Source organism: Colletotrichum abscissum, assembly GCF_030869225.1.
Source record: "Colletotrichum abscissum strain IMI 504890 chromosome Unknown Scaffold_24.1, whole genome shotgun sequence".
In the NCBI taxonomy this organism is placed as follows: Eukaryota; Fungi; Ascomycota; class Sordariomycetes; order Glomerellales; family Glomerellaceae; genus Colletotrichum; species Colletotrichum abscissum.
This window is the reverse complement of record NW_026850143.1, coordinates 1-63419: the sequence shown is the minus strand read 5'-3', so window position 1 is coordinate 63419 and position 63419 is coordinate 1. Positions and strand designations below refer to the sequence as shown.

Genomic DNA, 63419 nt, shown 5'->3' with positions numbered 1-63419 from the left:
AGGCCCGGTAGCTATTTTTAGAGGAAGTAACGTACTTAATAAGAGCTTTTTTTTATTATAAAGTTATAACCTATAAGTAGCTAGAACGTAGTATAATTATTATTAACGAGGCCCTTATAGCCATACGGACCTAGTTTTTTATAAATCTAGTTAATTCGATTATTTAAGCTTATATAAATTTCGTATTAATATATAGCGTACGAATCCGCTAGTAATCGGCCTCGATAAAGTATTTTATTATATTACTTATTAATTATATTATATTTATAATAATTTATTAAAAGTAAGATAGGTAAGTAAGTAGGTAGTATATAAGAGGAAGAATTCGTAATTAGTAAAAAAGTTAGGCTAGGCTAATTAGTAGGCCTGTGCTGAAATGGTGGCTTCTGATTGGTCGAATTGCCCATGGAAGGTAGGCACGGGCCATCCCCACCGGTACCTGACAAGGGGGTTAAACTTTGGCCTGATACCGTAGTAGACAGACATGGGGCATGCCTGGCGAACGGCCCCATGGCCTTAACCAATCACAACTGCAGCGCTACATGTCTCAACGCCAACATAGTACGTGGTTGTATGGACTTTGGATCTTGAACACTGTCTGTGTCCCTTTGGCGGGGGAACAAATAGAAGAGTTCGAATCTAGGACACTTTCTATTTTCTGCAGCTCAACAGCCGGATCTCCCTCGCAGCACAGCTTGTGACCGCACTCGACAGATCAAGCAGATCAGAGACGTATGGAATCTTGTGGTTATGTCTTCTCTGCTAAAGAGAGAAAGGGCCATGAAGGAGTCACGGCCAACCCGGAAAACAGCAGCCTGCTATCCAACAAGTCGCCTTTATCCTCAGAATCTTGCTGGGTTCTCCAAACCATGTGCAACCCGAATCTCCATTGGCCAATCAGGCTGTCGCCCGACAGCATTCAACTCGGGGCCCGGCTCCCATTTGACGTGTCGCAGGAGGAGGCGTCGAATGCGACCATACACAGCTACATGGTTCCTTGATTGTCTTCAAAGCCTCCGGGGAAGAAGGAATCATGCCAGAGCGGTGTGTTTCGCCCAGAAAACCTGCCTGGAATCATTCCTACTTGTTCCCAGCACATTTTGCAGCAATCATCTAGCTGTCAATCAGCCTGCACTAGAATCCGGGCTCTGATGCAACTGCCTGGGCGCCCCGCAAGATCCGGGACAAACAAAGCTAGAATGACCCAAACCCAAAATCGTCAGACTTGATAGCTTTGCAGAAATCCCACGTCTTAACTCGGAGGGCACGGTTGTTTGCGGGGGTATTCCAAAGATCCTGTCAGAAGGCTCACGGGATCAATTTCGACTGCACCGGCCTGGTCCCGCGTCCGAGGCGACTCGAATGACTTGTACAAGTCATGACGCAATTCATCACCAGCTGATACAGATGGTGCCAGACTTTTCACTATCAACGATCACGGCGAGGTGCGTTTTTGTGAGGGCCGTGGGGGGGGGGGGGGGAATCGCGATTACAGACGTGTCGTTTCGTCCTCGCCGTCGCCGTCCCATTTCAAGGCTACATGTCAAGACATACCGCTGTTCGCCCTGTTCATCGTCAGGCACAGAACCCAGACTTGTCCAGTCTAGTATCCATACGCCCCCTTCCCGTGCCACGCAACGGCTGAAGGAGGCACCAACCCGCGTGGGTCGCGAATAGAAGTGCCCCACGAGACTCCGGATGATGCCAGGTGACCGGGACGGATCGATGAAGCAGAAGCGACATGCTATTCTCGAAGTGAATCCGGTATTCTGGCTTCCAAGTGCAGCCTCCGGGTTTGAGATGCCGCTTTGAGCCCTGTAGCAGGCAACAGGCGAAGGTTCAACCCTGATTTTCTGCCCGAGTTACGGTGCATATGCCTCGGAGACAATAGCTTCATCCTCTGTTCTCACCAGTGACCACGTCGTTGGCTCCAGGTCTGTCTCTGAAGAGGGTGCGGTGCTTGGTCAAGCAATCGAGTCACTCCGGTGTACCTCGCCGCGCAAGTCGGAATGCGTCGCAACCTCACAGATACGACAATGGAGGTCGGGGGCGTTTCTCGACCGATGACGAGCCCCACTGATCTGCACGAAGTCTGCCAGAACGAGCCGGGATGCTGCCAACTTTCGCACGCGAGGGCTGAATCCATCAGACTAAAAAAAAAATAAAAAAAAATAAAGATACCCATGGTTGTGTGGCCTTTACATACATGCAGGCATGGCATTGCTCTGATAAGGCCTCTCAATGGCCCTCGCTTGAGCGGCCAGGGCCAAAAATGGCCACCGATGAAGAAAGGTCTCTATACTAATGGGACTAGGGAACGGAGGACATCCTCTTGTTCGAGAACGCAACATACACAGTGAAGACGGCAGCAAGGATCTGATTGGCAATTTTGGCCCCCATCTCCGGTGTCAGCCCCAGAACCTCATTCCATCTATGCCGGTGAGACAAGAGGAGGATGGCGTACAAAGGACGGATAGGTACACACAAACGTCCCAGTACTTAGGAAGCAGGTTTATGGGAAATGAGGGCACACGATCTGTACTCTCGGAAGTCTTTGACAGCAGCATCATCATTACCGTGACCACCATGGTCATCTGACTACAAAGTTCCTTGGAAGAAACCCGGGAAACACAGCGTGTCGACCGAGTATGGGCTGTTGATGCGTGAGACTCAAGTCCAGGGAACCCGTCCTCTCGACAATAATAGTCTTCCCGTATTCCGTGGTTTGCTGAGACGGGAATTGATGCCCGCAGGCTTCGGTACACGCCGCACGTGAAGTTGTCAAGACTCAAGAGTGCGGAGCGTTAAGGAGGATTTGCTCCGGAAACAGCCAACCGCAAGTCAGCACAGCACGACAGCAAGGCAGCATGAGCAAGGCAATGGTGATGGGAAAGCCAGCATGGCCCCATGGTGCGATCTCAACGTACCATTGCTTATTATCTCGGCTCGGTCGATACTCCATACTCGATACATAGGACTGCGGTCGGCTTCATCTCAACCCATCACTCCTGAGTTACAGCTCCAACTTCCAAAAGAGCCATCAACCTTGCATCAAACATGAAAGAATGTGGGCACCAAACGGGTCACATCCACCGAAGAAGCTCAGACTGTATCCCTTGAGTCCTTTCACGTCAACATCTGGCTGCCATATCCGGAGGTTCAGATCCTCAGTGGGGGAGGGGGTACTGTGACTCTCAACTTGGAGTCTTGACTCTTCTCCAATCTCCATCTCGTCTCTCTCTCCTCATCTGTCGTGCCCCCGCAGGAGAAGGGAATGGGGGCAGTGGGCACTGCGGCAGGGAGACACAAACATGGGCAAAAGAGGCAGGCCGTCGATATCCTCACTGGGCGTACACCATTTTCTACGCACGAAATCTCTTCACTGCGTCTACGTCTACGGATACTCGTACATGGGTTGCGCGTGCCTACGCTGCTACGCATCCTGGAAAGGGCTAAATGACGTAGTGACCCGTTTCACGGCCCTCAGCCGTCATCGGGCATTAACGTGCAAGATCGAGTCTTTCTCTCATGAACTAGGCGCCTGGGGCTCTTAGCGGTACGCAGGGCTTAAAGTGGTCAACAATAGCCCCGTAGGCCCCCCTAACCAGCCCCCCACAACGCCGGCCTCTTGCTCCAACCACGCTGCCAGCTTTGTGCCGTTGCCGCCTCAGGCGGGTGCTGGCGTCCTTTCTACAGGGGAGACCACGGAGACCAAGGAGACTAAGGAGACCAAAGGAGGACTACAGGGGCGCGAAGGGGCAGTAGGCGTCTTTTCCGTGCGCTAGGAGCGTCCGCCAGAGCCCGCAGTTTCAGCAGTAGCATCCACTTCTATCTGAGGCTTATTAGCGAGCCGCGAGGAAGCCCGCAACTTGCGAGAAAACTGTCGACAAGTCCATCATCAGGCACTATTCCGGCGGCGTCTGGTCAAGAGGGGCTGTTCAGGTTCTCGAGATGGGATGGACGAAGTATGACCGGCCACCGGCCACTGACGGACATTAGCTACCGGTATTCCCCCGGACGAGCGCAGTCTCAGCTTCCTCACCTTCAAACTGTCGGACTGCGGTAAACGATGGAGATGGAGATGGAGACGGAGACGGAGAGGTTGCCGTACAGTCTTGATACCGGAGCTTTTCAAACAGAGATCACCGATGACTATGGAGTCGCTACATGTCCACTCCAGATGGACGCGGCATGGGTGGTTTGCAGTCTCCAGAGGCATCCCCATGGGCCCCCCCTCGCTCAACGGCCCCTCTAGGATGTGTCTAGAGTTCTAGATCACCAATGGAACCCATCAGGGCGTCTCTCTCGAGCCTCCTGCCCGCCTGGGCTTTGGAAATTGCATCTGTAAATGGCATGGCCATATCGACCGAACACGAGAGGCAATCGACAAAGCCGTGCGAAACTCTGAGTGAACTGCACCCCGGTCGTCTCACCCCCTCCCCTGGGCGTTCTGGACATGCAGCATGCTCTTGGAATCAAATTGCTTGGGCATTTGGCACACAAAACACAATCTTTACCACTATGCGTGGTGCTGTAGACACTTGCTCCCGCCGCTTTCCCTTCTGACCGCTTCTTCACCGAGACCTCGTAGAGGCCTACCGAGACATTCACCGCGCATACACCGCACAACGCCATCGCAATCTAGCCAAATATACCACTAGCTCACTGCATCTGGCATAACGGCAGTTCGGCACTCGAGGCTGTCGATGACTTCCTTGATATTTGATCAATCCCTTGCAGCCAAGATCGCCGTGTAATCTGAAGACGGTTCGAGCTTCATCGAGAAGACGGGACGCGTACCTCTCGCCCGGGGTTCGATCCCCAACCGGCAGGCCTCCTCGAAATATTTCGCTTGCACTTCCACGTAGCGGCTTTGCCTTGGTTTTGAGATGCAGGCCACTCCCGCGTCTCATCAACAAGATGCTCGCATAGGCACCAGTGATCTGCCTATCTGCCCATCCAGGTATTCGTTCCTTGGGGATCGAGTTGAAAGCGCCACTCTTCTCAGTCGAATTATCTCTTATGTGGCTGACCCCGGTGGCATCGAGCCACACGTAGCTGCGCCCCATGTACTACAAACATCACCCTAAACCAAGATTACAAGTGGTTTTGGGGTTAGGGCAGCCATCACACTTGCCATCACCCACCACGCCGCCGCAGTCGGACCAAGAGACTCGCCACTGGCGGCTACCGTGGCTTACACCTCTGTAGATTGTGGATGCCTCTGGATTTCGTTTTGGCTAACTAATATCCCTCAAAAGGGTGGCCGACGTTCCATTGGACAATGGAACATCCTCGATATATTTCATGCGCAAGCTACTAGAGCTCGGGTTAGCACTCTCAGGCTTATCTTGGACAGACGCTCGATCAAATAGCGGTGAGATTCGCCTGGACTTTGTTCGAGGATGCGGACGCTCCAATCAAGCGTTTGGTTGGCCAATCTTTCTTCACCTTTGAGGCTCAGACGGTGTTGGTCTACAGATCTACAAGATAGAGTTTCGTCCATTTGCCGGTGCCATGCTGGAACCGCGACCCACCTGCTACCGTGCGGACGCCGCCGTGTCGATCTAGGATGAGGCTCTTTATCAACTCTGGTCTACCTAGCCAGAAGCATCTTCACCGTGCCGCAAGAACACGCGAGGGCGTCTGCCGCACGGAAAGTTTCCTGCCGTGCACACCGTAATGAAGAGATACCTACGCCATTCCGGAGCGATCAATCCAAGCTTTTCCAACGATCCGAAGATGGTGTTTACAATTTGCCATACAGGCCACGGATGCCTGGCCGAAGCCGCACCGAAGACCGATGGGCTGCGCACGAGATATAAGCATTACCATGAGGCCGGCAATGTGCATGAGCTGCTAATTTCCGCACCGCAGACGAGGGAACTTGTAAGATCTGAGAGGTCTAGTGATCTTTTGAGCCTGCAACGTCGGATTCTACACGCCAGCCGGGTTTGGCAAGCAGCACGAATGGCCCAGGGCAACGGATTCCATTCGTCAACATTAATATCTGCCCTAGCAAGATATGTGCGGCTTTTGTGTACACATGTCGTGATACGGTTTTCAGCCCAGCATGACAAGTGTTTACCCCGTTTTCTCTTTCATATCGTTCGAAAGTGGCACCGAAATCCTGGCCGTCTGAGCAGTCGGGACCTCGGAACACAGCATCTTCAGGAAGCTTTTCCGATTTGCCAGTCATCAAGCGAAACTGGTCATCTGACACACTGTTCACAATATAGAAGCTTGACTGAGCAACGCTAGGTATCACGACGAGGCAGTAAGACGGGAGCTCCCATCTGGACCCTCTAGAGTTAACAACCTAGCCGCCACGCAATACCTCGAGCTTCGCCATATCATACTGCACTAGGTTGAGGAAGACGATGACTTCGTACACACTACTCACACCCTTTACTTCCGACAGAAGTTCTCAACGAGGTTCTCGGATGGCCTCATTCCATTGCTTTGACGGAATGTTGCACAACATTAGCCAACACACGATCTTCGGGCTTTGCCCAGACGTTCACCGGCAATGTTGCACAACAGAGAACACGCCCAGAGCGAGGAAACATAGTATTTGCCTTTGATATCCGCTCGGCGAGGACGCAATGCCTCTACACCGTACCAATGGGAGGGGATCTAACTACCCCGCATTCTCGAGGTCGGTGAGTTTACTTACTGCCCGTTTCACGCCCACAGCATGCAGTCAGCCTCGGGGACGCTGGTGGCATCAATATAGAATGTCATCGGCTTACTTCATGAAGCATTGCTGCAAAAGACTTCGCTGGCAATGTAATGGTAAGATCGTTTGTACGTCGCCACCCCATTGGTACTGGTCGTTGGCTGACTGGGTGTAGAGCAATGGCGATGTTACACCATGATGAACCTATTCGCTAGTCATGATGGGGATGACGAGCGACCGGACAGTACCATGGCATGGCGGTTTGTTAGGACTCGCCGCGGGCAACATCTAAACAGCCGGGCGTTTTTCTCCCAGGCAATGCCATGCCCGTTGATGAGACGACATTCAGAGGCAACATCTTCCATCGACCAACCAGCGTCTTGCATCGTTACCCCACAAACCTTCACTGCGACGACAACGACGTGGAAGCTCCAGTTGGCCATGCCATGTCGACCTTGCATTTCCACGGCGTCCGGTGGCACAGAGCAGCGAAGAGACCGTTTCAGCATCGTCCCTAGTTCTCCAGGTCTAGCTTGGAGAAAGCGGGGAGACGGGCCAGGCGCTAAGACGAGACCTCTGGTCTCACGGACGTTATTCTTTCGAGGACCATACCACGTTGAACAATGGTTCAAGCCACCGACCTTGTTTGGGCGTCGACTGCCGCCCGCAAACCGGTGCTTTTCTAAATCGTCCGAGGCGTTTGTGTTGAGGTTGTTGCTTACTCAACGTGGTGGCGGGACACTGAAGCGGAGAGGTCGGCTGGGTTCACCGCTGTTGTCATGGCGTCTGAGTTTTCCCCGGAGCGGCGCCGGATGGAGCAAAGGGGGCAATCTCAGGATACGGCAATTCAGATTTGCCTCTTTTTGGGGCTTCCCGGTAGACCAAGAAGGGCATGCTTTTGGCCGTTTTAGGAGGGGGAGGTGTGTGTGTTTCGTCGACGAACTCTGGACGGGCACACACTCACGCACGGCATGGGTGTTTTGTGAGTTAGACTGAACCTGGCCACTATCAAGACTAATCTGGAAGTTTGAGTCTGGGTTCGGTTTTTCAGGGTCCTTTCCTTGTTCAACATTGACTTTTCCCCGGGGCTGGGAACCTGGGGTAGTCTGGGGAACCGATCTTCAGCTACGGACGAGAGTTGGGTTGTATAGCTGACGGTCAAAGGCGGGGAGTGCTTGCGGATGTCTTGTGCTAAGCTTCGTAGTAGGATACGTTACACGCCAGCCATCTCGAGTACTTGCGCCTTTGTGCAGGTACTGGAGATGTGTGAAAAGAGCTTCACGGGCAAACCAGTTTGGTCTGGTTTCGACGCCCGCTTGGTTTGAGGCCTGGCAGTCAATCAAGCAAGAGCATGACAAGGACAATGGAGTCTGATGTCGTCCTCCACACATCCACACCAGATATCCACGTCGGCCTCCTATGCGAGGATGGGCAGCAGCGGGGGAGTTGCGATACTTTCATGACTGAAGCACGATCCGGGGATTGTCAACCGCATTCGATAACTTCTCTTGATAAGACGGGCGGGGAATTCCTGGGCTTCACCTGAGGCTGTAATGCAGACCGCAACGCAGCTCGATGGGCATGATTTCCATGCACCCTTCCCCATTGGAAATATCACTACGAGCTTAAAGGTGGAGATGCAAATCGGTCTCTAGATCGACCCCGCCTTTGTTGCTCCATGGTCGAACTCCTATGGGAAGCTCTGGCCGTGGCAGTAGCAGTAGCAGCACTAGCTTGAGCTCTGAGATGAAGGGCATGTAATCATGTACCGATTCTATGTTCACGGCCATAGCCAGCGTCGTGGGACAGGGGCCGCGCCGTCAGCACACCAACTCGACTCCGGTCGAACCCAGCGGCTCTTTTTATCACGTAACAGGGATAGTAATCGCACCTTACGAAGTACCCGTTACGTACTAAATTACGTATCTATCTTAGATATTATATATATAGACCTTTTCTTTTTATCTATTTCTATTTTAATAATTAAGCTACTTTTATTATACTCCGTATACTTATTATTATATACTATAACTCGTAATAATTATAAACTTAGCTCTTAATTAAGACCTTATATTATAATAATATACTTATTAATACGATTTTTACGATTTTTTTAAAATAATTAACTTATTTATACTTACTTTAGCCTAAGCTAAATTAACTAATTACAATAGTTAGATTAAATAGTTTAACGTACTTTATATTATAAATAAGAGCGTTAGGGTCTAGAAGTACGTTAACTTAAACGCTTTAAACTCTAACGTATTCTTCGACCCCTCTATAATACTTATTTTACTCTCTAAATTTAAATAATTAGTTATAACCCGTAATAAAAAAAAACTACGAGCTTATTAAGCCCGTTATAAAGCGTTTAAAAATAACTAAAAAAACTAAAAAATCCTTTATTAGTAGTTTCTAAATATAATTCTTAATACGAACTTTTTAACTTTTTTAAATATAAATAACTTATAGAACTAAGCTAGGTTTTTTTTTATAAAGCTAGTTATATTACTTATTTTATATAAATAAATCTATCCTTATACTATACTTATAAAGAGGATTTATATACTTAAGAATATTTAAAAATAATAAGAGCTTAATACTAAATACGAGTAATTTATAGTTTATAAACGTAATATTATTAATACGTATATTAAAGTCCTTATTTAGTAATTAGTAAAATTAGTTAACGCTATATTATATAAATACGTATTTTAAAAAGTTACTAAGAACGGCGCTAAGTTTAATATATAGCAAATTATTAAATATTTAAAGTAGGAATTTATACTCCCCGAATTAGTAATAAGGAATATAGTTTAAGAGGAATATTAATAAGCTTTTAATAAAATAAGGATTAGAATTAACCCCTAATACTAATATAAAGAGTAATAATCTACTTATTTTTAAGTTAAAACGTATAATATTCTAGAAATTAGTAAAAAGATTACTATATTTAACTTTTTAATTATAGTTAAGTTTAGATTTAACCTTATATAGAGCTAACGTATATATAAAACCTTTAGTAAATTAATAGTTTTTAAAACGTATATAAGGACCCTCGAGGAGATTATATATATATTTAGCTTAGTAATTTAGGATATATATACTAAACGACCTTTAGGTTAAGGAGGGGCTTATTCTATTTTTATTAAACGCTCTAACTTAGTTAATAATATAAATAATAAGAGTAACGTTATATATTCTTATAATTACGTATATTTATAGCGCCCTATGGCGTATTAAAAATTAAAATAAGTACTTATAAACCAAAACGTTAGTAAGTTATTAATACGAATACTAAAGAGTTATATAAAAAAAGTCTTTATTATTATTAAATTAAATAAGTAAAAATTATTTTATAGTAAGCTTAAGAAAGCTAATTAGCTAAGGAACGATAGTATTCCTAAGAAACCTAAGTTTTTAAAAGAATCCTCTAACTAACCTATAGCGAGCTTATTAATAAACTAGGACGAGGGCTATATAATTACTATACTTATAAAGAGTTAAAACTTAGAAATAAACGTAATTTTTAGTACTTTTATAAGTAGCGCTTACCCCCTTTTTTAAAATACGGTAATAAATAGCTATAAAGTAATATATTTAGTTAATAATAAGAGCCTATTTAAACCCGAGAGTTATATACTATTAAGTAATAATAACTATATTAAATTAGGAACTACTATACTACTTATTATTATACGTAATACTCGTATTATAAAGGGCGTCTTAAATAGACCTAAAAAAAAGGGAACTTACGATTTAAAGCTCTAAAATATTATTTATATTAAGGGATTCTATATTAATATAGTTTTAAAAACTTTACTAAATAAAAGTATACTCTAATATTATAGTCTAGATTATATTTTATAATAAGGAACGCTTTATAAGAGTACTATTAAAAAATAACTTATTTAAAAGAATAATTTAGTTTTTTTTAAATATAAGCTTCTCTAATCCTATCTTTTTTTTATAAACCTTAAGTATGTCCTATAGAGCCTAGTTAGTATTATACTACTAGTTAACTATAGAAAATTCTATTACTTATATTAACGTACTTATAAAAAGTCTAATAACGCGCTCTTTTAGTACTTTAAAATAGGTTATTTAGGACTTAATACTCTTTATTAATTACTATATAAAACTCGAGGTATATATATTAAACCTTTATTATAAGTTAAGTATAAAGTATATATATTATTTAAAGCTAAGATAATAGTTTTAAAAGGGCTATCCTTAAGAAGAGCCTTATAACTATAATACTATATATATTAAAATCTCTTTTATTTTAAACTATTTCTAAATAAACGATAATATATATTTATAGTTTTTAACGAATATAATAAGTAGCTTAGGGGGTTCTTTTTAAGGATTAAAATAAAGGAGAAAGTATTTTTTATATTATAGAGCCTCGAGGTAGCGATTCGTTATTAAAAAGGGACCCTAATTTATTTTTTTAAAAATAATAATAAGACCGCCCTCCTAACTATAAATATTAAATACGTATATAAGACATAGTATAATAAGCTAAGAATCAGAATAGAACTTCTATTTCTATATATAAAAGAACCTATAAGTAATATTAAAAGAGTAAGTTAATTTATAATTACTAAAGCTTATAAAATGCGCTTTTTTATAAACCTCTTTATAAATTTATAAAACGAAATAGTACTAATAATAATCTTTATTTATAATATTACTTTATGGAAGGCTAATAAAGAAGATTTGCTTATTATAATAGAAATTAATTAGTAAAAGCGGTATTAATACTAGTAATAAACGGGTTACTAAGTATGGGATTTTAAACTAATTACCCCGTATTTTAATAGTCTTTACGTATATAGTTACTAAGTATACCCTTTTTATAAGAATCGTAAGAGGGGTATATATTAAAAAGAGTTTAAAGTACTTCCTTATAAGTATATAAAATACTTAGTTAGATATATATTAAAAATATATAACTTATATAGGGTCTAAATACTCGCGCTTAAGTAAGTATTTATTATAAAAAATATTAGGTTTAATAAAAAAGTTTTTTATAATCCTATATACGAGGAGTAAGTTATTATAAGCGAGTAAGTAAATTTAGTAATTTAAGAGATATAAGAACTTTTTAATACTAACGATAAGCTAGTTTAAGTACTTAGAGAAGTAGATCTAGATTTTAAAAATACTAGTACTTAAAATAACTCTATAGTTAAGAATAGTATTATTATTAGATTTTTAACTATTTAGGATACTAAGTAACTAATAAACGTACTCTAGGGTATAGTTAATAAGGCTAAAGAGGCTAATATAATTTTATTATTATTATTAACCCCTAAAATAACCCCCTTATACGAGCTTAGGGATAGGGGTAAAGAAGAGGATATAATAACCGGGTTATAAACAGCTCTATATAGTTTATAATCCTCTTTATAAGCGCTTATATATATTATAGAGGTTCTTAAACTTTTAATTCTTAATAACTTTTAATAAAACGTTAAAATACACAATAAATAAGGTATTAATTACGAAAAAGTAATTTTTAATACTAAAGTTAACGTTAATAAGGAACCCTTATAATAAACTTTTATTATTATATAAAAATAGAGCTTATAAAAACCGCCTTATTAAGTACTAAGTAAAGCTTTATTAAGTCTTAAATACTTAAACCGGGCCTATAAACCTCTATAACGCTTTAATAATAGTATTTTTATAACGCTTTTATATTTAAATATAAAAGATAGTAATCACTATAACCGTCTCTAAGATTACTTTTTTTTTATTTTTATACCTAATTAATAAAAAGTTATAGAGGAAAGTAATATAGGATATATAATACTTTATTAAGTAATAAAAAAAGTAATTTATAAGACCTATTTAGAGCGCTCTAAAGGAGTTTAAAAACTACGACTTACTAAAGTTAACTTCTAAAACTTATTAAAAAAGTTTAGTAATATTAAATATCTTTTATTATAATTATAAAAGCTACTTAAGGATATTATAAATATAAAAATAAAAAAGCTAAGGGATATTAGTATATAAGAAGAGGTTAATTATAATCTTAAATAAGGGATCTTATTTTTATTAAAATAGGTATATATTTATAAGTACGACGTTAATAACGAGGTTAGCGAGGTAAAAGTACGTATATATATAAAGGGGGATATATAACTACTTAACCCTTTATAAAATATATACGCTTCGATACTCGCTATAAAGGCCTTTAGGCTTATAATAATAATAACTACTTAATTCGACCTTAAAGTAGACTAGTATAATATTATTAACGTATTTTTTAATACGCTTCTTAAGAGTAAAAAACTAATAATTATTAAACTCTTAGAGGGATATAAAGTTATTAATAAAATAAATAAGCTCTAACGCGCTCTATATAGCCTCTAAAACTTACTAATTCTTTCGTTTTAAACTTTTATTTTTATACTTTATAATATAAATATAATATATAATTATAAAAAGATTTATATTTATTAAACCGTAAATAGGAAAGTAATACTAGTATTTTACGTCGACGATTTTATTATTTTATATTATTAAAACGACTAAAAAGTAGTTTAAGAGATTGTTAATAGTATAAAAGAATATATTAACTTTAAAAAGAATAGACTAATTAATTACTTTTTTAGAGTATAGATTTTATAAAACTATACTACTCGTAAAGTTTACTTTATTTATAATATATATATTAAATAAGTTACTAAGCGCTTCGATTTTATAAATTTACTATATCTAGTTACCTCTTTTTTTTAAAAAGAGTTTAAACTAAACGAGGGGTAAGTAATAAAAAAGAAAATAAAAAGCTATTAAGAAAAGGTTAGGAGTATATTTTATATAGCTATTATAATTAGACTAAACGTTACTTTTACTTATTTATAATTATTACAGTTCCTAACTAACCTAAGTATAACTTATATTAAAATAATTAACTATTATATCTAATATCTTTATATAACGAAATATTTTACGCTCTATTATAATAACGTACTAAGTACGTAATTATTATTTTTAATTAGAAATACTAGCTTTATAAATAACGAGGTAATACGACGATTATTTTAGGGATATATAATATTCTTTTTTAATAGCCTAATTTAATAAAAATTAATATACTAAGTAACGGTTACGACGTTAATTACTAAAGCTAAGCTTTTTTATTTTAAAAAAACTATAAAAAAGACTATAATTCTAAAGCGCCTTTTTAAAAATATTACCCTTAACTTAGGAGAAGTATAGTTAGTTAATTACGATAATTAGTAAATAATTCGACTTATTATGGGGGAAAGAAAAAGAATAGCTATTTAATTTTATTATATTAATATATAAAATATATAACTAAAATAAGAGTACGCTAAAAGTAGCTTCGAAATTACTTATATATTAATAAAAAATATATTAGTAAATAGACTTATTAAAAACCTTTTACGAGCTAAGTTCGAATATTTTTATATACTTTTTAATTTTTATAATACGCGAGAAGTTATTATAAATAGCTAAAATAATTAAAAATAATTAATTTAGGCTATATTTAAAAAAACTTAATATTTAAAAGTAGATAATAAACGGAACTTAAAGTGCGGCCTAGAGGCTTAAAATAAATAAAATAAAAACTTTTTATAACTCAAAGGCCTAAACTCTTAAAATAATTTTACTCCGTAGGGTATATATATATAAAAATAAGACCTAAGCTTATATTTACTATTTAAATTCTTAGTTTACGAAGTATATAATTATTAGGAATATAGCGTTATTAAGGAGGAGGGTTAGTACGTGCGCTAAGAAATGCGTTTTATATATTTTAAAGTTTATAAAACTAAGAATAATAAGAATAAGGGGGGGTACGGGAGCTAAAATAACCGTTAAGTTAATAACTTAAAATATAAAAGCGGGTAATATAATAAGAGGTTAGTTATAAATAATTATAATAAATATAAAAAAGGACTAAGGGCGCGGGTTAAGGAAGTCCTCTATATAAAAACTAATATAGTTCTTATATATTCTTTAGTTATTTTATATTTAATAAATAATATTACGGAGCTTAGTAATATTTTATTAAAACTATAATTAAAAGTACGCTTCTTAATAATAAAAAAGGATAATATATTTATAAAAAAGAGAGCGTTATTTATAATAGCCTTAGTAAGGGCCTAGGTTATTAGCTATAAAATAATTAATATATTAATATACTTCTTAACTAAACGGTTATTAAAATAGCGTATATATTAATTATTATTTTTTATAAAATAACGATTATTATTCTTAAAATTAGTAAACTAGAGGGCTACTTTAAAATAGGGTAGGTACTAGATCTCCTATTTTTTAAAAACTTCTTTTTTAAGCTTTTTAAAGACTAAGTATATATTAAATAGGCCTAAAATAGTAAAGAAAACTATACTTATTATAGGGGGTATTTTTATTTCTTAGCGTTTTTTTTTACTTTTTACTACTTTTTTAAAAAGAACTAGCTTTATATTTTTTAAACCCTAAAATAATATTAAATATAAATTCTTAAAATAATAAGTATATAATATACCCTTTTTAGAGAGCTTATTATTTAAACTAGTCTTATTTTTATTTTTAAATTTTAAGGGGGGGATAAGTAAAAGCCCGTTAGAGCTCTTATTATTACTATTTATTTTATTATTACTTTTATTATAGTTATTAAAAAGAGTTTTAAACTTAATAAAGTCCTTAATATCTCGATTAATAATTTTAATATCCCTTTAGTTAAGGAGGGAGAGCTTAGTAGCCAGGCTTTAATAAGTAAATAAGAAGTTATAAGGAGGGAAAACGACCTAGAGAGGCTCGTTAATATTATTACTTATTTAAATTCTTAATAAATTATATAATACGTATATAAAAAATATTATAAAAATTATATAAAACTTATTATTATTTTTAGATATATTAAATATTTATATTTAAAATAAAATTAATAAACGATTTAATAATATAAGTACGCGTATATAATAAACGGGAGTACTTATAGTAATTACGAGAGGTTAAAAAGAGGAAAAAAAATAATAGCTAGGTAATACTACGAGAATTTAAATATATATAAAGCGGCTAAATAGCTTCGCCCTTAGTAATTTATATACTAAAAGTAATATAATACGCGCTATTCTAAGTTAGGATTTTATTTATTTTAGATAAAAGGATATATTTATAATAAATATAGTTTAAAAAATACGTATCCCTTATACTTATTTTTTTTATTTATATTTAACTAAATTAGGCTTTTATAAAGGTATTTAGAGATTCTATTTTAAGTATAATAGCTCCTTAGTAATAGTAATTAGGGGGTATATTACGTAATAAGAATAGTAATCGTACTTTATAAAGTACCCGTTATATACTAAATTATATATCTATTTTAGATATCGTATATATAAACCTTTTCTTTTTATTTATTTTTATTTTAATAGTTAAGCTACTTTTATTATACTCCGTATACCTATTGCTGCGTGCTATAACTCGTGACACTTTTCTTAGCAGCCGCCTCGTGGGCCGTCTGATTAGACGGTACCCCTCTCTCGGATATGGCGTGCCTGTTCATAGTGGCTAGATGTTCTGCCTGGCGTCCTGCCCTAGCTGGTGATGGTAGCAGTGTGGCAGTCTACTAGCGGTAAGTGGTACTGAGTGGATGCTTGGGTGGGAAAGGTCCAAGGAGCGTTGAGGGAAGAGAGTGTTACCGGTATGTAGAAGATTGCCAATCCGGTGCTCCCGCGTCGATAGCGTCCCGAACGCGGCGATGAGTTTTGTGTGTTCTGGGACAGGACGAGACCGCAGCTTGCATGCAGCGGGGTCTTTCTCATCGCCCGTTGCTACGTTGGAGTTTGCCTGCCGTATCTGCGATGACAAAGCAAGTGTGGGTATGGGAGACCAGATGAGGCAGGGAGAGAGAGAGCAGGCAACATGGAGAACATTGAGACGACATGGAGAGACATGTGAATTGGATAGGCGTTGGTGAGGCACTCGAGTCGAGCAGGCCAAGGCAGTCAGCGCGAACGTGGAGGGCTACCTGCATGCGGAGGGCATCAGAGAGGGGTGGAGATGGAGCCGTTTGCTGTTACCTTCCCTTGCCCTGCTGTGCGGGGAAAGGAACAAAAGGATACCTCATCGGGAGGGGAAAAGGGGGTTCAGTTGCAGTCGTCATTAACACGCGAGCGACAGGAGATGTGGTGAGGGAGAAGGGCGAGACAAGCACGAGACAACGCTTGACGCGGCGAGACAGTGATGTGTTTGGATGAGGGCGGGATCTTCAGCATTCTTGTGGCGCTGATGTGAACATAACGCGGGGGAAGCTTGTGAGATTACCTGCGTTCTGTCACTTCGCGAAGGCGTGTTTTGGTGGTCTGGACCGATTTACACTGGGGATTGAGATGGTTGAGAACAGGCGTGAGGTGAGGGGGCATCACCAGTCTCAAGAGACTTGGTCTCTGGATTCATGGAGGTGATGCATGATGATGGAGGTGAGAAATGAGATGCCACTGCGAGAGGTGCATGGCAATGTGGTCGGCGGCTGTGCATCGGGTTGGTAGTCGCACACGACTTCAACGGCTGTCGGTGGAACCAGCGCACCCGCCTGTCACCCGTGGGACCTGATATCGTGGGACTTCCGGGGTTCTCGGCGAGTGGGTTCGGGGAGGGGGCGCAGGGAGGAGTGGACTCGGCGGATATAACGGATTCATCGGGTCGCCGACGTTTAAACGGGGTGTTGAGTAGACATCGTGGCCGGAATCATGCCTGTTGATGGTGTGGTGATACACGACTGTTTACACTGCATACACAGTATCTCTTCCGGCGGATAATGATAAGTGGGATAGGCAAGTTTAGACGGGCTTTCTGATAAGTTGGTAAGACTATGGGGATAGTCTTTCTGGGAACACGAGAGATGTGACACGACAGCACGGATGGGGATTGAGAACTTGAGAAAGAGAGTTATGAGCCTCCGATGCCGGGGTTCAAGGGTTACGAGGCACGGGGAATGAGTGAAGTGAGTGAGGCTGCATTCCCCGGTTTCTCAGAGGACCCTGAACCCGGACCTTCAGGCATATTTTGATAGCGTTTTTTTGAATGTGTGGTTCAGCTCTCACCGTGCGTTGGTTGGCTCGGGGCTGTACCTGTACTGCGTACGGAGAACCTAGACGTGGAAACTTGGACGTTGGAATGCACGGCACGGTCGTTGAGGGAATAACGTTTGCGTGGGCGGTGGATGGGATGGATTTTCTGGGGATGGTAAAGTAAACATTGTTCGCTTTGGAGTGGCGGGTTGGGTTTGTAAAGTTGGTAGCAACTGGACTACGTTTCCCACGTTTGATTGCCATTTTCGACGCCACCTATTACGATGCCTCCCTCCGGCTCCGAGATGCAGAGTCAAAGTCTGATAAGGTGTTTTTTGCCCGACGATGGGGGGGAGGATAACGGCAGCAAGATGGTACGGGTGACACAAAACATGGATGTATTCAATGGCACGAACATGGAGACGAGGGTGTAGACTGAAAAAAAAAAGTCGGTAGAAAGCATTGTTGGCACGTTTCCAAAGTCTCTGTATCTGAATCGGACAAGCTTTTGCGGGGATTGAGTTGAAGGCTTGGAGTCAGTGCTTAAGTCGTTGAGTCTTTGAACTCTGTCTGTTTGGATATACTTTTCGCGGCTGACTTGATTTTTCCTTTCTTTCCTAGGTAATTACCTGAGCACGATGGGTTTCCGGCGGCACGGACACGGACACACATTAGATTTTGCGGGGAGGAAGAGGGTTTGTTGAATCATCGTGGGCATAGGTTCCCCGGCTTCCGGACACGGACGGGGGGGGCATGTGTGGGTGGGTATCGCTGGACCCCGGGAGCCTGAACGGCGGTAAAAATGAAGATCAGATTCGGCGACCCGGGGAACGTTTCTCGCTGATCCCCGTTCTCGCGGTCAGGTATCAAGGAACTGAGGAACCATCTACTAGAGTTCTTGTCGCGGCGGATGTTGGGGAGTAGAGACCATCTGTTGGGCTACGAGATGGGGTAAACCAAAGTCTAGTGGGCGGAGGTATGCCTCTTCTCGTCTGAATTTTTGTCAAAACCGCGCAGTGGCGATGGGATGCTGGAGTGGAGAAGATTGGTGTTTTCATGACTGTAGCTTTCGGTGATGGATGTGTGGGCGGGCAAGGTTATCTGGGAATGGCGGTTTGAACCCCCCGGGGATGTTCGGGCCATTTTTGATGAGAGGTTTGATAATTGACACATAATCTCGGCGCTTCTCTGTTGATGGTGGATATCACTATCGAGGCGAGCGGGTTGTGGTGCGCGATGTACGAATGAGGCGCAGATGTGGCCATGGGGAGTCAGAGATCAGACCAGTCTCGAACTTGGGATGGATGACTGGATCCTCGGCAATGGCATCGATGCTTCGTTTGGTCAAGTTGGTGGTGAGAGTGGTGTTTCGAGGATGACTGATGGGTTGCGGTTGCAGGCGCCACGGCTTACCGTTCGCCACGGGTGGAGAATGGGGGAGGCATTTTTTTTTTTTGGTTCTTTCAACACCACCTACGGCATCGATGTCACGAAGAGTGTAATGGGCGATGCCGGGTGGTGGGCGGAGAGAACCGCGTTGGTAAGGAGGGAGAGATGGGAGCCTCGTAATTGTGCAGATGAGTGAGGCCATTTGGTGATTGTCTGCTTTGTGAGATGTGAGGGCGATGATGATGATGCGTGAGAGGCTTGGTGATGATGGAGTTATCGAATTACAGCGAGAGTTTCTTGGGGCATCGGCTCACACAGCGCATAGCATTTTTTGGGTTGCAGTTTCTACGGCCAGGAGACCATGGAAGCACGAGATTCAATGGACAACATGTAACATGTGGCTCTCAATGGGGGGCTTGTTGATGTGAGGTCATAGGGGTCCTGGGGAGATCGTCGTCGATGGCGTTCCTCGTGTGTCTCTTTCATGTGCAATGCCCGCTGCGTGGAAGGCTTGCGTCGCGTTTGCGTGCGTGTATGTATGGCGAGGGTGCAAATCCTGTCTTTGGGCTGGGGAACTGCGGTTCAAACTTCAGGCGAGGCGATGATTGCCCCCTTCATAGAGAAGATGGACGTCAGTCAGCACGTCAGTTTACAACTTTTGCGTGCGTGTAGCAAGCTAAAGCGGCAGCAACACAACGCTACCACCTAGGGCTACCTGAGCTTGCTGGCTGCCGCCTGAGTTGAACCCCTTTGTGTGTCTGAAGATCAGGTTTTTCTTAATCATATTTTTTCAGGGTCCGACGATCATTGAAGATTATGGCTTTTGGGTTGGACGGCGACGGGCGCGGACGAAACGGGGCGAGACGCGGGGAGGTGTTGTGGTGTTGTGTGGGAGGGAGGCGGTGGTGGTGGTGGTGGCTGGGTGGAGACTGACGAAGGGGTTTGAGGGGATTCCAGTGTCGTAGAAGAGGTATTTTTTTTTTTCATCGCATAGCGGTATACCTAGATGGGAGCAGGCGAGACGGATGCGGGAGGGCTCTCTTTAGGATCTTGGTCGTGGTGTAGGTGGTGGTGATAGCGGCGAGGGATATGGACGTAAAGACGAGGACGAGCGCCGGATGGTTGATGATGGTGGTGGCGTGCGTGGGAGACCTCGCATCTGTTGGTTCTCCATGGCCCAGACTCTTGTCAGTGGTTGCAAATCTTTGCCCTTTTCTTCCTTCCTCCCCCCCTCGCCATCTCGTCTGTATGCGACTCCCGGACATCTGTAAGTATTCGTAGGCTTGTAGCCACATGGATGGGGACACTGGAGGGTGCTGCTGGGGTGCTGGGGCCGGAGCCTCCAAGGGCCTTGCGTCTTCCGACATGCAGTATGCGGAATGCGGTCTAGGTGTGTATGCGAATGTGTGAGAATGCGCGTCTCTTTGGGTGTGCTGCAAATGCAATCCGGAGTCGTGTGTGTGTGGTGATGGTGGTGGCATGGCATGCGACCGGGTTCCGATGATGAGACGCTGTTATCAGGGAGGGAGGGGTCTGGAACTTTGACAGTCTCCACTCCGGTTCTCCAGGGACCAACCTATCCACTGATACCGATGCGAAAGGTATGGATGGGATGCTATTGCTGATGCTGCCAGAACTGCTAATACTACGCAGGAAGAAGAACTACTGCGTGCGCGAATGCGTTTATTGCGCTTGCTTGCCACGATGCTACATGCTACCGATGCCTTGCCAGCCGCTTCGCTATTCTGAGTGGGCGTCTGGGGCATCAGCCTAGACATGGATCTCGAAAGGTGTGATGCGGATGCGGGCAAGGGGTGCGGGCATAGGTATCTCAGATCCAGAGGGCCCCTAGCCAGCATCATATCGAGAAGGATGTGCGGTGAGCCTGAACTTGTCAAGATGGCTTCTTTCTTCCAACACCCTCCCCCTCCAATATCAAAGAGAACCTTGAGCATAATAGAGAGGTTTGCTTCTAACTCTTCAGGAAGAAGATATCCACTCAGAGCACGGTAGCTTTGCTTGCCGCGCCTACGTAGAACTGATCCCCCAGCCAGTGCAAGAAGAGGAGGGGGATTGTTGCGTTTGGGTCTCTTGTTCGCCTCCCCTGGGGCAAGTCTGTGCGGACAGTCCGGTCGGGGTGGGAGTGGTGCAACACACACAGCACGGAGAAAGTTTATTCTTGTTGGGGGAACCTAAGCCGCCTGGAGAAAAGACGGACAACGGATACACAGAGACTCAGAGAGAGAGAGACGTGTGTCTAGTTTTGCTCTGAAGAATCTCTCCGCTAGAGGTGAGCTAGAGCGAGATGCCAAGATGGGTTGGCCGTTGGTGGTTTGGGTTGTGTTTGCAGTGTCAGTGCCAGACGAGGGGTTGTCTAAAGCAGCCACCTCCATCTCTTCAAGGTCGGTCAGTCAGTCAGCATGAAGTTCTACCGTCGGTGTGCTTCTAGTCGTCTTGTTGCATCTCCGGTAATAACCCTTATGTCTTTCCCCATTGCAACGCAAAAGCAGCATAAACTTCGTACGCTTTGACTATGCCACGATTGCTATAGCGCCGGCTTCGGAGGCTGGCAAGGCTGGCATGGAGAATTATAGTCATATTCATTGTTTTGTTCGCCTTCCCTCTTATTCAGAACTACTATCCCGCCGGGAGCTTCTCTGGCACGCCTGGCAGATAGCGCCCGCGACGGTGCGGTGGACAGCTCTGCTAGAGCGGCGGTGGGCGCTGTCGCTGGCTGGTTTCGTCCACTCTTGAGGCTTTTCCTGACCTTGGCTATTTTGGTGGACTCTTTAGCGCCCTCGACTGCTGGCATGGTTGGCAAAGGGGCTGGACGGGCTGGTTTCTGGCTGGTAAGACCGGGTAAGCCAGAAATACAATTGCACAGAAATAGGGATAGAGGCGTTCGCCTAGAAGGTGACGAGGTGAGTGGGCGTGTGTGAAGAGCATGGGAGAGAGGATGTTGGTACTTCAGGGAGGTTGTAAGAGTTCGTTTGTTTTACGCGATGATGGTGCTAAGATCGTTATCTGGGCAGGCGACGAACGTGGCTAGCGGGGGTTGTGGAGTTGACGAGACTGGAGGGATGGATAGATAGATGGGAAGTGTGGAATGGGATGTCGTCGTCGTGGTGGAGAGCCTCACGATGTGACGAGCATGGCAAGGGGTTTTGGCTGAGCCGTTTCCTGCGCCTTGCATTTTGGCTCATGCCCGGTCCATTTCACGATGTTTGGTTTGGTGTCGTTGCAGGGCCAATGGGTGTCGCCAAAGGCCTAGCCACAGCATTGGCCCATGGGTTGGAACCCCAAGGGGTGTGCTGTTCACGATGTGTGGGCTCCGATGGGGACGACCAGTTCGCATGTCCTTGAAGCACGAGTTGACGCGTGAAATCCTCCGAAGCACATCACGTAGACCAGGGTTCGCGGAGATCCAGGCCACTTGCGGATGCGAAACATGTAAAAACGGATGAGGGACCCCCAACAATAACTCACATCGCTATGCCGACGACAACGGTGATGGGGAGTCGGGACTCGGAACGAAGCCCGCCAGCGGCAACGGGAACGAGGATGAGATGAGTTGAGTGGTTAATCGACCAATCCATGGCATGCAAGACCACCCCTTCGAGGCTCGAAAGCCGGTGGTCGGAATTGTTCAGATCCAGGGTTCGCAAGATGTAAGAGAGAGCATTTCAGCGAGGCACATATGGTGAGACAATATCGGACAGTTGGGACTGCAGCTTGATGTCGACCCCTGCCAATTACTTGCAGAGATTTTTTTCGCCTCTACTAGGGGGCTAGGCGTGTGAATGACGAATAAGCCACTGCACGATTCTTGGGATATGCGAACATGAGAATTGTTTAGATGTTCCTTAGGAGCGCTGTGTCGAGAGACTGGCAGCTACACTTACAGTTGCGTGTGTACATAAGGCAACAGAAGAGGGGTTCAAGTCTTACGGAGGGTGTTTGAGTTGACTTAGGCAGAGATCGGATTTGATAGACGTTGAATCTTGCTGTTTCTGTGTTTTGGTGTGGTGAAAAATTCAAAGGCGATGGCGACGGGAATTGTACTTGCCGGCAGCGGAGTCCTCCGCTCCCCGACTATACCGGCGAGACCTACCGCCTCAAGCAAAGAAACTCAACCTTGTCAAACAAACGTTGGCTGAAGCTCGCCTCGTTCGTAAGCTTTGCAGCATCTGGAGCTGTCCGTTAGATGCGCCAAATCTGACAACCAAAGCCGACACTGTCGATCACTGAGCGGGTGGTGCGCTCGAGTTGCCCGTGGATCAGACGGAGAGGCCCTTGGCCAAGAGCTACACGGGCCGGTGAGCGTTGGGCGTAACACCATGGGAGGAGGTGAGTGAGGTGAAGGAGGGGGTGAAGGATTCTATGGACCACGCTCTAGACCGTCGGTCTGTGACTGTCAAGATGCGAGGAGGCTCTTCTCTTCCCCCTTCGAGGCTCACTTGCAGATGTCGAACTCACGGTTAACGAGACCCAGCGGATGGGTCGGTCCCAGTGTCTGCTTGTCTGCGGATGTGGGCTGCTAAGCGCGGGAACGAGGGACAGTTGGGGGTGGATGAGCGGCACAGGTAATATTGACGCTTTTTGCCCAGGCCTCTCGATGCTTCTGATACGCTCAACACGATGGACGTACGGATTCGAAATAGACATTACATGCAATGCGGATTTAATGTGGATTGCATGGTTCGTTGGAGGTCTGAGAAAAGTGATGAGCGGACTTATTGACGTCTTCCTCCCATGTTTCTACACCCCCTACCCCGGCGTCCGCCGCATCGCTGAGAACAGCGGATGAGCCGCTGCTGCTTTTGTCTGCCTTCGATGAACGGGAATCGGGATCTACTACCTAGATTTCGAGAGTGAGACGCCAGACGTAAAAAAGCCATTCTGCTTATCTGTGGAGATTCATGTCTCTGATGAATCCAGCCCCAGCCGCCGTTTTGCGTTTGTTCCTCAGAGAGATTTAGACTCACGCTGATCGATGGACAATCTTTCCCCTCAAGTCCCCTTCCCGTCTCCGCAAAGCAGCGGCCGTCGTGCAGCTCAGCTCAGCTCAGTTCTGGAGAAGGTCCAGGCGGTCGAGGGTGTTCGCGCAAGGGAGAGGTCCACCAGCCCACAAACCCACGAACACCGAACCCAACCCCCGCAAGACCCAATTCTTTTGTCATTGCTTTGGGTTTCCACTTTACTGCTGCTGCTGCTGCTTCGCTCACATCATGTTGAGGCTAAACGATGGGAAGACGAACAGGCCATCATCACATAATCATTCCTCATCCATCATATCAGACCGATGTGGAGCACAACAGAGCCGCCGGCGTTCAAACATCACTCCAACGAAGCACGATGGCGCCGCACGTCTCCCAAACTAGTTTGCCTTTGCCTTGGAACAAGACATGTCAAACTCGCCTCTGTGGATTCTACGCATACGTGTACGTGTACTGCGTTGTTGTTGGGAAACTCGAAAGGGACTTGCCCTGGAGGGGCGTCCGCTGCCAGCACCAGTGGAGATGAGGAGCGGCACAGACTTAGACCTGCTAAACCAGAAGAAGCTTCAGTGAGCTTCAGTGCGTTTGCATGGGGCTGACATGGCGAAAACGAGGTCGGTAACTGTGATAATCTGCGGCGTTGGCAGGGTCCCTAGATGCTGTAGGGGCTGGATCTGCCTGGCTGGCTGGCCTGTAAAATCCCCGACCACCTTGTTCTTCACCCTCTTCTCCTGTGTATGAGTGCGTGTGTTTCTGCTCTCTGTGTTTGTGTGTCTGTGGCTCGCTCGGCCGGGTGGCGGCAAGGTTCGCGCGAGGCTGTGCGCGTCTTCTTCTGCCCTCACCGTCCTTGCGTTATCGGAGAGAACAATGCTTTGTGGACTTCGCTCCGGACTTTCGCCGTTACGTTAGCTTTTTGCTAATTATTTTGTCAAATATCACGCCGAGATTGGACGCCCTCCACCATCAACAGTCATACTATCAACCGTGCCACTACAATGCGCGATGGATCCACGGTCTGCATGGAATCCGTAACATCTCGCCCCGTACCGCGATGATGACGGCCCCAACAATATCCTGTCCATCTCGGACGATATTCAAGACCTTTGAGATGGAGGGTCGGGAAATATCATCCTCTCTGAGGGTGGTCCCCATCCAGCCTCGCTCAATCGCTGTTTTAAGTGGCATAATTTCCTTCCTAGGCCAGAAGCTGTCTGATGCAGACGGACCGGTGTCGGTGTACTGCGACCTCACCCATTGCCAGTGGGTGTGAGATTGATACCCAAGCGATTGACCTCTCATATGCCGCACAAGACAGACACCTGCGCCAGCCCTGCAAGAAGACGTTTCAGGGTTCAATGAGGCGCTTCTGCGTTGCTTATCAACTGCAGCCATAACATAACGTACAGATTGGTTGCGTGAGAGGGTGTGAAGCGGTGCTGATCCCTCTTCCATCCAAACACACCCTCTCGATTTGCTGCCCGCTCTGAAAAGGACCCTGAACTTGGATGATGTGAAGGGCTTGAATGACGCCAGTGATCGTCCCGTTGTCTAGACCTCTCGCACCCTTTGCTTCATCCACTTCAGTCTCCAGAATTCCTTCGTATTTCGGGGTGCTTCACTGACATTGGCCTGTGAAGAGAGGGGAAGAGCCAGGGATCGTCTCTCGATGATGCGAGTTTTGTGGAACAATGGCTCGGCCGACGGTTGATGGGTGAGGTGAGGTGCTGGTATTGCGGGTTAGCCGGGGAACATACACTCGGCTTTCGTGAGCTGATGTGTGATGTGACATCGAGACGGGAGGAGCCATGATCGTGAGGCGTCTAGATTCACGTGTCATTTTCTACCTTCTATTGTGGGATCGAGGATACCGCAACGGTCTGGTGCATTGATGTCGATCGGCGATGTCAGAATTGTGTCTGGGTTTCTCCGGGTTTGATGAGATGGGCTCATCATGATAATGAGGTTTCAGGGGGATGTTGCCCGAACCTTCCAAGACTGTACTGGATTTGTATGGGGCATCATTAGAGTCTATCATGATTTTCTACAATAGCTATTTCAAATCAAGGTAAAAGATATCTGCTTCGGTTCGTGTGGCTACATGTAAGTTCAAGCTGGACGTGAAGAGGAATTCAGAGGGCGGACATGATTTGAACCTGCAATGAAATACGCCTCTATGTAGCAAAATCTATCATGTTCACTTGGAGTCATTGGCGTTCCATACAAGGTACTAACAACTTAAGTTTACCATGCCTTGTCTTCATCACGATGAGAAGGCCTACACGTTGCATGAAAACACAAAACCCGTATCGTCATATTTTGTGACAAAGACAGTCGAGATGATGCCGTTTCGTAATGAGAGATGATTTTACCGCATCTGTCCTAATTCCTAGTGATACTGACTGGATAATAATTGAATAGGACACGCTCGACATCAGACATCTTCGCATTTTGTGCCACAACACATACTACATGCAGAACCCGGGTCATCTCAGTTTTCACAGTCTGGGACCCTCGATAAGCAACTACTTAGTGCTCAGCTGAATCAAAACCTCTTTCTCAGTCTACCCAGTAGGACTTCCTCAGCGCGCTGGGGTCCACTGGTCCAAGACAGCTGTATGCATATTCCCTTGTAGGCTGTGTGAACGCGGTGACTTGCGCATCTTCCGCAGTGATGCTCGCAACCGCCGTCGCCTTCTTTCTTTTGTTCTTATCTTTCCTTTTATGTCCAGGCAGATCGTGGCTTGCAAAATCCATTCCATATACTGTTACTGTTGGCGCTGAAAAGTTGCTCAAGGTGCTGGAGGTATCAACATAGACTGCCTGGGGTTTGTCCACTAGTTTGTCTTTGTGGAAAAGCCTCCCGATGGCCACGCCAGATTCCAGTGTCTCTTGAGCTTCTCTCAAAGACTGTTTTTTGATGAACCGTTTTGACGCTTTCTTAGCAGCTTTCTTGGCAGCCTTTGAATTCACTGGTATTGCTTGAGAAGCCGAGCCGCCATTAGTAGAGGGACATGGTGTCTTGATTTCACTCATTTTGGCCCTGTTCCATGGCATCAAACCAAGGTGTACGGCAGTTCCTATCAGAAGCAGCAGCAACGATAGAATGATCTCGATAATTGCCAAATACAGACACACCAAGAAAGCCGATGGAGCTTCTGTAATGGACGCAGAAGGCGATGGGCCCGTTGCAGGTTCTCCGGGTCTACTGAGTTGAATCGCCTCTTGATTCGCGCGAGCTCGAGGAATATTCTGGAGACTCTGCTGAGTATCAGATCTATCTTGGGAAGTGATCGCATCATTTGAAACCTGACTGACCTTGGGTACGGCCGGCCTCGTCTCTGTACCTGCTTCAGTCTGGCCCATGCTCTTTTGGCATTGCGGCTGGCCTCCTGGACCAGGGGGTAGGGCTTCATCGCTTGAGACGTTGACGATTTGTGACCCAGGGAACGACATTTGGATAGTCTGAGTTGCTGCATCAACTCCAACTCGACGTCTGCTCTGTTCGTTTTGTAGAGACAGTGTTGGGCCGGGAGGTGACATCGTAGTGCCTGAAGCTTTGGTGACTTTTGGCATAGCTAGTCTCTTCTCTCCACCCAATCCAATTTCAGGCATGTTTACTTGACTTTGTAGAAAACATCTTGGATCTGCGGAGGCATTGTCATTCCTCGAAGCTGTGCTGGCTAGTGTTACGGCATTGGCTTTGCGTGTGTTGCTCAACTTGATCCTATCCGCCGACTTGAGTGGCTCGTCAGTAGGGACCATCCATGATGTGTGGGCTGTACTTTGATCAGCCATCATATAAAATCTGAATATGGAGTAGTACAGGAACTGACCTCTTGATTTAGATATAGTTCTCCAGGTGTGAATCGAGGCTTGATTGACCTTGAATTTCTCGAGCCATTTATCTGTGTAGTCTATCGGCCACACCTGATAGCGGAAACTTTGAGCTTCTTGGACAGCTGGATGAACTAGCAAGATTGCACATGACGTCGGAGTGCCTAGACGACCCTTCAGGACGGGCTCCTCTATGTCTTGCCAGTTGGTTAGACCGTCTGGGTGAAACCGTTCTGGCGGTGGCGGAGTTAGGACGGTAGTGTATGAGCCTTGAGAAATACGCCACGCAAAGACAAGGGAAGCTCCTTTGATATACTTTGACCACGCGCAGGAGCTTTTCGTTTGTCGCAAGCATAGGGGATTGCCCGAGTCCATCAATGGTCCCATGGCGGTGGTGAGCGTCTGCATCCCTCGTTGAGCTGCCCATTCTTGAACCTGATCCTTCATCAACCCGCTCCATAACACCTGCTTATTCTCCAGCCATGGACAACTTTTGAATTGTCTAATTATCTGCTCAAATTCCTGAGACGTCAGATATTGAGGACAGGCTGTGCGAATGAGGGCTTGGCATGACGCAGTCTGCGGACCAAGCTGGCCCACAGCCTGTTCTGATTTCTTCACCTCTTTTGGCTTTTCCTGCTCTTGGTTCTTCAGCTTCTGTTCTGGTTTCGTAGACTGTTCCGAATCCATAAGGTGCTTTGACTTCTTAGGCTGTTCTGGTATCTTGGGTTGCCCCGAGGTCTTAGATTGCCCCAATTTCTTGCATGGTTCCAATTTCTTGAGCTGCTCTGGTGTTTTGGACTGCGCCTGTTTCTTACATTGTTCTGTCTTCTTGGGTTGTTCCACTTTCTTAGGCGGCTCCGACTTTTTGTCCTGCCCCGAATTCCCGGACTGATCTGGTTTCTTCTTTAGTGCCATGGTATTCAGGTGTGAAAACTGACGAAAAGACGACCACGAATCCGGAGAACCGGATAGAGGATTCATGAGCGTGTGTCTCGGTTTATAAAAGTTGATTGATTGATTGGTGTATTGCCTCGGAGTCATGTGAAAACGGATGAGAAAAGTTACAGCTGGAAGTGTATCTCACAAATGACAAACCCCATGTGAGATCATGAATCTATTTGGCCACGAGTGCCTAACGTTCAGCTAATGTTCCTTCGAGGCTTAAACTGAAGTTGCTACCCCGCGCTAACATGACCATGACGTTGAGTTCACGGTCAAAACGATCGAGTTGCACGAACCTGAGGGGTCGCGCTGGGGCAAAAAGCAATTCCTTGGAATCTGGCTTCAGAAAACAGCTGATTGGGGTTCTTTGACCTTGCAAGGTGTTGCCCCTCCTCAAGACACTTCATCTAGCGGGAGAAACGCACTTTACAATATCTCACGTTGATTACCCCAGGGCCGTCAGGGATGGCATCGGGTAGTCGAATGAAATAATACATCGGCTTCCACTACCTTCGAAAGCGAGAGGAACAAAACTCCAAGTTGGAGTAGGTAGAAGACGACTATGTTTGGACTACTTCCATACCAGCTGGAACATACACTCGACGAAGATACTCGATCACATCTCCACATTTCCACATTTCAGCTCAGTTGATTCGTTGTTAGTTTCGGTCTTAGTTGCCGGCTGCAGCTTACTAGAAGCAAGGAGAGTCAGGATGTTAAACAGGGCTTGATCTTAGTGGCCACCAATCACAACATGCCCATTTGAATAGTTCCGCGCAAGTTCAAGTACAAAGTTCCTTAGACTGGTTTGTGATCGCGGGGGGCTGCATGCTTTGATATGGTTCTCTCAACATTGAGAAACGTGAAGATACGTAATTCGTTCGACATATAAGGCGGTGTTGTAATGTTGAAGTATTTCTTTTTCTTTTCAATCAGACATAACTACGATGGCTTGACTACATTGCTGTGACGTCACTCAAAGCTGTTTGAAATGAATCGAAGACCACTTGCGCGGAGAATTCTGCGTAGACACATGAGATAGATGAACATAAGAAGCTTCATTGACCTCTAGGATGCCCGTCAATGGACAATGTTTCCGGAAAAGCAGTGTCTTCTGCTTTTAGCAACAGGATGTGCGTCGGAAGCTACCAAAGCCTTATTCGTGAGTTTTACTGAAATTCGTAAGCATCACGTCCCAGCATACCTATGTTGAAAAACTCTTGGTTCGAGGGGAAATCTTGGGCCATCCACGTCCTTCTTATACTGCAAGAGGGAGAAAACCGCACAGTCAAACTTGTCACTCGCTACAATGGATGGCGTGCTTTCACGGTGGGCTTGAAAGTTGGAACGTGCCTCCAGTGCTTGTCGAATGTGGAGAATGCTCAACCAGATTTCCCACCGCCAAGCATCGCAAACCTTAAAGATTGCGCGAGAATTACACAGCCAACAGCGCCAGAAAGCCACAAGAACTCCAAAAACGATGTATCTTGTGCCTGTTCGGGCGCCCTCGCCGCATCTTTCTCACTCACGAATGACTCGTTACGGCTTGGCCGCCGAGACATCTTAAACAAGAAAAGGGGGCGGCGAAGGATACAAATACTCACTCATGCCTCGGCAAGATGACAATGATGCCATTCTCATAGGCCATATTGGTCTATTTGTTACGCAACTCGAGCTGGGATTGAAGTTGGGTGGATTATGGCGACATTTCTAGTTTTTCACAACAGCTCGTCCGACTGAGGATGCGCCGGTCCCAAGCACTAATAAGCTTTCGGTCGTCCCGTCCGGCGGCCAACTACGGCAAGGGGACAAGCACATCAATTTCGTGGTTTGGGGATATCTCTGCTCTTGTTGGATGTGCAACGACAAAATCCCCCACTCTCGCAATCACGCAATCGACGTCGTGGGCTCCCGTCATGGAATGCCGGCGGATAAAAGACCGATAAGGGTGTTGATATCGGCCCGCCTCCATATCTGTTGTGGACATGGGGTCCCGCTGGCCGGGGAAGTGGGCAGCAATTATGGTAACGTTCCGCTCTTGAAGTTCCCCAAACACCAAAGATAAGCGGCATTTGGATGCTCATAGATTCAAAAGAATGCGAGAAGTTCTCCAAACTTCTTATAATTTGTGAAGATTTCGCTGGTTTTCCAGCCTTGGAATTAAAGAGACGTTATCCAGTGCCCAGACGGGAGCTAGCCACCCACTTGCCGGGACTAGGATATGCATGGGGTCAATGGCAATGTGCCAATGTCGCAACAAGCTTCCACAAGCTCGCGATCAACCTTGGCCCCGCCTTGGCCATCTGGGCAGGCCTACGGTCCCTGAACAGGATAGTTCGATGGGGCCCTCCTGTCAACTTTCCTGGAGATCTATCTCTGGCTGCAACGTTCCGGAGACTAGCAGATAACATATCAGTAGGTGCGAGGTAGGTCAAAACTCAGTTCCCGGGCCTCCTCACCTTCTCTTCCTTCAGTCTCTTAACCTACGCTGTCAAGTTATACAGAGCGAAGTTGATCACCATGGGTAAGTTCTCTAGCACAAGTTTGATGTACGTCTAGTTCGCTTACATGTCTGCAGCTGAGAATGTTATTGGTCTCAACGTGCACAAGGTCGTCGAACCCGACTCCGACCAAGGCGTACACCCCGAGAAGGCTCAACAAGTCAGTACCCTCGACGTAGAGTCCCAAAACAACTCCCTCGATCAGGCACACTCTGTCATCGATGATGATGCCTACCCGGCTCCGACTGCTGAAGAGCGGTCGACGCTTCGCAAAGTTGCAGACTCCATCCCTATCACATCATGGTCTCTTTGCGTGGTAGAAATGGCCGAGAGAGCATCATACTATGGTGTCAAGGCCGCTTTCAACAACTATCTCCAGTTTCCACTGCCCGAAGGAGGTCCTGGCACCGGTGCCATCGACAAGTCCAAGCCTAATTCCCATGCCGGCGCTCTTGGTCTGGGACTGCAGACAGCCTCTGCCTTGGGTCTCCTCTTCACCTTCCTGGCCTACGTCATTCCCATCTTTGGTGCGTGGATTGCAGACGTCAAGATCGGCCGTTACAAAGCCATTGCATGGGGTGTTGGTATTGGAGGTGTTGCCCATGTTATCATGGTCGGAGGCGCTGCTCCGTCAATCCTGCAAGCCGGCAAAGGTGTTGCCCCGTTTCTTATCAGCTATTTCCTACTTGCCATCGGAGCCGGTATCTTCAAGCCCAATGTTGCACCGACAGTCATCGACCAGTACAAGCACCAACGCGAGTACACCAAGGTGCTCAAGTCGGGAGAGAAGGTCATCGTCGACCCCGAGACTACAGTCAACCACATCATGCTGATCTTCTACGCCTTCATCAACGTTGGCGCCTTCTTCTCCATCGCCGTCGTCTACATTGAGAAGTACCACAGTTTCTGGCTGGCATATCTCGTTCCTGGTATCGTCTACTTCCTGCTTCCGCTTTTGCTTGCCGCCACGTACAAGCGCACAGTCAGAGTCGCACCTCAGGGTTCCGACTTGAACCGCTTCGTCAAGATCACAGTTTCCGCAATCAAGGCGAGCAAGGGAAACATCTTCTCCAAGAATGTGTGGCAGAACGTCCGCCCTACCGCTCTCGCCGAACGGGGAGTCCATGTCGGCTACTCTGAGAAGGATGTTGACGATGCTCGCCGCACGTGGCAAGCAGTTCAGATCTTCCTCTACATCCCAATCTGGTACTTGAACGATGGCGGCGTTGGAAACGTCCAGAGCAACCAAGGTGCGGCAATGACATCTGACGGCGCACCGAACGATTTGCTTAGTCACTTCAACCCCTTGGTCATCATCGTCTTCTCACCCTTCATGGCCAATGTCGTCTACCCCTTCCTCGAGCGTAGAAACGTCAAGTTTGGACGCATCAGCAGGATGACAGTGGGATTCGTTTTGGCCATTATCTCTTCCCTCATTGGTGCATTGGTACAATGGCGTGTCTATGAGACGAGTCCTTGGTAAGTTTTCCTACAGACTGACCTGGCACCTGAGAGGCAATGCTAACATTCTTTGAAGTGGCTACGCTGCCAGCGACTGCGACGACGTCTCCCCTCTCTCGATCTGGTGGCAAATTCCCAATGTCGCACTCGGTGCGATGTCCGAGATCTTCATCAACGTCACGGCCTACGAGTTGGCTTATGCTCGCGCCCCGGAGCACATGAGATCGACCGTTGTTGCTCTGTTCCTCTTCATGACAGCCTTGAGCAGTGCCTTGGGACAGATTCTTCTTCCGTCTATCGCGGACCCAACCCTAATTTGGGCTTGGGCTGCCCCTGGTATCGCCCTCTTCGTTCAGACCATCGTCTTCTGGTTCAGACACCGTCATCTCAACGACGATGTATTCATGACGTACAAGGAGGACTTCGAGAGCGTCAATTCCGGGGAGAAGAAGATTGTTGAGAAAGATGAGAAATGATGAGGGAAGATTTATGTTTACAGATTCAGAAGAGTTCCAGATGGTTGCTCGATTGGCTCCATCAACCATGTAAATCAGTTATCTGGAGCTATCAATTCTGTTCTATTTATATAATTTGACGAATTGTATTTGTACTAGACCATCTGGTATCTTTCATCACGTGGCAAATGTTCCAGGTGCTGTACATTTTTTAGCAGTGCCAGCGGGGTAGTAGTGTTGGACTTAAGTGAGGTAGCTCTTGCATAACACCGACGATGGTTGAGAGGTGCATCTGCGCCATGTTGTCTTGGGAGACTCTGTAATCGGAGTTTCATTGGTAAAACTCTTCTGGCTGAACTATGGGATACGGGAGTAATTACACAGCAGTCCTTTCACTTGGCTTCACTCGTCAATGCCTTGATCGCTATGCCAAAATTGTCGTCAGCTTCCACCCCCTGTTACTACTATCCCTGGCTAATCCTGAAAATCGTTCTTTTTGTCCTTACGGCAACCCATAAAGCTCAAAGTGATAAACACAGGCAGCTAAAAATATTGAAGTCAAGAGTTGATTAGTGGTAATGTCACTGGATTGGCAATTTGACGTCCTACTTTGTTGAAGCAGATTACTAAAGGGATCAATTAGCAACCTCCGATCTTCGATTTGCACTTGCACATATACTTATATGTGAATAGAAATGTGCTGTTTATTATCTCAAGCAACCTGTGAGAGTGAAAGAAGCACGGCTCGGGCGTGGTGGTTCGTGAAGTCGGCCAGGTTGTAAAGTTTCGGCCGACCCTGGCCCGGATCCGGTCCGGACCCGACAGTTCTCATTCGTACTCTGTAGCTCGTTTTGGCAACCTGGGTTGCGGTAACGTAGAGCCTAGAAACTAGTCCGGGACACAATCTTATGGAAGTGATTCCGCTATGACGATAGCAATTTGGGCGATGCATGTTTTTCATTACGTATTCCAAAATTGCCTGCCTCAGACTTTTACAATCGCCAATACATCTAGTTTAGGAGTTGTTCCCTCATTGATCGCACCTGGTCCATATTTTCCACAAAAGTCAAGCAGATAAGCCAACAGAGAGACAAACGCAGTCTCTTTATACGCTGAGTATTGGGTAGGAAAGTGTCATATGCTCTCTCAGACGAACTTTGATGTGGCCGCGCAGCAGACTGAAGCTTGGTGCGTGACACAGGTGTATTGCAGCGACTCGCGGCACGAGTCATTACCAGCGACCTTGTATGTCGTCGCTTGAGCTTTTCAAGCCTTCCATATCTATCAATGTCGATCGGTATTTTAGAACCGAGAGCTGATATTAAGGGTTATGAACAGCCATAATTTGTGTTGAAGAATCTTGAACAATGAACGCATCCTGGAATGACCTACGTAACCTTTTGACACTCTACGTAGGTACTTCATCAATTGATTACGTTATTGTGGCAACTGAGGACTTGAGTCAATCTCCAAACGAGGTACAATCTGTGAACTCGGCCTGGCTTATTCACAATTTTGCAAGATGATTTTCCGAGGGCATCCTCGTTCAGCTAGTATTTTGTCGACTCGAGTTCGAAATTCTAATAAATGAAGGTCTCGACCCTGAGCCGCCTTCCCGAGAGGCTCGACTTGTGATATGAGGATCGTATTGTGTCGTCTCATTGATCAGGACCCCTGCTAGGTTGCTCAATACGGCACCCGCGGAGCCAGCAACGACTTGCCAGGCGTCTGAGCGGCGTCTGACCACTACAAGCCATGTGGGATGCCGGAGTCCTCAGACTGGGGTCCCGTGGCAACTGCTATGAGTGATATGATTCTATCATCTATTTGTCTTTGTCTTTCGTTGAAGGACCTTGTTGACTGCAATTACAAGTTAGCAACACCCATTCGTTAGTTGAGTGGTCGTGAACTGGAGAGATTGCCTCGGGCCGGAGCGGAAAGAACGAGAGATGGCGATGAGCGACATGACATGTCCACATGCAGCTTAAATAGGCACTCTCGCCCACTGAATGTCGAAATGGCACTAGGCAGAAATCCTACTCCTTTCTCATTGGCAACCATCAGACATCAAGCCAAAATGACTGCCTTTCTCAAGACCTTCGCCCTTGCTTTTCTGCTCATCCAGGGAGCTCAGAGGTAAGCGTGCTCGTTAAAAACCCCTTCTCCCTCTCAAGAATGACGGGGGCTGATAAAACATACCAATAGCAAGGACCATAGCAGTCACAACTGCTGCCTTTTGACCGCAGAAGGATGGATTCCCAGAAATGACTGGACGAAGGCGGTTTGTGAGGAGCGCTGGGGATCGGTGGTAAGTATCTCTACCACTTGACGTGACTTCAAAGGCTAACAATACCAACAGGCTACCTTTGACGGCGTCAAGTGCATACAGAAGCCTGGCAACGTGATCAGCGGTGAAGACTTCTTCACCGCGTGTAAGCTTTATGGGTACATCAATGGTTACCAGCAATGGGAGAGGGGTGCTGGGATACCGTGGCACTTGCTCTTGATATGTGCATACCTGTAACTTGGGGTGGTTATAATAATCTTGGAATTATCGCAAAATACTTTTAGCCAGAGCCTGCACCTGGTTTTACTGCCCAACTACTTAGAGGCCAATTTTGATGCTATTACGCCATAAACTACGGCTTCCGTGACTTGAAGAGCATCATGCACTCGGCTATGGAACTAGGCCATGCGATACAACTCGTTTCTACTTTGAGATATCATGTGCCTCTTATTAAAGAAGAAATCCCGCGTAAGAATGAGAAGAAAAGATGAACTGTACATCCAACCAGCCAGCATGGATGTTCTCCTCTTGTCATCGGAAAGTAGGAGTTTGATCACCTGGCGCCAAGGGAGTCTTGTCTAAGAACTAAGACCCTGCTGTACGGAGTAATACCGCGCACTCAGCTGCTTGAGATGAGTTCACTGAAGAGTGGAACCGGCTTTTCGCTTCCTAGAATTAGCCTTTGCTCTGATGGTACCCATCACTGACAAGGCGAGCAGTGTCTTCTGCCAAATACTTGGACCGTTGTTATGATGAGAGTTAGAGATGGAGCGTCACTTCTGAATATTAAAAGACCGATTCTGATAAGTGCTCATGTGCTTTACATCCTTACGGTCTATTATCTGTTTTAAGTTCAAGTCAATAAGCAGTTGAATGTCTTAATTAAAGCAATGGGGAGCGATTCAGCAAGGATTGAGATCAATGGCACTGGAAGTAACGGCACTGAAAGTCGTCATCAATTCTAGCAAAAAGGCACGGTCGTCAGTGCAATTCATGTTGCGTCTCATCGAGGGAACGAGCCTGGTTCGAAGGCGGTGGGATACTTCGTCTCATAGTTAGTGCGATTGGTTGTATGGCGGGTTTACACTTGATCACGGACTCTCTTTCATGCTCAACTGTTGCCTGCTGAATGCGACTCAAGGACACTCGAAATTTGCATCTAATGCTCGCATTGGAGGAAGGGAGGTTAGGACAATGATTCAGAGTAATGCTTCCTCAATGATTATTGGCAAGGGGTTGCTTGCTGCCTGCCTTTGCTGGGGGAGTGCAGCAGGGAATACTTGAGGCATAATCTTAAAGTCAAGTTAGCGGCGCCGCAATGCGTTTACGATGCCCTACAGTGTACGGGGTATGGGAACAGAAACTTAATTGTTGTTGCTCACGTATCCGTACTCTGTGCACAAACCCTTCAAGGCTTCAACATGTCTATCCAGTCAACGATTCAGTGAGAACAGACAAACGATTACTGATTTGACAGCTGATATTTGTCGAAGGGTGGGTTCAATCCGCGGCGAACTCCCACCAGGACGATCGTTTACGCGCCGGTCCCAATGATTGTGGTACGAAGGCGATGAGCTCTAGGGCGAGAATTTCCTGTCATGGTTCCCTGAGGCAATGCACCTGGACTGTGGATACCTGGCGGACGCAGGCCTTTTCGCCCTTCCGCACGTCCCCTTCTGAGAATGGTGGAAGCGAGTCACTAATTTCTGCTCACGATGGACAGAAAAGGAATGTACAAGCCGCCCTAGACAATGATTGGAAGCTTAAAGATTTTACAATACAAAGTGATGAGCCCTTGAGATGGGTAGCAGTATCCGCAGTCGTAGAGAAATCGTCTCGAAAAGACTAGTAACTTTAATCTCAAGCAATGCGAAAACGAGCTATCAGTCGGATCCGGTCCGGAGTTCGGGCTGGACCGTTAACCCGGTCTTACGTTAATCTTGCAGCTCTGTTGTGGGCTTGACCTGCGAAACGCAAAGGTTCTAGGCACTTTGTATGGGAGACAAGCTATTGCAGCGATGGGTTTCTGCCGAGTTTGTGCTCTTTCGGACCTATGTGGTGGGTTGATGGCCAGCTTCCAGACTGCTGATTTTTCGTGACGGACCGGTCAAACGTAACGTAATTCGGGCTATGACCATTCATAGGGAAGTATGCCGAGCGCCCGGCACGCCGACCCAGCCCGGAGGAACCGCTGATTCAGCGGCGACCCGCACCGGTTTCGACAAAATCGGCTTCGTGACGAAAGGTCTGAGACACCGTAGATGGTAGCCCGTTTCCCCGCCCACGCCCGCTAATCATTTCACCGCCGCCATGACTGGCCCCTAGCTGGATGAATGCCGGCGGGAGGCTCGATGCGGCTTGGCGTAGGAGAGATCCCGTGTGGATCGTCCCTAGCCCTGCCGCACATGAGAGCGCTAGCGGACCGGATGTCATCCTGCATCGCATACTTACCTGTAGTTGTATCCGTGTACGAGGTACGGCTCTCTGAGCAAATCATAAGCCCCGGATTACGGGAAATCAGTTCCGTCTGAGGGAAGACGAACTGTAAATGCCAAGCTTGAACGACAGTGTCACAAAGCCCTCGCTGATGGAGTGTTCAGCACATCATTGTCCGAACAACGAGATCTCCCACCATAAGTCTAAATTCTTGTGACATGCCTGCAAAGCGGAATTGATCTTCAAACAGCCGGGCGCTAATATTGAGACGACGGTTGGGAAGAGTCCACAGGAGAAGAAGAACTTACCGCGGGAAGTATCTGTGCAGCGATGGACATGGAGCTGTCCAAACTTGTTGTGCTGCTCCTTCTTAACAAAGCTGAGACAATGTACGAGGTATATACTTGATCCTTTCAGTCATGGAAGGTGACCAATGTGTTTGCATCAAACGCATGCCACGCATCCCCGCAGCCCCAGATCTGTCGTGACCCTAGATTCGACACTTGATTTGGGTCCACGTAGGACTACGGGAAGATGCTTTTATTCCGTCCGAGCGGCGAGTGAGGGGGAAAAGGTATTCACCTCTTGTCGTTGTGCCATACTAGCTCCTCGTTGACGTCAACTCATATTCGAATGCCTGGATACGACCATGCTCAAGCTCCTATAAATACTACCACATCACCTCCCCTGACATGCTTCTGATTTACAACATCATCGCAAGGAAATCAGAGTCAATCTTATCTTGGACCTTTAGTTCTTAATGGGTAGACCGCTAGTCATGGACGGAACTGGAGCCGCAAGCTCTCTCTTGGGAGAAACGAGATACACTCTCGACGGCTCGGCCAAGCCCCTGTCTTACTTCTTCACGACCATCCTACTCGTCATATTTGTTTACTCCCTCCAGGGAACAAAGCTTAATACCCCATCAATCAACCAGAAGAGAAGATTCGAACTTACGGACAGCCGCCCCAAAAGGAACTACCTCCTCAACGCGAGGAAGTTGATGCAGCAATGGTTTACCGCGAATCCAAACAAGCCCACACAGATGATCACGGATATGGGTAATACTATTGTGCTGCCTCCCTCGATGGCAAATGAAATTCGCAACCATAGTGACTTGAGCTTCACCGCGTTCTCTCAAGAGGTTAAGAAATCCGTCCCTGAATGCGAATCGTATGACAGAAGACGAAGAGATACTGACAACTCCATGGCCCAGTTCTTCCAAACGAAGTATCCTGGCTTCGATGCATTCGCAGAGGGAGGACATGACAGCATTACACTAGTCGTCATCAACAAAGACCTAACCAAGCAGCTAGGTACGGGCAATAATCTCGGATCATTCTTGTCTTCACAACATTCCATGACGCTAACGATGTAATAATAGCAAAGGTCACTGAGCCTTTAGCTGAAGAGGCCTCCCTGGCCCTCCTGAAGATATTCACAGCAGAGAAAGGTACAAAGGAGCAAGACGTGCAAACAAGATAGAGATTCCCTGACTTTGACTAGAGTGGCACTCTATTCCCATGCGCGCAACACTACTCCACTTCATCGCCCGCATCTCTTCCCGCGTCTTCCTTGGCACCGAACTCTGCCGAAACGAAGCTTGGCTCGAAATCACCAAGAACTACACCCTTAATGGCTTTACTGCGGGTGACCGGCTTCGCGAATATCCTCCATTCCTCCGACCCATAGTCCACTGGTTTCTCCCCGGATGCCAGGAAGCGCGGAGACAGATCAAGGCAGCCGCCAAGATCATTCAGCCCATCATTGACGAGCGGAAGGTCCTCAAGGCCAAGGCGGTCGCCGAGGGCATACCAGAGCCTGTGTACCAAGACGCCATCGAATGGTTCGAGCAGGCTTCCAAGTCCAAAGGTACTGCGTATGACCCTGCTTTGAGCCAGCTGTTCCTGTCGACGGTCGCCATTCATACAACTACCGATCTTTTGGGCCAGGTTCTGGTCGATCTGGCAAAGCATCCCGAGATCATTGAGGAACTTCGCAAAGAGGTTCGGACTGTGCTCCAAGAGGGTGGTTGGAAGAAGACGTCTCTCTACAACATGAAGCTGCTTGACAGCGTTGTCAAGGAAAGTCAGCGCATCAAGCCCTTGCAGCTTGGTAAGTGCAAACGTCATAGCATCCGGCCTCTGTTACTTTGATGTACGGTCTAACACATCCTGTCTTTGCAGCTAGCATGCAACGTATCGCTATCAAGGATGTGACTCTTTCTGACGGAACCTTCATCCCCAAGGGAGCGAACACGGCCGTGTCTTCCCACTCTCAGTGGAATGCCGCGGTGTACCCGGAGCCGGAAAAGTGGGACGCGTACCGTTTCCTCCGGATGCGAGAGGAGCCCGGCAAGGAAAATGTGTCGCAGCTAGTAAGCACTCTGCCGGAGCACCTCGGCTTCGGCCACGGCAAACATGCTTGTCCCGGTCGCTTCTTCGCTGCCAACGAGATCAAGATCGCTCTCGTGCATCTCCTACTCCAGTACGAGTGGAAACTTCCCGTCGGGGCCGATACCTCGATCACGGACTACGGCGTCAATCCGTTGCTGAATCCCGGCTTGGAATTGGAGATTCGGAGGCGGGCGGATGAGGTTGACTTGACGTGCTGAGCGATAGAATACCCAGCATCAGTAATCAGGTGCGGTACTGTTACTTGGGAGGGAACTTGGGACTGCATAGGAGGACGTAGAGTGACTAGATGATATTACAGAGGGGGGCTTGCTATGATGTTCAATAATCGGGGGGGTTTCGCTCGTCTCACGGTTCTCTAGATTTGCAAACGCCTCAAGACCGGCCTGACTAGTGGGTACTTGCATGGACCTCAAAGGTTCTCGATAATTTGGAAGACATGTGTTCCGCTTAATTGGCTATGTGTCGAACAAAGACGTCATCTTGAATACTCGGCACCATTTGGAGGCACTTCTTGAGATGCGGGGTCGCGGCGGACTCGAAATTCAAGTCGGCTATATATCTCCGCACCTATATGGAGCCTGCATCAGCCGCATCCCCATCAATATCGTATAGACTAGAAATTCCATTTACATTGCAAGGAAGTTGCTGTTCCAAAAACCAAAATCATGGCTCAAGATCTGCCTTTCAAGGTATGTTTTCCAGTTTTCAAATTTGTCGCCTTCTCTGCTAACATCATTAGCTCGCCAATCCCGATCTTCTCAAGACGGATGCTTACGTCCACGGTTCCTGGGTGGAGGCATCCTCAAAAAAGAGATTTGAAATCGAGGACCCGGGAACTGGGAAAGTCTTTGCCTCAAGTCCAGACTTTGACCGTTCCGATGTCGACGCAGTGGTGAAATCATCCCATGAAGCTTTCCAGACCTTCCGCTACGAGAACCCGAGGTCTCGGGCCAAGAAGCTGTTAGAGTGGGACCGCCTCATTCGCGAGAATCGAGATGACATTGCCCAAGTTCTCACCCACGAGTCTGGCAAGCCTCTCGCAGAATCTCAAGGCGAGCTTGACTATGCGCTGGGTTTCACGTGGTGGTTCGCTGGAGAGGCCGAGCGCATCCGAGGAAACATCTCGACGCCGTCTGCACCTAATCGGAGAGTCGTAGTCGTGAAGCAGCCAATTGGTGTAGCTGTCGCTCTGGTGCCCTGGAATTTTCCCATTGCGTGAGTACTCAATTTTAATCCATGACCGTTGAGATGCAGTCCTGACAACGTGTTAGAATGATTTTACGCAAAGCCGGCGCTGCATTGGCAGCAGGTTGCACCATGATTGCGAAGCCGTCACCGGAGACACCATTGACGTGCCTCATTCTCGCACACCTAGCCACAAAGGCAGGATTCGGGTCGGGTGTTTTCAACGTCATCACAACGTCTCTCGACAACACCCCTGAAGTAGCAGAGGCTCTTTGCAAACATCCTCTGACGAAGAAGGTCTCCTTCACGGGCTCGACCAACATTGGCAGTCTGATCGCCAAACATTGCGCCGAGGGCCTCAAGAAGCTGACCCTGGAACTCGGAGGAAACTGCCCCTTCATCATCTTCGAAGACTGCAACCAAGACCAAGCTCTGGAACAATTGCTTGCACTAAAGTGGCGTCACGCAGGCCAAGCTTGCATCACAGCCAATCGCGTCTACGTCCAAGACGGGATCTACGAGGAATTCCTGGAGAAGCTAGTCGAACGAACCAAGAAGATCAAGATGGGCCACGGAACCAAGTCGGATACGACCATGGGACCCCTGACGACGCCCCGCGCCATCCCCAAAGCCCAAGCTCACGTCAAAGATGCAGTAGAGGCAGGTGCAAAGGTCGTACACGGCGGCCGAAAGGGAACCGAAGTCGGTCTTGAGGCTGGATACTTCCACGAGCCGACTATCTTGCGCGATATGAAGCAGTCTATGCTTCTTAGTCGCGAGGAGACCTTTGCACCCGTTTTGGGTGTGTACAGGTTCAAGACCGAGGACGAGGCGGTGCAGTGGGCCAACGATACGAGCATGGGTCTGGCCAGTTACTTCTTCACCAAGAATATCGACCGCACGTGGCGGTTGATGGAGAACTTGGATGCTGGAATGATCGGGATGAACACTGGCAACTCGTCGGCAGCCGAGTCTCCATTTGGCGGTATGAAGCAATCTGGCTACGGAAAGGAGTCTGGAAAGGACGTGGCGATTGAGGAGTACCTCGTCTCGAAGACTGTGACTATGACTCTGGAGGATCATTACTGACGAAGGAATACTGCGGGTGCTTTAAACCATTCTATGTAGCGATGCCCATCCTCTTTGTACAGTATACCAATTATGTTCGGTGGGCAATAAATACAGTCGAAGTATCCAAATTTCCCAAGAAGCCCAAGGAAGGGTTCAGCTTGGCCGCCTAACCAGACGAAGCCAATGTCATGTCTGGCTTGTTCCTCCACATTGCGGATCGGCGCCTGGTACTACTTCGAAGCCAGTCGGAGCTACAAAGTTTCCGCACCTCCCATTATCGCAAACGCCTTGTTGTACGGTGTTGCCGCACGCGCGTCCGTTGGCTGCGATCTGTTGTGGAGACGGCTGATTGCGTTTCGCAAAGTCGCTGAACTCGCGGGGAATCAATGTGATGGCGAGAGCTTCGCCTCGTTTGCCTCGTGGTCTCGGTGCTGATTTGTTGCTTTAGCTTGACCGAAGAGTAGTGCATCTGTTGATTTGGAGCTCACCTGCAAGAGCGCTTTCTGACACCAACAATAATACGAATGCAATGTCGGTAAAACGCATCATGCACTCGGAAGGAGGAAGATCTGGATAAATGGGTGCAAGTAAGACCTCGGAACCAGCAAATTGTATGCAACTATTGGTTTGTCTTCTTCTTGGCTCAAGAAAACTAACTACGACTCCTCAAGAGTTGCGGTTTATGAGCAAAGTTGAGGTTGCACACGCAGCGACCCCAAGGGTCGTCTTGGGTAGCAATCTGGCTGATGTGTACGATTGACGTCGCCCCGATACATGATACTTGTTTTATGTCGGAGCCCGTGCCGTGAGACGATGACAATTTGCGGGTCTTTCGGATCTGCGTAGTACTTGCGAGCCGTTGATCATGCAAAAAAGGTGTGAAGCCTGGTCCCAGTCTATCATCCGACAAATCTCATACAATGCTGGTTGGGGTACCCTGGGCCGCATGATGGGGAGATCTTCGGACCGTTCCTCCACAACATGCATTCTTCGATGTTCTAAGAGAATACGAAGACAGAAGTGACATTACGGAAGGACTTGAGGCTGAGGATTTAATATGCGCAATACTTGTTGATGTCACATTAGGCCTTCTCGCGCAGTGTCGCGCCGTTGTAATTGGTGAGACTGAAGCCACGGCTACCAGACCTAAGTAAGATATTGCCTTTCCAACTCCGTCAAATACAATTTGAAAGTTTTCTTGGTTCAAGTAAGAGCACGTATAGGTATCAAGAAGAATGAGGTGTCCTGTTCAAGTTTCGCAACAGCTAACTAGTAGCAAGGACACGTGGGGCAGAAGCTTTTAAAGTGACTTAAAATAGACCGTATAAGCTTTTAAATATTCGGCAAATTTCCGTAGGATAAACCTGAAAGGTGCTGCCAAAAGCCGTATCCTTCCGCCACCCCGCTGTCCTGTAAAAAGGCTGGGTCCATCATCATCGGCAGAGCGTCAGAAGCATCAGTCGAACCGATCTTGAATAGATATCAGCTTCTGATCCCCGAATAGTTTCCGGCATAAGCTGCCGCCATCCGCTGACGACTGCTCAAAATCGTGCTGCTATAGCTGGTGGCGCGAGGTATAGTACTGCATCGGTCGCTCAATATTTGAAGCGTTTCGGCCAAGTCTAGATTTGCCCTCGCTGTTTCCAGGTCCCAATCGTGGTCCTCCACACTTAGAAGTCCAGCTGCCTTAATTCTGGCTAGTGCCAGATGAAGAATTGACACGAACGTGAGAGTAGGGTATGGTTCTAGACTCAGAGACAGGAAAGCATTTAGGAGCTCCTGAGTGCTTGTGAATCAGCGCCACATGATGCGAGATCTGAGGTGGGCTGTTTTGAATCCGTAATTTCCGTTCGCATGTATGGCAGGTTCGAACAGCCGGATGCGTATGGCCATGCAATGGTCGCGCAAAAGGTCTGTCATAGGTTATCAGCGGCATCCAAGTCACGCTTAAGACAGAAACGGGGCATCCTGTTTGAACGAAGATGGGTTGGCAAGAAACCAGCGAATGATTCAAGCTCCTTCTGGACGTTGGCAATAATCATGGCATGAAGGCCATCAAATGGTTTACCACCCTGAGAGTCGTTCTTTTCCCCGAAAATATCATCGACTTGAGAGCAATTTTTCTCACTCTTATTAAATGCACTAGCAAGGAGTCGGTTGGTAGCTCCTTGTCGTTTGACAGTATTTCACAGCAGTCAACAAAGTAACGTGCAAAGTCCAATCGAGAGGACCGGCCCAGGAGGCTGCCAAGTCTAGGGACATTATCACGATAAGCTTCAGAGAGCGGAACGATACTTGAGATACCTGGCAGATTTTTACACAGAATTGATGTAGGGAGCCCCAACACAGCGCGAGATCGTCTCTCAAATGCGCAGCATTCTCGACAATTGATCTGGAGGTCGACGTCGAGAGGTCGGGACGTCAGTTCCAAGTCTTCTGTTAGTCCTCGGGCGAGGTGCATCAGGCTTGTATCGAAGGATGTCGCGAAATGATGTATATCGTTCCTAAATATACCTTACTAAGATCAACATTAGTTATCAGAAATATCTCGGAATTGACTCAGAGTTTCTCACCAAGCGAAAAATGCCAGCAAAGATTGTAAGATCTCCAAGCTCTTCTCAAGCAGGACCACCACTCGGTGCGCGATATGTTGCCGAAACCATCTCTTGAACACTTCGGTTAGCTCGCCTTCAGGAGGCTTGCATGTCCCAACGATTGTCTCCAAAAGCAGCGGTTTGTCTCTGTATAGTTCTTGTGCATCGCAGACGGGTAACGGAACAAATGGAAATTGAGGAACCATGTCGGACATGTACAGTTGAAGACCCATGTTGGCTTCTTGCAAGGTGACTCGATACCCTGGGATGATTGTCAATATTCCTTGAAGCAACTCGACCGGAGTTGCGGCTGGAATTAATGGCTAAAAAGAGTCGTCTGAATCAGCTTGCGATGTCGAATGGAGATTGATCGATGGCGATGGGTGACCGTGTGAAGCCTGACTGTTTCGAGCTGATTGCTCACGGTCACGATTCAGAAGCGACATAACGTCGTCCAACTTCCGTTCAAGCACTTTGGTATGGCTACAGAACCACAGCTCTGATTAGTCTTGAGTACTTGTGGTGATCCTCGAAGACGTCTTACGCTGCCTTTTCTCTCTTCCTCTTGACTTACAGCGGCGCTTTAGAGCAGTCAAGACGATGGCTAAAGCACTGAACGATGACGCCAAACGACGAGGCTGATGATGGACAGACCGCGTCCGGGGGCGAGACACCGCGCAGCAACATGTCAAGCCAAGCCGTCCGGTGGATTAGGGGCGTCGACTATGTCCTATCACCTAGTCCTCACTAGTCTGGACCGAGATTTCGTCCAGGCTCTGCTCGATATTGGCAAGGCGGTTACTGATCACTCTGGATCACATGTACGAGAGAAAACACATGGTTTCCTGTTCTCGTTCAATTCCCAAGCAAAGAATTACAAACAATTCGGGTCCGTTCGATGAGCGAATGTATTTGATAGATCTAGGCTCGCAAACTGCTCCAGTAATTACATCTTTTCTTAGATAGTTGTAGTCTTTTGACCATGTCGCCTATAGTCTATAACACTCTCAATTAGGCCACTGACCTTATCCGATTTCAGTGATCATTAGATGAGGCTGCATAGGCAGTTGCAGCCTCATTTGATGATCACCAAAATCGAGCAACGCAACTGGTTATCAAGAATGACATTCGTTTGGAGGATTCGGGATGTGACGCTCGGTATATTGTGTCGTCGGTGTACATTAGTTGTAAGCCCCACTGCACCCCCCCCCCCCCCCTCCACCGGATCTCATACGTTACATTACTATCAAGGTTCGTCCAGTAATGTATAAATGCTAGATGCCTCTTCAACAGGCTTATGGCCTTGCGTAGATCGATGGCAGTTCTAGTCGTTTCACGGAAACGAATGTTTGCAATATTCCCGTGTGTGTCGGAGGCAATTATCCTTTCGGGGAAATCTCTTCTTGCAGCCGCTATTTGGGCAGGCGTAGCGCTCTTCTTGTGTCGGCTTGTTGTGCTTGAGGCGGTGCTTTCGCATATCTTTGGGCAGGTCGCAGGAATAGCTGCAACTGCTGTGTTGGCATGTATATCTCTTTCGTGAATGGCACGATGATTTGACAGGTTTGTGTCTGTTGTCTTCGAATGGCGAAGTTGGTAAACGCAGTGGCGTGTTGCTATTTTCCTCAAATAGCGAGGATGTTGTAAAGTTCGAGAATTGCTCGAATATGAATTCATCGCGCTCGATTTGGTCGAGCAAAGTTGCGTTTAGACAGCCATCGACATACCCAATGAAATCGTTGTCATGGGAATCGAAAAGGTCTGGCGGTCTGGGTGATGTTATACATGTGATATCCCAGGCCCTTGACTGCCCCGAGCTGGGATGTGAGCGTGGCTCACTTCGGCTGCCATAAAGGGGTGGCGAGTCGCAATCAAAGTCGACGAGTGTTTCGGGGGAAAGGATTCCACACCAAACCCTTCGAGGATCGATCGGTTCCCGTCAAAAGGCCGCCGTCTTTCTGACGGACGGCGGCCTCTGAGGGCAGAAATGGTAAACAAGGAGGGTAGCGCCTTTTGCAAGGCAAGAGTGACGGGATAAAAGTGTCCTGTAAAGCAGGAGAGTCTACTTTACAGAAGAAAGAAAAAGGTGTCTAGATCTTGACAGGCTTTGAAAGAAACGAAAGACGGTGCCTGAGGGGAGAGGTTGGCGGTTAAGTACTGTGTTGTTTGGGCGGACTCAGGATCTGCAGGCAAATAAGAGTCCTGTGGCTTGCAGATGCCAAGACCATCTACCACCAATTAGACAGTATGCGGACTGAATGTCACACCGAAGGCAGGACTCAAAATTCCAGCTGAACGAGGGTATGGACCACTCAGACACAACACTGCCCTGTCATTGGTGATCTCGTTGGGAACACCAACGGGGCACACGTGCACGGGTTGAGCCGACTAGAAGCTTCTCCGAGATCCTGGTTTTCAAACAAGGCTTTTGCACCGCCGCTAAGTGACATTTTATGTCAATCCTGCATTATCTTGAGAAATCAGTTGCAAGATCTCGAGTCGCCAACACAGCGATGTAACACAGGAACCATGGCTAGTCCATGCACTTACATAGCTCCGCTAGATTTATTGCAGATGATCTCAAGATCTTTGCTGGGGATGAATGAAGTTCCGAGCTGCATATGATATTTGGTAGTGGGAAGCTTGACGCTAAGCCTGAGTCCTCTTAACTCAGGAGGACTCACAATTGCTTGTGGAACATCCATCCGACAAAGAGAAAGAGTCCTTTTGAGTCCTCTCCAACCAACAATGCAGACCATTTCGAGAGTCCCTGGTATTTAAAACAGCAATTTAGTTCGAGTGAGAGATATAAAGCCCAATCCAATGTCGAGAGCAGGTTGGTCAGAAGTGAACTACCGGGCCACGATACCGTCACATCAACCTTGATACAATCTTAAGCTTCGGTCAAATCACTCATTGAGAATGAATTCGAATTCGAAAGAAAGGTGAAACCAATATTCTCTACAGCAATTACAATTTCTTGGATTTAGATACTGACGATGTACTGCGTCCAGCCAACCTCGACAAGTCGAAGGTAAGGGACCTAACCTCCCTCCGACCCTTCCCTCCACCCCTGCCTCTTTCAACGCCATTAGTCGTGCATACCCGTTTCCCGAGTCTCTTAACGAAACGATGAATCGATACTTCAGGTCTTTTGACCCATCTTGGATTCCTTTGCCTACGGATGAGGAGAAAGAGACGAAAGAAAAGAGCATAGCGAATAGTCAAGAGAGCTGCGTTGCTCTAGTAAATGGCGGAAAGCAATGAGAGTCATCGTACTTTCGAATACACCTCTATTTGAATAGACTTCTAAAGTGCCAGTAGTTTTGTTGATATGTGAGCTACGGATTCTCCAACATTACCCTAGAGTTCCATTACATCATGTTGTTGCAAGATGTTATCATAGAGCTTCGTTTCCTCTATCCCAGATGACGCCTCTCCTGTCTCTTTTATTTATCCAAGTGTACTGTCAAAGAAGGGTTAGTCAACTGCAAGAGATGATCAAAAGGTTCTGGCATGGCATACCTCAAAACAACACGGCTTTCCATCTCCCACCGTGACAGCGAGGAGATTTGCCTCGCTCCAAACAGGCCTGAAGCCAACCTCCTCAATCCTTTCCCACCACTCCGCAAACTGACTGATCTTGGGTCCCTTTTCCGGCACATGAATCTCAATCACCATCTGACCAACTGGAACCTCCTTGCCCTCAAGCTCACCACCTTTCGCATAGTCTCCCAAAAATGACTCCAATGTTGGAAACTCATCCCCTTCGATATCCATCTTGATCAGGTCCACGTAATCGTGCCTCAGTTTCTTCATGATGCTCTTGATTGAGAGAAACTCTGTCTTCTCCTTTTCATCGTAGTAGTCGTACTCTGCGACAGCCGTCTTGAAAAAGTGCGTCCGGTTTGAAAACGCCTCCAGTCCCTTGCCCCAACCGTCGACTGTGTCGTCGAAACCGTACATCTCAGCAGCGCTGGAGCGGTTGAGCATCTCCGCTTCGAAAGAGGAGTCATCTCCAATACCAAAGCTGTAGATGCGAATAGGTTTCTCTGAAACTCTAGGTTTAGGTTTCGCCCTTTCGTATTTACTCATTCCGCATATCCACTTCCCCCCATCGCCGAGTTTGCCGACTCGTTGGACATCCCAGGGACACGTGTAGGTTGCTGGGAACAGGTCCCAGATGGTATACCAGAAGCGGAGACTTTCATCTCTTGCTGTAAACCTAGTTGACAATCAGATATTGATACTGCGACCCGGAAACACTCTACTGACAGTATCGAGTCGTAGTCTTTGTTCACACTCATCCACTCATGTCTCTTTTGGACTGAACTCAACCATGACTTTTCTGACAATGATGCCCGACTAAGCTCGCTTAAGTGAGTATCGCTTCGAGATAGTACCCAGGATGACCATGTTTCGTTCAGAATCGGCGTCAGGAAGTAAAGGGAAACTACCGGGATAAAGAAGGGAAGGAATCTTGGAAAAGACCATATCCCCTGGTTGACGGGCTTCAGAGCCGCCATTGTATGTGGTATCCGTGTCGATATTACAATGGTAATCGCTCTACAGGGTCAACTCAAACACAGGTCTTGAATCCTGTATTGCACAACAATCACCAAGGTCCAAGGAGATAAGGCCAAGCAGTATTGCCACTCACTGCCACCGAATTACCGCGGGCTGAAAGACCATCTGGCCCCATGAACAGCCATCTGATCTTGACAACATCATCGGAATAGACTTTGACCTTCATTCTTTACTGAAACAGCGTACCTGAAACCGTCGTCGATCCGTAGTGGCCTCGTTTCTACGAAATCTCACCAAAAATGCCCGCCACGAGTCAGTCTTCTGACGGCGACAAAACATCAGACTACGCCTCGGTTCATCCGTGTTCAACGAGAGCATTTCGTTGGCTCGATTTTCAAGATGCACCAGGACGCAGTCCGGCTAAACGCTGACACTTTGAGTTCAAGGCGGAGAGTCCAGTGTTCGGGAGATCGTCCAAGTGGGTTGATGTAATTGAGTCAGTTACGCTTGAGACATTCATTGCATGCCATGCCCCTTTTCCATGTTATGCCGAATGAATGGATTTGCCGTCAGGATTGAAGTCTCAGCCACACAGCATAACCTCAAAATTCCGCCTCCCAATAGCTTGGAAAGCCCCCGGCGACAATTGCCATTAAACTTCACGCTATTTCGAAGAATTTACCGGCATTACGCTGTATGTTTCCACGACTATTGACCCAGTCGTAGCCAAGATGGCCTACAATGCACGGTGCCGTACGCGTTCCTCCCACCAATGCCGTTTCAGCGATACGGCGCTTTGGCACAAGAGTGAGGCTTTCTACAAACAACTTGCGCATCGACCACTCGGGGTAGGCGCCAAGAGTCAACCCTCGTGGTTTTGTTGTATTTAGCCATCACACTACCCGGGGCCCAACCAGCTAGGCCTTGAATTGTTTGGTCCGTTTGGCAATTGTCCACTCACAATCCACTCGATTCGACATCGAACTTCTAGTAACTGCTCCTAGCAAGAACCCACTCACTCCAATCATCATCATGAAGTTCACATCGACTCTTCTTATTCTTGCTAGCGCAGGCGCTGTAGTAGCCGTAAGTTGTGATTCCAGTCTGCTCCACCAAAACTGCCTGACTAACTCTTGTTCAAGTCGCTCCCCAATGCGGGGATGCCACTCGTTGAACGCGATGAAATTGTGGGCAAGAAGGGACTGGAGGCAACCAAGACAAACCCTCGAGTGAAGAGAGCAGACGGAACTTTCAATCTGGTTCCACGACAGACACAAACGAAGCAAGCCAGAATGGACTCGGATGATGATGATGCAGGCCCCTTCAAGGAGAAACGCGCCGAAGAAGCAGTCCAAGAGAAGCGTGACGAGCTGACGCCGACGAAAACGAACCCTCGAGTGAAGAGAGCCGATGGCACTTTCAACCTCGCTCCAAGGCAGTCTATCACAGGGAAAGCCAAGGCATAGGCGTATGGCTGGGTTGTTTGGTGGGGATGTAGCTCACGTAGGCAGTTTGGGAGGCAGAGGTAATACAAGCATCAAATTCTGTACGAAGTGAAAAGCATGGGTCAGGCAAGAGACAATCTTTCTCGCGGGGTGGTATTAATACATGGATAAGTGACGAGGCACGAAGCGCCGTTCGGCATGGCGTTCTTCCACTTCGCATGATCGAAGGCTAGAAAGTTCGTCAGGTTCATACTTTGGAAACCCACAAGAAGCCTCCACTCCGCTATTCTCACGCCAGTAGGCACTTCCGAAGCACCACGGCAAGGCTATACAGTACCTGGAAGAGTCTACAGTAGCTCGCGGGCATACAAGGACCGAGAACGGACGCCGCGGCGTGAAGAGCTACGCAAACTTCGGTATCTCGGTCATGTCAATGACCCAGAACTGCGAGAGCGAGGCATTTTCGAGCTTAGGTTAAATGAGATGTAGTACTGATAATGCGGGTAAGCGCGCAAGCTTTGTCGTGTTGCGTGTCACGGCATTGATGGCATGGCGTAACCCATCACAAGCCTCTTGACTGTCAATAGTTCGTACGACGCTGTGACGAGGATGAGTCTTCAGTAGACAGCCTTCCAGAAGCATTCTGGGGAAGTCAGTTCATCTGCATAACACAGTCGGGACGAGAATAGTCTGGGTTCCCTGTCTTGAAACGGATCAATCAGAGACCATGTTCCTAGCAGAACGCACGAGCCAAGAACGCCGAGCATTTCGCAAGTTTGTGCGTGTACAGTACTTTGCCCCGGAAGACCCGGCCTGACTCGCAGCAGCCTTAAATGTGGGTGTTTGAGTCTGGCGAATGATATTAGTGATGGGTAAGTCCGTTTCGGAGTAGTAAATCTGCCTCGTAAGGCTGGGGAGGGTTGGTTGAACGCCACCAATTATTTGATGATGATGTAGCGACCTTTCCGCGCGGCTATGTGTATTGTGGGTGACACAAGCGGTTCGATTTCTTGATACTGGAATGAGAGAAGGATGTTCAGAACACGGGGTCAAGAAGATATTTTCCAGCGAATTCCAGTCTCTCCGAGCGGCCTCCGATGGGCTACATCGAAACGGCCCCCAAATGGGGGCCGAGAAGCTAATCTGGTGGTTGCGATATTTGGCTGTGTGTGCCAGGCACTGTGCAAGAAAGACGTGAGGGGGTTCAGGGAAGCAGATCCTACAGCCTTGTGGGAATTCTCGCGGTCAGCTGGTCGGGAGCCCTCCGGCCACCTATTTCTCGGAGATCCGGGGGTGAGATAATCAGGTCGTGTGAGGAGGCATGATGCATCGCAACATCGATTCAGATCCTGTTGATTCAGCTCAGGTGGAAGTGGAAGTAGTCGACCTCCGGATACGCAATTTTTACCGCGTCTATCGCTAGGCAACTGGTGGCGAGTTTAATATGACTGTAATGACTGGATTCAAAGAAGCGAGCCGGCGAAGGATCGGAGGTAGTCCTTGAGAGTGCCTGGATGCGTTGACGCGTCTGGTGTGGTGGGTGTCTTGAGGTGACGCGGGCCACGAGCCAATGAGCGATGAGCCTGCCATGTACGAGAAGCTGATTGTGGACAAGTCCTATGAGCCTGGAACCTCGACCAATTCGTTTTGTAACAGGCTGTCAAGACCCAGCAGAGACGGCTACAAACAGGTGGGAATCTGAGCTCTGTCAAGATGACGGCCGTCCAGGCAGACGTTTAAGGTACTGAGATACGTACCTTCGGTAAGTCTAGGGTGAGCCGCATCGGGTGACCTCGAGCCCGTATTAGTCATCAAGGGAATCTGGGGGATTTTGTTCTTACCTAAGGCAGAATGCGACTGGTGCCTGCTGGCGGCGGTTGGATTCGGAAGGTGAAAACTGGAAGGGAGCGGTGTGGACATGATGAGGTACGTATCGTTGTCTCCAAGAGTTTGTGCGACGGCCCGGGGAAAAAACAGGTGGTCGGAGCTTTCACCTCCCAGCAGCTTCCATCCAGTTCCTCTCCCCCTCAATGTCAACTCCAACTCCAATTGCTGCTGCCACGATGTAATGCGCTGCACTGCGACACGATTCGATGCGATGGAATCGATTGAGCCTCTCGGAGCACTTGCAGACCTTGCAGAGAAACGCACCCCGCTCCCCTCGTCATTGTTTGAAGTGATGAAATGTCAAGCTTCTTTTGCTATCCACCTGCACGAAACAAGGCCTGGCTGCATCGGTTGGTCCGACTGAGAAGCAGGCTGTGGTGGCTGTGTGCACCTTGAACAAATCTGGTGCCGTTAGTGACCAGCACAGCCGTCTCACTCGCATACTACCACTGCCAAACCATGCCAGCATGCTTCTTTCCGCAGCCAAGATTCCGACTGAACTGGCGGGACGAACATGACGCTTTCCTGGTACTGGACCGGTGCGCGCCACGGGACGAGCATCGTCACCAACCTTGTCAAGCCCTCAGTGGCTCCCCTTGCAGCCTACGATCCTTCGACGGCGACAACGAAAGCTACCGTAGAAACTCGAGCACTTCAAACTTGCGTTAGCCCGTGCCAACCCTACTAGCTTCCTATACCAAACCTTTTCGGGCGGTTAATTATATTCGATTATATAATCGATTATACCGTATATAGAAGGTAGTAAGTGATTATTTTCTATTTTTTGCTCTTACCTAACTACCCACTTCGACCTACCTCTACCCACCTCTAGCTCCTGCCCAGGCTAGTAGCCCAGTAATTAACCTAGCTACTTACTACGGCCTACTACTACTTATACTTCTACCGATTATATTACTAATTTAATTATTAATTATACTATTAATTATACCTCTAATTATACCTCTACTACGGGCCTCGTTAAATACCTACGATACCCTTACGACGGGCCCTTATTAAGAAAAATATAAATATAATAAAAGAGCTAATTATACTTTTAGTAGCTAAGCACTGCGGGCCTACTTTTACCCCTATTAAAAACCGAAAATATATATTACGAAGTTACTTAGTTAAGCGGCGCCCTTATTACTATACTTACTAAACTAAAGTTAACCTCTTTATATTTTTTAAATATTACCGTATTAAAAAGACTAATAAGGAGGTAGTCTGCTTATTATAGCTATACTAGGGCAAGACCGAGTTATTAGGGATATATAAACGTCCTATATACTAAAAAGCTATAAATTAGTTTAAAGTCCCTTGAAGTACAGTTATTATTTAGTATTAAAATTGCGAGTTAATTATTAATTAGTCCTCTAACTATGCTTACTACTCATAGTAACTAAAGCTCGAAATAGCGTTTTATAGCGCCTTTTATTAGTAACGAAGTAAGGGAAAGCTTATTAATACTAGTTAGTTTAAAAAGAACGCTAAGTAGATTTTTATTAAGCAGAATCTAAATAATAAATATTTTTTTATTTTTTTCTCTAATTAGTTTCGTAGTTTTTAAAATTGTATACGAATTACCTAACGTCGACTTACTAAATAGGTAACTAAGTTACTTACTAAGTACTTTAAAATTATTAATAGCTTTTTTTTTTTTATTTAATAAGTTAACTAAATAGCTTTAATAATAGTAAAGCGGTCTAACCTCGGAGATATATTTAGGAGTCTAGCTTATCGATTTTTTAACTTATAAATTCTTAACTTTAACGAGACCTTAGTTCTTTTTAAATACTTAGATAGTTATATATATAACGATATCGGGGCTAAAACCGTAGTTAATAAGAGCAACTATAATAATTAGGGTAAGTAATATGCTATATTAATACTCTATATCTTCGTTAATAATATATAATAAATTAAACCGAAAATAATATTCTATAATAAGCCCGCAAAGGAAAGGGGTTAATTTTAAAAAAAAAGGCCCTATTATATATAAAAGGAGTAATAGTTAAGTTTAATAAGACGGCCTATAATAATAAGTACTTATTTAAAAAATAGATTAAAGAGGAATTAATAGCGCTAATTAAGAGAGACGAGTACTTATTAATTATAAATATCGTTTCTTTTTATAAAATAAATTCTATTTTAGTACTATTACGTTAGTATTATATTACGCCCTACTTTATACTACTAGGGACTACTTCCCTCTTTTAACTTTTTAATACCGTAATTAATAAGCCCTTTAAGTAGTAGTTTTTAGAAATAACCGATGCTTACGTATTTAATAAGGAAGAGAAAGCGCTAAATAAGTAAGAGGAGTTTAAATAAGAGACGGGTATAAAGAGAATAATAGTTATTAAAATAGTCGAGATAGTAGTTACTAAATTAGCCTATAAGAAGGGCTTAATAATTAGCTAGGCCTTTTTATAATATAGAATATCTATTTAGCTTAATAGTAGCTAAGTTAACGAGATCTAAATTAAAAACGTACTTACCGAGGCTATTAATTATACTAAATAAGAGCTTTTTAATATAAAAGCTTATATTAAATAAGAGACGCTATAAAAGGAGATTTTAAACTTCGCTATTCTAAACGACGGGTTAAAATATATTTTTATAATAAAAGAAGTCCGTAATAGTATTAATAAGTAATACGTTAACTTAATAATCTAACTACTATATAATATTACGGCTAGCTAGTTATAATAAGTATATTAGTAAAAGTTAAGGCTATAAGTACTAAGTAAATAGTATTATAGTCGTAAATAGCTTTTTTAAAACTATATCTATAAGTTATAAAGTAGGTAAGGCTTTAGTAATTAATCGTAATCTTATTAAAAGGGTTCTTAGTAAAGATAGTTAAAAGCGATCGTAAGATCTAATACTAAGTTAATTACTAAAGAAGCTATAAAAGTCTATTTTTAAGCCCGGCTTAAGTTTATATTATATATAAATTTTATTTTTAAATATATCCTTTATCCCTTAGGTCGTTCTTAATTATTCTAATTTAAAATAATCGTTTAGCCCCTAAGTTATATTAAATTATTTTAATCTAAAATAATCCTTATTTTATTAATATATAACTTATTTATAATTTTTCTATTTTATAGGGAGTAGCCGTATCCCTATTTTATTTATATATATAGTATACTTAGTTACCGCAATTAGTAAGCTAGCCTCTAGGTTAGTTATATATATTAAGTTATAATATTAGCTTCTTTTCTTAAGGTCTAGTCCCGTAGATTTATAAATAAGTAGTTATAGCCTAGGTTAGGGTCCGTTAAGTTTATTTCCGTAATATTCTAATACTATATTAAGTCGTATTTAAAAATCCGATCTTTACGAAAGTTATAGTAATAAGATTAAGTATAATCGTAAGGCCTTTAGTATTTTTATTAAGTATAGGGGTTATAACGTAATACTATACTCTCTTTATTTTTAATATAACTAAGTATATAAAATAGACTTATTAAATTCTAAGCGTTATAATAAGTACGCTACTCGGGGTTTATTAAATTATAATAGTAATAATATAGCAAACGCTTATAAGTTCTTTTTTTTTTATCCTTTCTATAAAATACTAATTTATTATAATAAATCGTTATTTTAAGGAATAGAAAAAGATAGAGTTTAAAGAATAGGAGGCTAAAAAGGCTCTAAAAGTCTTATAAACTTAGCTTATAACTACTCTTAGTTATTTATCTTATTTAAGAAGGTAAAAGCGATTTTTTAAGGAGCGTAGTTCGGATTTTATTTATTATAAGATATAGTTAGTTAAAGAGTAGGAGGCTAAAGAGAAATCCTTAGAAACGTAAAAGATACGTATTATAAAGGACCTAGCTACTTAGGGTACTCTAAACGAGACTAATTAGTCTTTTTTTAGTACTAGATTTATAGATTTAAGGCTTTTAGTTACGAACGAGCCTTCTAGGGCTTAGTTATTCTTTTATAATCGTTAAAAAGCTATTGGGCGTTTTAAAAATTATCGTATAGTTCTTATATATTCTCTTTATATCCGTAGTTTTTTTATTTAATTAGGAATTCTCGTATTTTATTCTTAACTCTATAATTAATAATTCGTTCGACTTCGTATTCTAGTTAGTTTAGTTTAATAATAATATAATTTTCTATATATAAACCTCTTAATATAAGCTTAAGTAGTAAGATATAAAAAATAGGATAGTATCGTATCGTATTTAGTAATCTTAATTCGTAATTAATTAGTAAGATTTTCTTAATAATTTCGAAAAGTTTAAGTTTTTTATAGTCTAGCTTATTACTTAGTTATTTTATTTTAATATTATAACAAAAGAGATAAGCGCTATCCCCCTTTTTTAAAAATAGTCCTCTAATCCTTAATCTATCTATATTTTTTTTTATATATTATTATATAAACTCGAAGTTTAATAAGGCTTATTTATAGATCTCTTTAAGTTTATTTACGTTTATTATAGTTTTTATAGCTTATAGTCCTTATTATACTTCTCTATATACTATTAACTAGAATCCGTAGTTAAAGTAGAACGGGGATTCTCTTATACTTTTACTAACTATACTATTATATATAAACTAAGCTATTAATAAGAGTACTACCTAATTATCCTAATCGTAGTTTATATAATAATAAAAGTATATTTCGAGGATCTAGTTAATCCTTTCTATTTATTTATCGGTTTATAAATAAAATAATATCGATAGTTTATAGTCTATACTAAGTTACGAAATTAAAAATTTCTAAAACTTTAAAATAAATAGTTTATTTTTATTAAAAATAATTTCTTTTAGTAAACCGTAGTTTAAAAATATAATCTTAATAAATACGTATACTAAGTTTTTTACGGTACTAAATTCTTTATAAGGAATAAAGTAAGTAAACTTAATAAGTCGGTCGACTATAACTAAGATATTATTATACTATATTTTAATAAATAGTTCTCTAGACTTTAGTAGTTTAATAATAAAATCCTATATAATTAATTACTATACTTTTATTAGTAATTATAATAGTTATAGCTCGCTATAAGGTTTATATAGGCTATTCTTACTTTTTTTATAAGTTATATAGTCTTTAATTACTTTTATAATTTTAGCGCGTATAGTAGATTTATTATAATATTAATAAATCCGTTTCTACGTTTTAGTAACTCCTTAATAACTATATATTAATATACTATAAATTTCTATAATAAGCTTAGGGGTTATTTTTCTAATTAAGCTAGTACTAATCTTTTTAGCTATTATAAAAAGTTTTATAGTTAGTATAAGGCTACTGTCCTTTTCTTATTTAAAAATAACTTATATTTTTTTAGGGACCGCGACTTTATAATTAGGTCTTTTACTAAGAGCGTTTACTCTATTATTTTTTAAACTTTTTTAATAAATAATTTAGAAGTTATATTTAAATAAGAATTCGCTCTATCTAACTTATCGTTTATTTAGGTTTTTATTTATTATAAAGTTTATAAAGTTCTTATAGTTTATATAAACTATAACTTCGTACTTAGTTCTAAATAACTATAATCTTTATTTTCGAAATATTTTAATAATAGCTATTAATTCTTTATTATAGATCTACTAATTTAATTCTGCTCCGTAAAATGCTTTAAAATAGAAATAATATAAATAAAGCTTTTTTTATTTATCTCGTTATCCTAAGACCGCTCTTATAATAAAGTCTAAAGTATTAATCTTAACTTTAAAAAGTTTTTAAAAGTCCGGAATTATAATAACTAGTTTAAAAACGACTATATTCTTAACTTTAATAAATACTTCCTTATACTTAGGATCCTAAATAAATAGGATATCTTTTTATATTAGGTTATTAAGAGGTCTAACTATACTAATATAGTTTTTAAAAAATCGTTAATAAAAATTAATAAATCCTAAAAATCCTTATACGTCCTTAACGTTCTATAATATAAGCTAGTCTCTAATTACTTTTATTTTTAATATTTATATATAGATTTATCTTAGTATAATAATATATCTAAAGAAGTCTACTTTTTATATATAAAACTCGTACTTAGAGAGTTTAGTATATAGCTTAGTATCTTAGAGCTTTTAGAATACTATATAAATATACTTCTTATATATTTTAAAATTAAGAGAGAAAATAAAAATATTATTAATATAAATAATAATAAAAATATCGACGTACTCCTAGAGTACGTAGTTAACTATTATTTAAAAAGTTATTAGAGTATTAGTAAGTCTAAAGGGTATAACGAAGTACTTAAAAAGTCCTTTACGAGTTTAAAATACCGTTTTCTATTCGTCTCTTTTTTTAATTCGAATCTAGTTAAATACTTTTTTAAAATCTATAATAATAAACTAATTAGCTCCGTAAAATAAGTCTCTAAGCTTAGCGATAAGTAATAAAAAATAGCAATTCTTTTTTATAATTTCGTTAAGTTTTCTATAATTAATAACTAATCTTCGTTTTTTTATTCCTTTTTTTAATATAAAAAATAAAGGTAATCCTATAAAAAAATTTAATAGTTAAATAAGTCCTTTCTTAAGTTTCTTATTAATATATTCGTTAAGGTATTCCTATTCTTTTTAATTTATTAAGTATATTAAAAAGAACCTAGGTTATATTCCTTTTTTAAGTTCGATTTCTATATCCTAGTTATTATATTTTAATAACCCTATTTCTTTAGGTTCTATAAATAGTTTTATATATATTTAATACTCCTCGGGTATAGTTTAGAGTCGTTATAATCCCCGATCGTTAATACTAATTATAAACTTCTTAGAGCTTTTTATTATTTTAATAAAAGTTATATATCGTATTTATTCTCGTTCTTTAAGAGTTTTTAAAAATCTATTTAAACCCTTTTTTTTTTTAAGTCGTTTAATAACTAAATTTTTTTAAAGGACTTAGCTAATAATCTAATCTATCTATAAGTTATACTTTCGTAATTATAAGATTCTTAAGATAATATTAATATCTCCTATCTCTATAATATCGTATTATAATTATTCTTACTAATTATTAATATATATCGAGAGGTATACGGTTTTTTAATTAATATATTTATAATTATAATTAACTCGTTCTCCTTTTACTATTTATAATTAATATAAATTATCTTTTTATACTTATAATAAGTTAAGTTTATTTACTATTCTTAATAAGATATAACTTTTTTATACGCCGCTATTAATAATAGCGTTTAATCCTCGTTTATAAATATCGAAGTTAATTTATAAATATACGTCGTTATATTATCTAATTATATATAAAAACCTTTTTTCTATTTTCGCCTTTCGTTATTCTTTCGTAATTAGCTTTTTTAGTTTTTTAATATATACTTTTTTTATTAAGTACCTTATTCATATAGTTCTTATTATTTTTTCTAAGCCTTAGCTTTTTTAATATAGTAAACTTAGTATTAGTCGTACTTATAATCTTCCTATTTTATATATTCGCTATTAAAGTACTTTATAAAAAAGCTAAGGTCTAGGCTAAATATTATTCTATTACTATTATCGAAGCTTAGTAGCGTCTAGCTAGGTAATTAATTTTTTATATAAACATCCTTAATAAGCTTACTATTATATTTTTATAAGTAAAAACGACTATTTTATTTATATACGAGGTACCGAAAATATTTATTATTTAGGTATTCTACCTAAAACAATTCCTTATAAAAAGGGTCTTTAGGGTTAAGTAGAGAGTGATCTTTATTTATATAGGGGGTTATTATAACCTTTTTACGTTCTCTAGTTTTATAAAACTAAATAGTTTAGTTATCCTTAAATAAATAAATATATTTATACCGTAATTTATTATCGTCCTTTTTAGAGCTAGTATCGTTAATACTAAGTAGTATTTTATAATTAATCTCTATTTAAGTACGTTATTAGGTAACGTTATAAAGTTCGTTCGAATTATAGAGTAATTCTACTTTATTAAAATAAAAAGAGCTAGTTCCTATTTTAATATTTTCTTTTTTAAAATTAAAGTTGATTTTTTTTTCTTTTATAACTCTAAAATTAAGAGTCGGTTTTTTAAATACTTCGATCTTATTTTTATATACGAGGTCCTTAAGTTATTCTTTAACCTTATAAATAAATTTTTTATTACTGTCTACCTTTCGTATTATATAAATAGATTTAGTTAGGATTTTATTTAAATCGAATTCTTTTTTAAATTTAATAAGTTATTTCTAGTTTATATAGTTTCGTCGTATTATATAAACGAGGCTACTTATAATTTTTTTTATATCGGGTCCTCTTTTTTTAAATTTAAAAAGTTACTCTTTTATATTAGCTAAGAGTTTTTACTTAATTCGTCCTTTAAAAAAGTAAAGTATATCTTTTATAACGGGGTCTATTTTAGCTTTTTTTTTTATATTTTTATAAATCTAAGAGAGCGTAGTAATATATTTAATATTTTTTTTTTTAAGAATATAGGGTTAGTAAGCGGGTATTTTTATTTTTTTTATTATTACTACTAGGGTTTTAATAAGCAATATAATACCGTACTTAGATCGTCTTTTATTTTTAAGTTATTTTAGATATTATCCTATTTATTCCTTATTATCTTAATAAATAAGATAGCTATTATCGTAATAAACTATTTATAAAAGTTATTTATAAGGGACTTCTTTATTTATAATATTAACTTACTTTTTTAAAATAGGTTAGTATTAAATACGCTTAGGTTATTAATAATCTCTAGCTATATATCTTAGTTTATCGTAATTATAGTATTTAAAATCCTTTTTTTTTAGTACTTCTTTGCGTTTAGTAACGCTAAAGTTTATAAGCCCTCTATATTATTTATAAAACGTACTTTATTACTATTAGTTTTTTAAGTTATTTTAGTAATTATTTAGTAATTTACTATAGCTTTAGTATTTTTTATTAAAATTAGCTTAAGGGTATCGTACTTCCCCCTTTTTTTTATATCGTTCGTAGAGTCAAGTATTAATTTTAATAGCGAGCTCGACGTAATATAAAAAATCTATTAATATTTTTATTTTATTAAGTTCGTCCTTAACCTTATTTTTTAATTTTTAGTAAAATAAAAAGATACGGGTTTCTTTAGTAAAATCGAGTTATATTACGAGTTTTCTAAACTTAGTAACGTAGTACGAGGTAAACTTAGTTTATTAAAAGTTAGCTAGGTCTCTCTTAACTTATTATTTTTTATTAAGGTCTTAAAATAGGGATTCGAGGGCGCTCTAAAATCTTACTATACTAATAAAAATATTTATAGTTTCTTTTTTATAATATAGTAAATAACCGTTATTACTAAGGAATTCTTTTTAAAAGGGTTCGAACTATTCTAGAGCTCGTTTCCTAAGGAAGGTTACTACGTAAATAACTCGCTTAGTTTTATTACGGAAATTAATAATATAGAATATTTAGTAAGTTCTAATCTAAATTAAGAATCCCTTAAGACGTTTAGTAGTTCTATTAAAAATAGTAGGTATATTAAGCTTAAGTTTCTCTTATCTATTTATAAGAGTTTTAATAATATTAATAATAACTCGGAGGGTTCTAATTTTTTATTCTAAGTCGTTTACTTCTCTTTTTTTAATTCTTAAGTTAGTTATAGCCTCGTTAATTATATTCTAAAAAGTAGTAATATTTTTATTATTTTTAGTTAGAGTTATAACTATCTAAGCAGAGTTATTATTAAAAAGCTCTACGAGTTCTTTATTCTACTTATTACTTTTCTTAACGGTACGTTATATTTTCTTATAATCTATTTTTTTAAGAACTATATTATTATTAAAGTTATAAATAACGTTAAGTATCTCGTTATCCTCGGCCTTAGCTAGCTCGCTAACTAAGTTAATAAGTTTCTTAAAATTAGATAAAAAAGTACTTAAGGTTTTAAAAAATATCGTCGTTTTTTTTATTACTTAGTAAGTCTTATAGGGTTAACTTACTAAATAAGAATAATTAAAATATTATAACTAGCTAGTTATAATAAGTATATTAATAAAAATTAAGGCTATAAATACTAAGTAAATAGTATCGTAGTTATAAATAGCTTTTTTAAAACTATATCTATAAATTATAAAGTAGGTAAGGCTTTAGTAATTAATTATAGTCTTATTAAAAAGGTTTTTAATAAAAATAGTTAAAAGCGATCGTAAGATCTAATACTACCTTAAACTAAGAGACGGCTAGTTTGCCGCCGTTTTTGGCAGCTTCTGCCGCCGAATCCAGCGGGCCATCTGCCACGGAACAGTCGCCGCTTTAGACCCAGGCACCATGTCCGACAAGCGAC

General features: G+C 43.4%; 15 protein-coding genes across 15 annotated transcripts; 6 read left to right on the top strand and 9 right to left on the bottom strand.

Moving 5' to 3' along the window:
* Positions 1-6748: 6748 nt before the first annotated feature.
* CABS01_09700 (uncharacterized protein) lies at positions 6749-7460 on the bottom strand (the record flags this gene model as incomplete). The annotated part of the gene is made up of 3 exons (XM_060543057.1): positions 6749-6844; positions 7081-7207; positions 7402-7460. 3 exons carry the CDS (start codon positions 7458-7460, stop codon positions 6749-6751), a joined length of 282 nt encoding a protein of 93 aa, XP_060399755.1.
* Positions 7461-17198: 9738 nt separating this feature from the next.
* On the top strand, positions 17199-17429 carry CABS01_09699 (uncharacterized protein; the record flags this gene model as incomplete). Its single annotated transcript, XM_060543056.1, has 1 exon — positions 17199-17429. A coding segment is annotated over one exon (231 nt), but the record flags the coding sequence as incomplete, so codon positions are not given.
* Positions 17430-19942: 2513 nt separating this feature from the next.
* Positions 19943-20495, bottom strand: CABS01_09698 (uncharacterized protein; the record flags this gene model as incomplete). The annotated part of the gene is made up of 2 exons (XM_060543055.1): positions 19943-20057; positions 20131-20495. The coding sequence occupies 2 exons, from the start codon at positions 20493-20495 to the stop codon at positions 19943-19945; spliced, it is 480 nt and encodes a 159-aa protein (XP_060399753.1).
* A 4620-nt stretch (positions 20496-25115) lies between these two features.
* CABS01_09697 (uncharacterized protein) lies at positions 25116-25517 on the bottom strand (the record flags this gene model as incomplete). Its single annotated transcript, XM_060543054.1, has 1 exon — positions 25116-25517. The coding sequence occupies one exon, from the start codon at positions 25515-25517 to the stop codon at positions 25116-25118; it is 402 nt and encodes a 133-aa protein (XP_060399752.1).
* A 1164-nt stretch (positions 25518-26681) lies between these two features.
* Positions 26682-28877, bottom strand: CABS01_09696 (uncharacterized protein; the record flags this gene model as incomplete). Its single annotated transcript, XM_060543053.1, has 3 exons — positions 26682-27383; positions 27441-27901; positions 27959-28877. The coding sequence occupies 3 exons, from the start codon at positions 28875-28877 to the stop codon at positions 26682-26684; spliced, it is 2082 nt and encodes a 693-aa protein (XP_060399751.1).
* Positions 28878-31472: 2595 nt separating this feature from the next.
* CABS01_09695 (POT family protein) lies at positions 31473-33342 on the top strand (the record flags this gene model as incomplete). The annotated part of the gene is made up of 2 exons (XM_060543052.1): positions 31473-32884; positions 32943-33342. 2 exons carry the CDS (start codon positions 31473-31475, stop codon positions 33340-33342), a joined length of 1812 nt encoding a protein of 603 aa, XP_060399750.1.
* A 2056-nt stretch (positions 33343-35398) lies between these two features.
* On the top strand, positions 35399-35845 carry CABS01_09694 (uncharacterized protein; the record flags this gene model as incomplete). Its single annotated transcript, XM_060543051.1, has 3 exons — positions 35399-35457; positions 35527-35629; positions 35681-35845. 3 exons carry the CDS (start codon positions 35399-35401, stop codon positions 35843-35845), a joined length of 327 nt encoding a protein of 108 aa, XP_060399749.1.
* A 2977-nt stretch (positions 35846-38822) lies between these two features.
* Positions 38823-40658, top strand: CABS01_09693 (cytochrome P450; the record flags this gene model as incomplete). Its single annotated transcript, XM_060543050.1, has 4 exons — positions 38823-39360; positions 39429-39497; positions 39551-40159; positions 40231-40658. 4 exons carry the CDS (start codon positions 38823-38825, stop codon positions 40656-40658), a joined length of 1644 nt encoding a protein of 547 aa, XP_060399748.1.
* Positions 40659-41126: 468 nt separating this feature from the next.
* CABS01_09692 (succinate-semialdehyde dehydrogenase) lies at positions 41127-42735 on the top strand (the record flags this gene model as incomplete). The annotated part of the gene is made up of 3 exons (XM_060543049.1): positions 41127-41150; positions 41201-41676; positions 41733-42735. 3 exons carry the CDS (start codon positions 41127-41129, stop codon positions 42733-42735), a joined length of 1503 nt encoding a protein of 500 aa, XP_060399747.1.
* A 168-nt stretch (positions 42736-42903) lies between these two features.
* Positions 42904-43263, bottom strand: CABS01_09691 (uncharacterized protein; the record flags this gene model as incomplete). The annotated part of the gene is made up of 2 exons (XM_060543048.1): positions 42904-43148; positions 43206-43263. 2 exons carry the CDS (start codon positions 43261-43263, stop codon positions 42904-42906), a joined length of 303 nt encoding a protein of 100 aa, XP_060399746.1.
* A 5445-nt stretch (positions 43264-48708) lies between these two features.
* Positions 48709-49834, bottom strand: CABS01_09690 (uncharacterized protein; the record flags this gene model as incomplete). The annotated part of the gene is made up of 3 exons (XM_060543047.1): positions 48709-48774; positions 48834-49533; positions 49584-49834. 3 exons carry the CDS (start codon positions 49832-49834, stop codon positions 48709-48711), a joined length of 1017 nt encoding a protein of 338 aa, XP_060399745.1.
* Positions 49835-50867: 1033 nt separating this feature from the next.
* Positions 50868-51301, top strand: CABS01_09689 (uncharacterized protein; the record flags this gene model as incomplete). Its single annotated transcript, XM_060543046.1, has 2 exons — positions 50868-50921; positions 50978-51301. The coding sequence occupies 2 exons, from the start codon at positions 50868-50870 to the stop codon at positions 51299-51301; spliced, it is 378 nt and encodes a 125-aa protein (XP_060399744.1).
* A 453-nt stretch (positions 51302-51754) lies between these two features.
* Positions 51755-52372, bottom strand: CABS01_09688 (uncharacterized protein; the record flags this gene model as incomplete). The annotated part of the gene is made up of 2 exons (XM_060543045.1): positions 51755-51923; positions 52074-52372. Coding segments are annotated over 2 exons (468 nt in total), but the record flags the coding sequence as incomplete, so codon positions are not given.
* Positions 52373-57268: 4896 nt separating this feature from the next.
* On the bottom strand, positions 57269-57451 carry CABS01_09687 (uncharacterized protein; the record flags this gene model as incomplete). The annotated part of the gene is made up of 1 exon (XM_060543044.1): positions 57269-57451. A coding segment is annotated over one exon (183 nt), but the record flags the coding sequence as incomplete, so codon positions are not given.
* A 453-nt stretch (positions 57452-57904) lies between these two features.
* On the bottom strand, positions 57905-58054 carry CABS01_09686 (uncharacterized protein; the record flags this gene model as incomplete). The annotated part of the gene is made up of 1 exon (XM_060543043.1): positions 57905-58054. A coding segment is annotated over one exon (150 nt), but the record flags the coding sequence as incomplete, so codon positions are not given.
* Between the last annotated feature and the right edge of the window lie 5365 nt (positions 58055-63419).